Source organism: Oratosquilla oratoria, chromosome 37, assembly GCF_046742065.1.
Source record: "Oratosquilla oratoria isolate Oo_2021 chromosome 37, ASM4674206v1, whole genome shotgun sequence".
NCBI classification, from domain to species: domain Eukaryota; kingdom Metazoa; phylum Arthropoda; class Malacostraca; order Stomatopoda; family Squillidae; genus Oratosquilla; species Oratosquilla oratoria.
This window is the reverse complement of record NC_134813.1, coordinates 5,655,350-5,722,849: the sequence shown is the minus strand read 5'-3', so window position 1 is coordinate 5,722,849 and position 67,500 is coordinate 5,655,350. Positions and strand designations below refer to the sequence as shown.

Genomic DNA, 67,500 nt, shown 5'->3' with positions numbered 1-67,500 from the left:
GTGATTAGAAATTATGTTGAAGTGCTATGCTTCAGGACTGTAAACAAAAATGAACTCATTTGTATCCTAAGGAAAGCAAGGAATACACACTGTATTTACCTAGTTGTATTTATCTAGTTGTATTTTGTGGGAAGGGGAGCTATGCTAATGGTGTCCTGCCTTTGTATCTCGCAGTGTCTAGTTTACTTTTAAACTCATGAATGGTTTTTGCGCATACTATTTCATTTTCCAGTTTATTCCAAGTGTCCACTACTCTATGTGGAAAACTATTTTTCTTCAGTTCTCTTATGTAGCTATAATTTTTTATTTTCTTTCCATGTCCTCTTGTCCCAGTTTAGTAAGTCCTCTCTATCGAGTATCTCTGTGCCTTTCATGATGGTCAGTAGGTCACCTCTCTCTCTTCTTCATTCCAGCGTCGGTAACTCCAGTTTAGCCAATCTCTCCTCATATGATAGGTTTGCAAATGCAGGTGCCATTTTTGTTGCTGGTCTCTGGATTCTTTCTATTTTCTTTATATTCTTTTTGGTACTGGGTGATCACAATGTCACCGTATACTCTAGTCTAGGCCTTATCAATGTAACCAATATTTTTTTTATCATGTCTTTGTCCAAGTATGCAAATGCCACTTTTATTGATCTTAGCGAGTTGCAAGTCTCCCCGACAATTTTGTTAATCTGTTTATTATAGGACAAGTCATTTGTGATAATTGCCCCCAAATCTTTTTCAGATCCTGCCTTCTTTACCTCATTGGTTCCAATTGTATATTTTCCTGATATTCTGTTTTTGCTTTTTCCAAACTCCATTATGCTACTTTTCTTAGTATTAAAGTCCACTTCCCATTTCTGACTCCAGTTCCATACCTTATTCAGGTCTTCCTGCAGTGCTTCAGTCCTTATCAGTTTCTACTTTCCTTAACAGTTTGGCATCGTCTGCAAAGAAACTCATGTAACATTTCACATCCTCATCCATGTCATTCACATAAATAGCAAACATTATTGGTGCCAATACAGATCCTTGTGGTACTCCACTGATCACCTCTTTCCAATCTGAATATTTTTCTCTGAGCACTACTCTCATCTTTCTACCAGTCAGGAAGTCCTCCATCCATTTTAGTAGGTTCCCTTGTATTCCTCCTATGTGTTCCAGTTTTTTTTTTTAGTAATTTTCTGTGTGGTACTTTGTCAAAAGCTTTTTGCAAGTCTAGGAAGGCACAATCAGCCCATCCATTTCTTTCTTGCACTATGTCTATTAGTCTTGAGTAGAAGCATATTAAGTTTGTGGTGCATGATCTTCCTTGTCTGAACCCAAATTGTCTTGGGTTTATTATGTTGTTGTCTTCCAGATGTTTTACCCATCTATTCTTGATGATTTTCTCACAAATTTTGGCTATAGTGCTTGTTAGTGATACTGGCCTATAGTTGGTGGGTTCTTCCTTGTTTCCTCCTTTATATATTGGTACAATGTTAGCATTTTTCCAGTCTTTAGGTATCTTTCCTTCTTTGAGTGAGCTATTTATCATGTTGTGTATTTTGTCCACTAGTTCTTCTTTGCATTCCTTTAGAATCCAATTTGCAATACCATCCGGGCCATGTGACTTTCTGACGTCAAGTTTTGATAGGTGTTCTGAAATTTCTTTTTGTGTTGTTGTAAACTCATTCATGTGGGGAGATTGCTTGTTATTATCTTCGTCCCAATTTTGTATTTTCTCTCTGGTGAAGACGGCTTTAAAGTGATTGTTCATGACTTCGGCCATTTCTAATTCTTCTGTGTATTCTATATTTCCTTGGCGTAGTTTCACCATTTCCCATTTGTTTTTAAGTTTACCATTCACATATCGATAGAATAGTTTGGGTTGATCTTTCCATTTATGTATAATATCCTTTTCATGGTTCCTTTTCTCCTCCCTTCTCACATTAACATACTCATTTCTATAGTTTATATAAATTTGCCATTTACTAGGTATTTTTTATCTTTTCTCCACCTTTTCCAAGTTTTGTCCCTTCTGTCTTTTGCCTCTGCATCTTTTGTTGAACCAACATTTGATGTACTCTCTCTCTTGTTTTTGTCTTGGTACATGCCTGTTTACCCCTTCATTGTAATTTTCCATCAAGATATTCCATTTCTCATCCACTTTTGTCTCTTCCATATAGAATTTATCCCAGTTTGCATTCCCAAAGAATATCTTTAGTTTTGCAAAGTCCATTTAGTTGTACATCAATCTTCCTTTCCTATGCTTTTCATTTCTCTCCATGTCTATTTCTTCCTTTAGTACAGTTTCAATGAGTATATGGTCACTCTTTCCAATTGGTGTCTTGCAATGGATTTTGTCCACAATTTCAGGTTTTGTTGTAAATATTAAATCTAGTTTCGACGGCTCTTCACTGCCTCTGTATCTGGTGTTTTTGCTGACCCATTGGGTCATTGTGTATTCCATGGTCATGTCCAGCAGTACATTACCCCATAAGTCGTCTCCTCCTCGCACTGTCATGTTATCCCAACAAATTTCTTTGCAATTGAAGTCCCCCATAATTACCAGATTACCTCTGCCCATTAGTATATCATTTAGTTATTTCCTTGTATCTTCTAGCATTTTTGTATGTTCGTTCTCTTTCCAAGCGTTCGTTTTTGGGGGCACATAGGTCACCACAAACTTTCTACTTTTCATATTCTTGCCTTCGACTTTTATCATGATCAGTTCAACAATACCTTTGCCCTCCGCAATTTTTGTCACATTTAAGTCTTTCTTGGCCAAGAGCATGATTCCTCCTTCCTGTTTCTTGTCCGTTTTTATCCAGTACAGTTTGTACATTGGTGTTTTCATCTCAACGACTATTATTCTCTGATATCTATGATATCTTGTGATAATTCAAGAAGCTACTCATTTAAAGTTTATCCACTTTTTTCCATCCTTTGCAAACACAAGAATTTGAACGGCATTTTACCAAAATGCATTGATGTTAACAATGTCTTGAGGTCTCAAAAGTGGTCCCAACAAAATAGCCACCGCGAATATTATAGTGGCTTCACTTTTGAAACAATAGATGCTCAATCCAGTCTTTTTTCTATATTGAGATCAGTGAATTATCTATACTGCAAGTGCAACACAAAAGGGAGAATTACGAATTGAAATTATTTGAATAAAAAATCTAACATCATGTGACTAAAGAAATTTGAACATGAAGTGTAAATGTATTAATGTTATTGTAATTATGATCTTATTTTTTCAAGAACGTCAGAGAACTTACCTGTTTGAGTTCTCTGACATAATGTCTGAACTTGTAGTGTATTCTTGAGGCTTTGAGAGAACTGTAAAAATTCCTTTGCCGAGGTTTCTAAGCGAAGCGTCTTGTAACAGCGCTGAAGGTTATATGACGTTCAGTTAATTAACGAAACGTACTCTTCCTCGGCTGGGATTCTTACGAGCTCGTAAAAAGGTCCGAAACCACGGGACAACTAGTACTTTAAGTAAGTTCTCAAAGTTCCCGATTTGTTAATCAAAATTAAAAATAGTTTTGATAAGAATAAAGAGGGAGGTGAGTTTAATAGTGAATTGAAATTACGATAGTGTAGTACGAAGTTTCAGGAAAGGTTCTCGATTCGAAATTAAACAAGCTTTCGGGAAATTGCCGTAGCTCAAGGTAAACAATGCAATTCCCGTAACAACAATTACCACAATGTAAAATATAAGGAATGATACAGACACTGAACGTAGGTCATGATTCCTTTGAGAGTGGAAACTAGCCCTCTGTCTTTAGGGCAGTTTCCCAACCTGGGGGTGCTGAAATCAGTTACAGGGGGTACTGGGAAGTAATGCACACAATAATCACATTGATATATGTATCATTGGTTACCCAGTTGTACATATTTGACTTTTTCCATTCTATTTTAATTTTTCTGGGGTGTTCTTATGTCTTCTACAAACAATATTGTTAATTTGTTTCATTTCTAAGAAATAAAGGACATAAATTAAGCAGTACACTTCACTTTCTTTTATACTTCTAATAACAGAGTAGGGGTGCTGGACTGCTTAGACACGACAATGAGGGAGCTATGGTAGGAAAAGGCTGGGAAACACTGCTTTAGGGAGAGAAAGAGATGAGGGTGTTTCTGTTTCATTGTATTAGATACAAAAAGTCTCTATTAGAAATATCTAAAAACAAAAAATTACAATATTCGGGACGAGAATGCCATTTTAAAACATACGAAGATATTATAAAGTGTTCTTGTTTTATGGGATTTTCTATTCGCGATCTTTATTTACAGCTGGATAATCCCGAACTTTACGGATAACTAATTGATAGTTGCTCAGGAATTCAGTGAAATAAAGCACTTTCAGTTTGTTTAAGAATATATCTTTCGCAATGAAAAACACTAAAAACTAAAAAGTAAGATGGAATGAGACACAAAGATGTGATGGAAGTTAACAGTGGGTAGGTAGTCAATGGCGAGAAGACTATAGTCAGCGCAACGAGAAGTGACCGCTAGGGCGGGGTTAGGAGATTTCCCGGTGTTGCCACATCTCCACAGATAACACGGCCCGCATGGCTCACACTGAATGCAGTGTGAGAGGGGCGGGGCCAGAGAATAGATGTAACGGCAACGTCGCTCTCTCTTGCTCATATGTCATGTCTATTACTCGAGGAAACGAAACCTTTGTATAGAAAACATTGCTTTGATTTTTACCACAGTGGTGGTGTGTGACAAAAAATTATAATGTAATTATATGTGGCAACATTATAAAATTATAAAATAAAATTATAGAATAAAATAGAATTATAAGATAATTATATGTGGCAACACAGGGGGACTCCCAGTGCTCCGCCCTAACGGCCATTTTTCGATGTAACGAGCATAGCCTCCAATCTTAATGTATGGTTATGTACCTTGACGTTCAGTCCAAATGATTATCTATATTAAAATTACTTTGAAGTACCAGGGTATTACAAAATGCCTAGTATCCGGGATTGTCTGCAGCTTAGAACATTTTCCGAATATTGCATATTTCAGGGATTCATAATACAGAAAAAATATTCATTACTAAGGTATACATCCTATGTTAGTAATTCATAAACAAAATTAAATTTATTGAAACCTTCCCATTGAATGTGCATACTAGGATTGACTCATTTTCTACGAAAGAAAACTTAAAAAAATTAGGGGTGACTTTAAGATGTTGATTTGTGATATTGTAATATCCTGTTCTCATTCAGGGATTCTTCTACGTTGAATCAAATCACTTGACATTAGGCAGCACTAAATTACTAACTATATCAAACTTTATTTATTGTGAATAGGATGTACCCGAAAGGTTAATTTAGTATGTAATTTACCTTGTACAGTGTCACAAATCAAGCCTATATTTCACAAAGCCAAAATTCAGGGGCTCTCAAATTGTAGAAATCTTTACACTCCAGATCATCTCTATTACATAGATTTTAATTATATATTATTCGAATGGAATTATACATAATGCAATATTGTTGTTGGATTTAGACCACGATGATTGTGTGTTACATTTATGATTTATCCAAACGTGTTGGCCATCAGGTCTAGGGGAACGTATTGTAGAAAATAGATGACTTATATATTCGGCGTCTCGTTGTGTTTCGTATTTGTGTACAATATTTACTGTATTTTTTCAATTAGTGTGAAATTTATTACATCGGTAGGGATATAAACAACTTGCATAATTTGGGAGTTATCATTACACAGTGACCCAAATTTTCTGTTAGCAACAGTAAAATAATGTTTACTAATTATCGTGAATCTCTGGGAGAGTCGACCACAATTAAATAGTTACTTGGTCGACAGATCGAACAATTATAAGTTGTCATAAAAGTGTCACATCTAACCAAGTTCTCAAAAACGGCAGAAAAAAAATACCGCGTGGAGTACGATAGCGTCAACAATAGACTGATGAATTTTTTATCATTAGTTGTAATTATGGCAGTCGTGGTGTTTGTGGTGGTGATAATGGTAATGCCGATGATGGTGATAGTCGGTGATGGTGACAGGATTGGTGGTAGAGGTAGTCTTACTGGTGTTAAAATTGGTGTTGATGATCGTAGTTGCACCATTTGTGATAGTGTTGGAGAATTGTAGTAACAATGGTGATAGTGGAGTTGTGATGAAGTATTGGAGTAGTTGTGAGTGGTGGTGGTGGTAATGGCGACCACTGTGTTGGAGATGGTCACTGTTGTGGACAAGGAGTTTAGTAATTGTCTCATCGAAGCGCGATTATGAGAGATATGTATTATATCTCGCTGATTATACTGTTTATGTGTATAATCACTGACCTTGTCAATGATTATATGTCAAATATATATACTGACCTCAGGTCTAAGTTGCTGTTTTCTTGTGGATTTCAGGGCTGGAACCTCAGGGGGAGGAGAGTTTTTTTTTTTTTTTAACTTCCACGTTTTCTGATAACTACCCCTTTTTTTTTTTTTTTAAGTTACCAGAAAACGTGTAAAAAAAAATCGGGGGTGCAGTTGCCCTCCCCCCCCCCACCCCGAGGGTACGACCCTGTATTTGATATATATCTTAAAAGTGGGTGTATGAATGCGTAAAATACGTATAGAAGTGTAATGAAGAAAAGACGTTTCAAACGCTCCGCATGACTATATGCGTGACTCAGTAACAGCGGATGTGTTAGAGCGCAAGGAGTGGAAATACATTTCGAACGAAACAACTGAACTGAGCACTTTGGGACTTGAACGTCTTGAACGTTCACTCGGGGCATGGCAAGAAGCTGCCGGTTTTCCTGTCGTGGCGTCATGTCCGCGCTAACATATAAACAACACCCAAGGACGCGCCAGGTTTTCCTGTCGTGACGTCATGTCCGCGCTAATATATAAACAACACCCAAGGACGCGCCAGGGAGAAGAGCAAAGTTTCTTGAATGGTGTGAGAGCTTTAACGCTCACACCTCCCTAGCAGAACTATGGTCCAAGCTCCGAAAGCAACTGGCAGGACTCAACCGCGACGCACTCATCATGCCCTTGATACCGAGGCGCAGCGACTGGTGCAAGAGTTTGCCTCTCGCTCCAGCAGCACCTCACTCCCGCAGCGTGTTCAAAACACACTGCAAGACCTACAAGGAGTGAGGCGCCTTGGTGTTAAGGACATGATGAGTCGGTCGGATGATACTGACACTAGCTGCTTCAATAGCTACAGGTCACACACATAACCAACTCAGACACGGCATCTGGAGAGGACCTCGTCACCTATTCCATGCGGACCTACCTTGGGCCAGCGGGTGTTGAGTCACTTCTAAGGGTGATTAACGGGTCTTGGAGGACTGGCAAGCTACCAACAGCCTTGAAGACGGCAATCATAACTCCAATTCCAAAGCCAAAGGAACCTGGTGCCTATCGCCCCATCAGCCTGACAAGCTGCATGGGGAGGACAGCGGAGAGGATGGTGCTAAACAGGCTGCTGTGGAAACTGGGCCCAACAGCAAACAGTATAGCAACAATCCTCAATGCTGTCAGTGGCACACCGTCCATCGTGATCTTTTTGGATTTGGAAAAGGCGTTTGAGCTGGCCAGTCTACTTGTGATATTAGACACCCTTACTCGCAAGGGTGTAAAAGGCAAGCTGCTTTCTTGGATTGCTGACTATCTCAGTCACCGGTCTGCGAAAGTAAGATTTCAGGGTCACATATCAGAGGCCAGAATACTGGAGAATGGCACTCCACAGGGGGGGGGGGTGTCCTCAGCCCCATTCTGTTCAATGTGCTCGTCTCCAACATTCTGGAACTACCTCTACCCAATGGGTGCAAGGTTATCTCTTATGCAGATGACCTTGCGCTTATAATTACTAGAAGGCGGCAGTGCTTCAGCAGGGCCCAGCGCTGCTCAAGCACCTTAGCGACAGAATGTTGCAGGTTAGGGTTAAAGATCTCCCCTACCAAATCGAAAGCCATGGCGTTTGGACTCTGGAGTGAGGGGGAGCACCTCACCATCCAGGACCTTAGGCTGAACTGGGTCCACCAGTTTTAGTACCTGGGGGTCTGGATTGATGGGAGGCTCACCTTTTAGAAGGAACTAGCCTATCTCAAGAAGAGGCTGAAGGTGAGAACCACAGTTATGAAAGCAATGACGGGGAAGGCACTTGGTGTCACGCACCAGGTCCTTCGCACATTCTATGTGCAAGCAATCCGCAGTTTGATGGACTACGCTGCCCCAGCTCTCATAACTGGCGACTGCCAAGCTTGAAGAACTAGAGCCTTGCCAAAATGCCGCAGCAAGGATTATCTTGAGAGCTCAACCTTGGACCAAGACTGTTAACCTCCAGATGGATGCTTCATTGCCTTCATTAGCATCATGGGTCAGAAGGCTGGAGGTTGACTTTCTTGCCAAGATAGTCCAGAGCCCCAGGATAACTGAGCTGAGTCAGAGCCTTATGATAACTCTGGGACGGGTGGATAATCTTATCCGCTGTGGTACCTGGCTATCTCAAGCGGCTAGACTTTTGGACTCCTTCAAGCTCACAGTGCTCTCCTTGAGAAGGGTAGGGACTCTCCTCACACAGAGTTCAAGTCCTCCATGGCTGTCGATACCTGCAACCTTCGTTGTCACTAAGCTTCCCAGTATGTGACCAGGAATGAATACGAGTGCAGGCCCTACAAGGCATCCGCGCACTGTCAAGACCTGGAATGGCGGTCTACTATACGGATGGCTCCGTGAACCCCAACAGGCCATGCAGTGCGGGGGCTGCTTTTGTGACTGATGGTTTGACCTTTGGCAGGAGAGTATCTGATCATGCGTCCACTCTCCAAGCTGAGGCCATAGCGGTCCAAGGAGCGTTAGAGCATGCTCTAATATCTAGAACTGGTCCTGTGGTGATCCACACAGACTCACAGTCTCTGCTAGGTAACTTTGATACGACACAGCCCAGCGACAATGCACGCCTACTGACCTCCATCCTAGCATTCCTGCAGAAGCTACACCAGCAAGGCAGGAGTGTTACGCTCAACTGGGTGCCGAGCCATGTGGGCGTCCCAAGAAACGAGCTAGCCGATGCGGCGGCAGAAGCGGCGCGCCAAAGACCTGAAGTCGATGTTGTCGTTTACGATGCAAGGGAGAGGAAGACTAAGAGTGGTGAGTTTGCGCCAAAAACTACCTACAAGATCTAAGAAAATAGCTGCGGGTGGAATAGCGGAAGCCAAGGAGTTATCTTCACCTTCCATTGCGCTGCTCTTATCTATATTTCTGATTCTTACATTTTTACTAATCTCTTCGACTTCACCATTGTCGTCTAGCCGTCTTTTGTTGACATGCCGTCTGACTTCCTGGACCCAATCTTCCCCTTCCTCATTTGCTTCCATTTTCCTCAATAATCCCTCCCCTTCTCCTTTTTCTTCACCTTCCCACTACACCACGAGCTTTCCCCTTCCCTATTGATAAAACACAGGTACTTCCTTGTCGTTGTGATCCTCGAAATTTGCAGATATCACCGGAGTCCAAACTTTGCTACCACCCCGACCGACGTGTGTGTATGTGTGTGTGTGTGTGTGTGTGATTCACCTTAGTCTTTGGATCACGTGTTGGACTCGTGATCGACAGCTATTTCCCTCCCGGAAGAGAGCTCAGAGCTCGTATGACCGATCTATGGGTAATGCTATGACCTTACACACATACACACACACACAACTCCCCGCCCACGAGAGTTGGAGTAATGACTCGAAGCGCAGCGATACTGAAATAATTTCAGCCCTGGGCAGGATTCGAACCAGGTAACGCTGGCACCGTCGTACTGACAGTCTGGGACTCTACCAACCGCGCCACCGAGTGTGTGTAATAAAACCACTTGGAAAATAAAATGAAAGATGACCAAACGTTTTTTTTCTTCTATTTAAGATATTTTCAAAGGTGAATCACGTGTTTTTGTGATTTATTCGCATATATATATATATATATATATATATATATATATATATATATATACATATATATATATACTGTATATATATATATATAGGTAGATAGATAAATAGATAAAAAGGAGTACTAACTTAGGATTAATCACTTTATGACTTTACTTATTAACACATTTTTGATCCAACATTTTTTATCCTAAAAGAAATTAGGCACTTGAAGCTGAAAAGGCTTGCTCTTTTAAGGGTCAGCATATATATATATATGTATATATATATATAGTGTATATATATATATATATATATATATATATATATATATATATATATATAGTGTGTGTGTGTGTGTGTGTAATAAAACCACTTGGAAAATAAAATGAAAGATGACCCCACGTTTTTTTTTTGTCTATTTAAGACATTTTCAAAGGTGAATCACGTCTTTTTGTGATTTATTCGCATATATATATATATACATATATATATATATATATATATGTATATATATGTATATATATATATATATACATATATATATATATATATATATATATATATATATATATATATATATATATATATAGATAGATAAAAAGGAGTACTAACTCAGGATTAATCATTTTATGACTTTACTTATTAACACATTTTTGATCCAACATTTTTTATCCTAAAAGAAATTAGTCACTTGAAGCTGAAAAGGCTAGCTCTTTTAAGGGCCAGTATATATATATATATATATATATATATATATATATATATATATATATATATATATATATATATATGTATATATATATATGTACATATATATATATATATACATATATGTATATATGTATATATATGTATATATATATATGTATATATACATATACGTACATATATATATATATATATATATATAGATATACATATATATATATTTGAATTCCATTTTCTGTTCCCTCCTTCAATGGAAGGATAAAAAAAAAACCTGGTGCAACAACCCCTTTTTCTAATAATATACATATCTCTTTTCTACTATTATTAAACTTTTTTTTTATATTGGCATATTAATGTTGGCATTTTAATGTTCAACTATAACCCAGGCATATAACATTGTATACTTTTGAGATTTGATAGATTGTAAATTGCTTGCCACGTAAATTCTATAAAATTGTTACTTCCAAGTTCTTAGAGTGTGTAGACCAAATTGACAGGTATATATACAAATCATTATATTCCATGTGCACTAGCACTATTTATTTTCGTATAGCCATGAAACTGACGAAGATAATGGAGACTAGGCTAAGGAGCATACAAATTCAATATTTTTCAAATTCAAAATATTTATAGACATATAGAAATTATACATCAAAAGGGGTGTATTAGGATGCTAAAATACCCGCAAAGACATGTTTAAAGGAACATACAGAGGAGAATGGAGAGATAATTGCTGGAAATAACACTATCGGCCGGTATTTGAATTGCCCGCGTATCCCATATGATGCATAGTCTAGTGCCATCTGACGGCATCCGTTCACACTACAGTCATGATGTTTACAGTTGTGCGGATAGGCTGAGTGAGAGAGCGGTGGACTTAGAGGGGTAGTTTTTAATGTCATAGTTAATATATAAACATATTCAGTCTGCTTGTGCAACCCATGGTATCGATTGTATCATGGAAACTATTGTGAAAACGTCTTACCCCAAGTAGAACATATTTGGTTATGCCCAAAGATTCGCAAGTGCAGGCCGGAGCGAGTGGACGACACGGTAGGTGGGTAGCCTGAATATAATATGCATATAAACAGTTAAAACAGTGATGGTGATTAAATATATAGTGTTTAAGCACGCGTTTAGAGTTTGTGCAAAACAAATCTGCGGTAGCCGAGAAGGCTGAATTGGAAGTTTTCAGTGTTAATTGGAACATAGACGCGTTGTGATTGAACAAATGAACTCGAGGTTTTCAGCATTATTGCAATTTCAACCACAACCTATCCAGTTTATAAAGTTAGACTCAGTGCATTGGAATGCTCATATTTATGTGCCCCTGCTATCAATACAAAAGTATTATTGTGACACCTGTAGTGTTGATACCATTTGGGTTGACAGTGTGAGTATATACTATATATTTTAATGAGAAGGTTTACTTATGTTTTGCAATGAAGAGAAACATGCATTTGGTCACTCCTCTCCCTCATTAACTAAGGTCTAATATGTTACAAATCCAAACCTTACCAAACATCATACTTAATTTAACCACATGGCTTGTTCCATCAATTTTATCTGAGAGGTATGCCCCTCAGTTGTCGCCCATGCCTAGCTGTACTGCCGAATCTTAGCTGGTAGTGTGTTACCCATCTCCAACCAAGCCTTATTGGACCATACCCATGGGCTGTGCTTTCAAACCCTAGTCTTGGTGTCGAACAGTGGCCGAGGAGGTTGACATGACCTTCATAGGCATAGCATTGCTGCCTCGGCCCTCACCCTTGCTGGGGATATACATTTTTCTGAGTTGTTTTGTCTAATTAATGCAATAATGTTGTATGTGGTTATTATTCTTTAATTCCCATATCAGCAATGTCCGGCACTTGGCCTTCAAGCCAAAAATTTCATAACATCAATCAGTCCATATCAGCGATGGTTAAGAATTATAGGGTTCTTTTGTTTGATATATGTGAAAAAACTAGGTTTTACTTAATGAAGTTTGAAGTTCTGTATACTCTGTGCAGCCAGCACCTCAGGAAGGAATGCATTTAACGTAAAGTCTTAGTTGAGAAGTTAAATTTATTGACATTTTATATCATATTGATTTTCCAAGTACAGGAATCTCTTCATCGACTGCAGAACCTACTATACATTGTTATGTAGGCCAAGGGACTAACAACAATTACCTGCAAGTGGTGGTTCTGCAAGATGGACATCAGACAGAATCATCTCCCATCTACCAGTCTTCTAAACCTATCAAAATCCTAATCTCCATCAAGTGTATTCCTGAGGGATCAACATTCTGGATAGAGTAGAATGTCTTTATAAATTTTAATGATATTTCCTCCACCTTTTCCTGTAAGGAGACCTCTCATTTGGCAATTGCTCCTGTCCTACTACTGTAGTAACATAGAAGCAGTCTTACAGTAATACAACAAAGTAATTATTACTTCCCAGAGAGATTGACATGAGGGCATGAGGACCATTGTCAGGTATTGGCTATGGATTTCCTAGTAGTAAAACTTGAGGAACACTTATTTACTATTAGCCCTGCTGGCCTATATATATTCCAGGGGTGTGGCTTACAGTTCTGATGGAATTCTTCACAAACATTTCTGGAGTGGTTATCTTTCTAGGTTGGAGTGTTAATGTAGTGACTAGAATTATAGAGTAACTGCCAAGCCCAGGTACAACTTTGCATTTTTTTTTTTGTAATATTATCTTTATGAAAACCATGTTTAAAGTAGATATCTTATCTTGAAAATACTATTTGGAGGACTTTTTATGAAAATATTCATCGTGTGCTAACTTGAATTCCATAACACAGCTTACAGTGCCACCTCTTGGTATTAGTTCTGATGATATCATGACTTGTGTATCAACCCAAATGTCCTGTAGTGAAAGACAATTCCTTCATTTAAACTATGACAAATGTAACTGAAGGTGGAGGAAGTATACAAGGAATAAGGGAAGAATTTTACTGCTTTAATGTTTCGACCCTTAGGGTCTTGATCATTAAGCTTTGTGGTCAAGACCCTAAGGGTGGAAACGTTAAGACTAAAATTCTTCCATTATTCCTCGTATACTTCCTCCACCTTCAGTTACAATTCCTTCAGCAATATTGAGAGTTTTTCATTGTATTTTGAGAGTAGTTTTTGACTCCCTAAATATCTCTGTGACAGCCAAGCTGTATGGATAAACACCATAATTATGGGTTATCAATTTGAACTGGAATATGTCAGAAGTTTTCATATTGGTGCATCATGACGCAATGCTGTCTTTGGGCATTCAAAAAAGCTTTCAATATTTTTGGAATGTGCTCCTACACAATCCTGCAACATGTTCACATTATACCTCGTGGATACCACAATGATACTACGATGACGTACAGATATTTTTAATCTTGGCCTACCAGATAAAGTAAATTATTATCTGTTTGATTTGTTAGCCACATTAATTTAGATTGCATACTGTTTAATAAAAAAGCTTCACTGCAAATATTGCTAAGAAAGTACCAGTCTATTCCAGCAAAGGACAAGTGTTTTTTTGCATTTTCCCCCTCCTTTTTTATATTTATTCTCGTTAGGTAGTTTTTTTGTTATTCACTCACCATTTATCTTGGTTTTAATTTGCTATGCTTATTTATCTGATCAATTTGATAGAAATTTCCATTAACAATATCTCTTATCATTTTTTTTGCATATGCTTGAAAAAAAGGCCATTTAGTATTATTATAAGAGAATCTAGCTCTGTTATTTAGCTTCCAGTATATAATCTTTACATGAATGACATAATTGTAATTGGGGGATTATCATAAGCCATCTTATCTTGCCTTTCTCTCCGAGTTCTACATATTCCCAGTGTATGTTCTTTACGTGAATGACATAATTGTAGTTGGGGGATTATCATAAGCCATCTTATCTTGTCTTTCTCTCTGATTTCTATATATTCCCAGTGTATGTTCTTTACGTGAATGACATAACTGGAATTGGGGAATTATCAAATGCTATCTTATCTTGCCTTTTTCTCTGAGTTCTATATATTCCCAGTGTATGTTCTTTACGTGAATAACATAATTGTAGTTGGGGGATGATCATAAGCCATCTTTTCTTGCCTTTCTCTCCAAGTTCTATATATTCCCAGTGTATGTTCTTTACATGAATGACATAATTGTAATTGGGGGATTATCCTAAGCCATCTTATCTTGCCTTTCTCTCCGAGTTCTATATATTCCCAGTGTATGTTCTTTACGTGAATGACATGACTGTAATTGGGGGATTATCATAAGCTATCTTATCTTGCCTTTTTCTCCGAGTTCTATATATTCCCAGTGTATGTTCTTTACGTGAATGACATGACTGTAATTGGGGGATTATCATAAGCTATCTTATCTTGCCTTTTTCTCTAAGTTCTATACATTATTAATATATCCACCTATTTTCTTCTTTTCATCCCAATCATGTATTTTTGTAAGTAGTTGTTCATTTTCATGATTCCTAAGTTTGATATTATATAGTCTGTGGCACTCGACACGATAAACATTCATCAAACGCAATGACAATGCATGAAGAATGAACACAATTCATGTCACTGCAGAGAAGGTTATAGGAGAATGGCTGAAGCAGAACACATTTTGGGGATAGGATAAGTAATTTCAAATTGCAATAGATAAAAGGTGAAAGAGTTTTGGTGTAATTTACTTAGGTATTATTGACTTTAGGAAGTACTAAAAACTATATAGCAAGAGCTTTCCCCCTTATAAGGGAGGTAGCCAAGTCAAACACATGCACCCACTTCCACCCATAACGCTACCATCCTCCACCCTTATTTTCCTATTTTCAGAAGTCAATTGATACATTCTGGAGAAATGTTTATTAATGATGTTGCACTTCTGTTTTGGTGATGGTATAATTCTCTTATGTTGTTGCAACTGCTTCGTGGGTGGGTGGGGTGGGTTTAATTTTGAGTTTTAAATGGTTTTTTACCACTATACAATTCTCCTGTGTGTTTTCCGATATTATATTTGCTTGTTTTTCCTAATTTTCTTTCAGTCTGTGATTTTGTTTAACTGCTGTAGTTTTCATTTTCATGTTTTGTTAGGTTGTGTTTGATTTTTTGTTTCTTTTTTGTTAGGTTGGCAATCTTTTGTGTGTAATTGTGGTATTTTTTCTTATATCATATAGGAATATGTCTTTTGCATGCCTTCTGCAGTAGATAGTCACAATATCATCCACTGCTTTAATGCTAGGAACTGGTCTATATCAAAGTTCTCTAAATTTTTCTCTTTTTTGCTTTTTGGTAGTTTATGAAAGTTATTTTGTATGTAGATTGTATTTATTCTTCCAGATCTATGATAATCTTTGTTGGGAAGTGGTTTGAGGTCTGGTTTCCCTTGTTGGGAGATATTTCAAGTTGATTTTGTTGAAGACATTGTTTAGTGGGGCTGTTGCTGGAGTCATTATGTTTAGGTTGGGGATTTGTTCTAGTGTTTTGTGTCCTCGTTTGTATAGTGTTTGTATGTTGAGCCAGATTGGATGATATGTGTTCAGATCACCTGTCAGTATGTGATTTGTTTGTGAGTTGAGCGGTTGGAGTTGAGGGAGGTAGCCTCAGAGGGTTGATGTAATGGATAGTATGTAAATATTTGTGATGTAAGTTATCTTCTTTATTTGTGATTAGATTTATAAAAAAAATTGTGGTGTGAGTGCTTGTTTTGATTTTCTTTGTTTTGCTTGAAAAGGGTATACTTTTGTGTAATAGTGTTATGAATCCACCTTTATATTGTATTTTGTCTTTTCTTATTGGACAGACCACCAACTCAGTACTCAAATAACAACTCCCAGACACAAGTCCTGCCGGAAAAAACCCTCTTTCACCTGTAAGAACTACAATGGCATATCTGCACTCAGGACACAATCCAGCATGAAAACCACAACACAGAATAGGCCCGGCTACATATTAAAATTGCCCCAGATGCAACCGCCACATAGAAGACACAGCACCTCATACTAAAATGTCCCACACTAACAATCCCAAGACAATAACACAATATAAAAGTGACTTACGGTGCCATCTAAAGGCTGTTGCTGGTTACCTGAGGGCTACAGGTCTTCTGCAAGAGTGACCAAGTGCAATGGATTGATTGATTACCAAACACCATCCATCTCTACGACACTATCAACACAAAATAGGCCCGGCCACAGAATCAAACTGCCTCAGATCCAACCACCACAGAGAAGACACAGAACACCTCATTGTACAGTGACACTAGAAAGCCCTAGATAACAAGAAAGTATCTCTTCCCTGAGTGATGTATGAACATGTCATGTGGCCATTGGTGGTTGTCCAGATGCCATTGATCTCTTGCAAGAGATATCTTGGACAATAGATTAATTGACTAGTTAGATATGACATTGGCAGTGAACGATGCTTGACAGTTCAGACAAAGGGACCAATTGTGGGTACCTGCAAGTGATATTTCTGAATCAGATGTTGGAGAGAATCATTTCCATACTGCCTGCCTTCAAAACCCATAAATGCCATTGGCTCCATCTGGAGGTGTACTGATATTTGGTTTTTGGCAACTGCTCACTTTCTATGGCTATATACTGGTGACATAGGAACAATCTTACACTAATATAACTTTGAGTTTAAGTTTGGTGGACCTATGGATCATTCGTAGTCAATGTGGAGTTGTCATCATCAGGCAATTGTATTTAACATTTGATCACTCAATCCATTTCTCAAGGTTTCTCTTGCTTCAGACCTATGGCTCCTAAGTAACTGACAACCACTGGCAGTTGAAAAGTCCAAGAAAATGAATTGGACATCAAGTCAGTACTATATTTTCATTTGAAGTAAGAATGTCTTTGAAATCCAGATCTTCAATTTTTAGTTGCAACCCCCTCCTTTGTGGAGGACTTAAGATTACCATTTATTACTATGTAGAAATGCTATCCATTTTGCATTTTTTTTTTTTTTTTTAGTTGAATTTCATCATTTGACATTGGACAAACATCCAAACCTGCCTTCCTGGCTATAACACAAGGCATCCATATACTGTATCATCCCATCATCTGTCATGTCAGTCAAGATCTGAAGTTTGAATCTGACGTCTGTAGAAGGAAATATACTTTCAAGTTTGATATGTATAAATCATCATTATCATAACCAATTGGGAGCATACACCAGGGAGACTATTGCTTTACTCGTGTGCTGGTGCCAGTCACCATGATTAAGCATGCTTTGAGTCAAGCAACTACTGCCTGGGCTGATGCTACATGGTTCGCAGCTGTCTTCCCCTAATGTCAAGGTAGTGGGTGCATATATTCTCCCTTGACCTCTGATATTATTGGGTTAATATGTATGCCCAAAGCCCAGTCTCCCTTCATTGGGCTCAGTGGTGTGTGGGGTTGTGGGAGGGTAAAACATAGACATGTGTACATGGTAACCATATTTGACATCAATACCAGCCTGAGTAGAGGACCAAAGAGGTTTATTGCTGGTTTCAGGGGAGCGCCTCAGTGCATCCACAGCACTGGGACCTCATTTGGTGTCCAGGACTCCTATCTGCAGGCCCTGCAGGGATGCCACACATGGCAAACACGCATAAGAGGGTTGGATGGTCATTGACTCAGAGTCATCTGGGCCTTTTTTTCTTTCTTTCTTTCTTTCTTTCTTTCTTTCTTTCTTTTTTTCTTTCTTTCTTTCTTTCTTTCTTTCTTTCTTTCTTTCTTTCTTTCTTTCTTTCTTTCTTTCTTTCTTTCTTAGTGTCCAACACTCCCTCCTCACTGGTGGGTGACCAGTGGGGGAAATTGTTTAGTTGCTGACAGTCTGACCATGCGGCAGATAGCACTGGTGGGTTACATGGTACCAGTAGGCCACCAAAGGGGGTTGGCTGAGTCAAAGCACACACCGGAATCAGAAAAATAAATAAATTTCCCTTCTAATCTCTGCCATGGGAATGAAGTGTTACTGTGCCCCATCCTACATTGCTTGTGTCAAAAGCAGTGCAACACGGCATGACTTTATAGCAAGGCTTGACAACCTGAACTGACTATCACTTCACCATAGAGTAACACCCATTCTCATCCACTGATCTAGGTATAAACTTAAAACTTGTACTATTGCATTGCATATCAGTCCAGTATATCATCAACATCAATCAGAATGAGTAGGAGTTTAAGCAAGCCTGAGGGACCCCACTTGAAAATGGAAATGGCCGACTTCATCATTGGTTACCACATTTTGTCATTTAACCAGTTCTTATCCAGAAATATACCTGTCCTCCTATGCCTTACAGTCCTAATTTTTTTCAGACGTCCACCATGGGGTACCTTGTCAAGTCCTTTGTGAATCCAGGTAAAATCCACCAAGTGGTACCTTGTCAAGTCCTTTGTGAATCCAGGTAAACTATGCCAGATTTATGCTGGTCATGTTACAGGGATATATCACTATACAAGTTTCACCAGATTTGTTAAACAAGATCTACAAGTTCTGAATCCATTTTGGGCATAGAAAATCAAAATGTTATTTTCCAGGTATTTCTTTAACTTGTCCCAGGTTGTAGACTTCATCAACTTGCCAATTTCAGTAACTTGTATCAGATAAGCATTCACCAAATGTGGTTGCAGTTACATGAAGTTTGTGTTGGTCATGAGTTCAAAACAATTGGGTGAATATTATATGGGATGATGAGAAATGTATATTATTCAGTTGTATACTTTGCAATATGCTCCTAAGTAAGATAATATCTTACACTCCAAGCTTTATCCAAGTGTGTTTCATTGTACTATACTAAAGTACTGTATTCATCTTGCCTAGACATCATCCAAGACTTACAGGACAATTCCGGTCCCATGGAAGTAACTGAGTGCCCCAAGGCTTGCTACCTTGCAAGAAATGGACCACCACCTGCTATCACTCCTGTAGCCTACTGGTCAGCTCCACCCTCACCTTCAAGTTTCAGCCTCATCATGCCTGGGATGAGGACAACTACCTTGATGATTTCTTGTTGAGGCTCCACATGACTTCACCTCCAGTCTCGACTTCTGGGGGGGGGTGGGGATGTGGGTCAGTTGTCCTTGCATCTTCTCACAGCCCCTCAACCCATGGTGCTTCAAGGGAATCGCTCATACCACCCAGCTGCATGAGTCACACAAGAGGTTCTTTGAGGAAACGCATGTGCAGTACCAGCTCCACATTCCATCCTGGTTAGATCAGCGGCCTATGAATGGATGCTGTCAGCTTCTGCAATCCCATAATGACCAAGAACACCTGCACCTTGGGTGACTGTGTTGGGACAGACAACAGTTCTTTGAGTAACACATGTGCAGTACCAGATCCATACATACCATCTTGGTTAGATCAGTGGCCTGATAATGTATTGCGTTTGGCTTCCCAGGCATCGACACCTTGCCCTGACCTGACTTGGGTATATAAGCTGGACAGAATTGCCAAAGATTCAGATCACCTCAGAGCATCATGCTGCGAGTTTAGCTCGCTGCCTCTGTTGCTGTCTCCTCCTCCATTTCTCACAAGCAGACTGCCTTGGAACATGACTTGAACATCACCTTCCTTGCCATCTCACTCCCTTCATCCTTTCTCACAACTATAAAGTGAGCCATATTATCCTATTGGCACCCAATTTTCAACTCAAAATAAACTGTTTTCCCCAGCAGTGTTTGCCTTCCAGCAAAAATCCTGACAGATACCCTCCTTTTCAGTCTTTCTTGGAGTTGTAGACTTAGTGTCCACAATCTTCCTCGCTGTTGTGTGTCCAGGATCTTCCTTTTTGTCATTGAGCCCCACAAATTCATCTTGCATAAATTTGTTACTTGCTTCACATCAAATCAACATACAAATTCCTCCATAACTTCATTATTATGGTACTTTAGCTGAAAATTACTGACACTGTCAATCAAACAACCAATCGGTACCTTGAATTTAATTTAACGGAATACTTGCAGCCCCACAGTGGCTTGCAACAGTCCTTACAACTTCCCACATCTCACTGAGAAGGAACTTTTGACTGTTGCCTGTATTGTAGAAATGTGGGACTGTTTTTATATCACTGGTTGAAAGTGGTAGGGAGAGGAGGGATGTCCGCTGTCCATGTGTGGAAAAGTGAAAGAAATACAGTTGAAGTTGTGAAATATCTTAGGCTTGCTCCCTCAGGGCTGTACATCCTGACGGAGTTGAGAAAGTTACTGGTTTTAAAACTGGGCAGCTCTGCTCTCCATCTTGCAGAACTGCCACATGAAGGTACCTATCATTGATCCCTGCTGACATTGTTATCTGAGTTGACCAACATATTGGAGAAGGTCTTTTTATAGCTTAACCTCTTCACTCCGGGGCATATCGCACGTCTGGCAGCATTAGCTGCCCGAAGTGCGATGTTGCGTCATAATAATCGCATTATAAAAAATAAAGTCAGTGCTCAATCGTTCATTCTCTTTCACCTGTGTATTTTGATAACCATAGAAAATTGATAAAGCCAGTTTAGAGAGAATGGAAATTACGTAGGCACGACTACAATAAATATAATCAAGATGCCGACATCGGCATCATCGAGTACCCATTTGCTCCTCATGCCGCCTACGTAGGCGTCACCGTATGGAAGTGCTTAAGTTGGGATTTTTACACATTCCCCAATTCATTGGTTGGATGAGAGAGGTTACATTTACAGGTAGATGAATGTCAAAAATGTTGCCACAAACAAGATCAGATGCAAGGGGATGAGCTCTGTAGTTGTCCAGGAGAACATATTTACTGTATTCTGGTAGGCTGATCTTCCTGAAATGTTCCTTGATAGCTGGCATGAAATGATGGTAAAAGCACTCTTGAAACAGCAGCAGTCATCCAAACACTTACCTGTGCATTGTAGATGACTGGTGATGATGTACACCCTGATAGTTTTTTTTTTTTCCACAAAAAATAAATACTGTATTGACACTTAGAAAGAAACATGCATCAGGAGGGTTAGATGTTTTTTGTTTATTTTGAATCCTGCTTACCTCAGTCTGGCATGGGTTGGATGAACATACCTTCCAATAAAGCCTGTTCTCAACATTGTAGATGTGATCTGAGGTAAGATTATGATACAAGCTGAGGAAATATGGTCAGCCAAACATCTTTTCCCATATTCACTCACTATCAGCATCACCTATATGCCATATCTTAAATGAAGGAAATTGCCTCAGCTTAAGGGTCCAAAGAAGGTTCTTCACTAGGTGGTTGCTCTTGTTCCCCAAGTCATCAATATGACAATTGATAGTTCTCATTGAACACTGAGTCATTCTGGATTCTTTTCCTTCACTTGTCTGGCTGTCACATATGAATTAAACTCTAGTTCACATTTCACAATAGTTCTAGTCCAGCCCCTAAAAAGTGGGATTAAACTCCGAATATCAAGGAAGGGGGTTTCAACTGACATTTGAAGCACTTCTTCTATCAAGTCAATGTTAAAGTTTCATATGTAATCAGATCTTTATTAGATCCCAGTATTTTACAAATGGCATAGGTAGTAACATTGTCCAAAGGAAACTTTGTCCATAATATGTATATGAGGAAGTGTGAATTTTTTTTATTTTATATTTTACAGTGTATTTTTAGTTGAAATATTCAGTACATTTCTGAAACAAAAATTGTGAAAATAAATTTGATCTATTCATTATAGAATTTAGTACAGTTGTATCTTTTTTATTTAAACTAGGTAGTTTAGCAATTATCCTTAAAAGCAGTAGTTTCTCATGAGCTTATAGTTTTGTTGAACATATATGTAAGATAAAAATATTAAAAGAGAAGTAGGTAATTATAATTACATACATATACCAAAGGCTTTTTCCCCCTACATACGGGGTAGCCACAAAGAAAAAGGCATAGAAACCACTCCCACCCATTCCATTTCCTATATATTCCACTCCCCTCCACCCTCCTCCCTCCCTCTTATCTTGGCACATCCTGGATGACGGGTCATCCCTGCATCCTGTCCACTGCCCTGGGTCAGAAGCAGTGTCGCAAAACACAGCACATCCCTCATGCAGAAAAGGAGAAGACGGGGAGAAATCCCTTCGGACTGTGTCAATTTTTTCTCATACATCCTCACCCCCCATCCTCCACCCACAATGTTAAACAGTTGTATAAAGATCTGTCATAGCTCAAGGATCAATGACATCATACTTAGGAAATGCAGTGAGTCTTGCATGTGTTGTCAGGTTTGATGTACAACTGACCTCAAGTTTGATTGGGTACATGCATGGTTAAGTATTGGTACTTAATTAGTTCTTGACTGGTATTATCTTATATGAATTACTGGAAGTACAACTTGTACATTCTTACCGTGGGAGAAAAAAAAAGTTTTTGTGGTGTAGAAGCAATCACCAGTTTGTTTACTTGTGTATAAATATTTGCGGTTTGATTAAAGGGCCGCTGCTACTGTACATTTCCACTAACCGCTATCCCATAGCTGAACCCTGGCTTTATAAAATTCAAATTATTTTTTTTTTATTATTTTTTTTTTTAAAGGTGCATTTTATAAGCTGCTAAATATAGTAATTTCTTTCTCTTTAATCTTTCAATGTTGGCAGACCCAGTGCTTTTAGTTTCTCCTCACAAGGTTTATCTGGCTGACTGGGAGCCAGGTTGGTTGTTGTTCTTTGTATTCACTTGATCTTGCTAATCTCCTTCGCTTTATTTGGGGATCATACCACTGATGCATCATCTAGTGTTGGAGAGATTAAGGTTTCTATAAGTCTCTTCATTCATATACAGTAATGAAAAGCCACTTTCATCCTTCTGTAGCAGTCCACGTGCCTCCTACAATCCTGCTATGTTTGTCAGGTGATGCATTACCTTTATCAATACTAAATCTTTCTCTTTTCCAATTTGGGTCTATGCAAAAAATAGTGTCTAGCTCTTTTTGTAAAAGCCTACAGTCTCCTTAATTTTTCATTTTTTTTTCCATGATTTTTGCATCATCTGTAATCATGTTGGTAGTATCTATACCTTCAATCATGTTATTATCATTGATAAGAGACATAGGTACTAGCACTGAACCTTATAGAACTCCATTGGTTGTTGCTCACCATCCTTACATCTTATCCTTTACTACTGTCCTTGTGAACCTTCAAGTCTTTTATCCATTTGAGTAGTTTGCCTCTTAGCCCTGCAATATGCTCCAATTTCCACATAAGTCAGTTGTGAAGTACTTCATCAAAAGCCGTCTCCAGATCAAGGTACACACAGTCCACTCAACCCTCCCTCTTGCAGCACATTGACCACTTTTGAGTAAAAACTTAAGAACTTTGACGCACATGACCTTCCAAATCTGAAGCCAAATTGCCTACTTATGAAGGTTGTAATAGGTACCCAATGTAGATGAACCGGGTTTGTTTTTGGAAGTGAATCAATTCAATCTATTGCACCAGGTCTCTCTTAGTACGAGACCCACAGCTCCCAGGTAAGTGGTCATATCTACTGGGTGTGCCCAGTAAGCCTTTGATATAATGGATCTTGATATACCGGATATTGGATATAATGGACAAAAATCTGACCGGACAAAACCTTGCTATGATGGATTTTGATCCGTTATAGCGAGGGATCCTCGGTTATAACGGATCTTTATATATAACAACAGACCTGTCCCCATGTCATCCAATATATTGAGGGTTTACTGTAATTTTTAATCCTCCTATTTTCAAATACTGGACAAACTTCTGGATATAATGGATCTGTGCAGTGTTTCCATCAGATATAACGGTACTTTTATAATGTATCTTCGGATATAACAACAGACCCCTGTCCCCATGTTGTCTGTTATATCAAGGGTTTACTGTATATGGTTTGTCAGTTTGAGGCATTATATGATGAGGTGTTCAGTGTCTTCTGTGTGTAGTAGTATCTTAGTTTGATTCTGTAACCAGGCCTAATTTGTTTTGATACTATCTTAGTGCTGAAAGATGTTTGAATGCAAGTATGTCAGTGTAGTTTTTACTTCTTGAGAGATATTTTTCTGTGGGGCTGATGTGTGGGGGTTGTTGGTGAAGTATGAAGCATGATAATTGGTCCTGAAGTGTTTGTTTAGTGATAGAGGTGTTAATGTTTTTTATGTGGAAATTAATGTCAAGTTGAACATAAATATGTTAAGAAGAAAAAGAGTTCTTGGATTTAAAGTTTCTAAAGATAGATTGATGTTAACCCCTTCCATACGGTGCCGCACACGTAGGCGTCATGGGGAGCGAGTGTATTCGCGAGGCTGCCATATCGGCGTCTTGATTATATTTATTGTAGTCGCCCCTCCATAATGACATTCTTTCTAATTCTTTTGTAATCGCATTTTCTATGGTTATCAAAATTCACGGGTGAAGAGAGAACGATCGATATAAGCGGTGACTATATTTTATGATGCGAGTATTATTACGACCCGTCGTACGGCTGGCATTGGCTGCTGCCACCGAGATCTAAGTCCATGACGCCTACGTGTGCGGCACCGTATGGAAGGGGTTAATGCTTGGAGGGATCGTGTATAATGATTTTGAAATTAAATCTATTCTCGTGACACAATCAGCAAACTTGCATGTATTGAAAGGCCATTACAAGGAAGAACTATCACTTTTCCATAAAGACAACAAGAAAGCTTGGAATAATTACAAGTACTATGTTTGCTGGCTGAGCGGGTTAGGGCGTCGTTACTTGCGACGATGGTTGAGGGGATGGCGGTTCGAATCCTGCCACCAGCGAAGTTGAACCAAGGGCATGGTTCATTAAATTCCACGCTGCAAAGCCCTCTGTGAGGGGTACCGTCCAGGGAAAAAAATACTTTTTTATTTTCCAGAGCCATTTTTAATTTTTTTTTAATTTCACCAGAGCCATTTTTGATACTTCCAGAGCCATGTTTTTGCAGGTTCAATTTCCTTCAAACTATTGGAAGGCTAACTCATTACTCATATCGGAGTGAGTTTGCATATGTAGTGTACGTATGCATGCGGTGATGTGGTATTGGGTATGGTGCATTGTACATGTAGTCAGTGCGTTGATTGGGCAGCTAGCTGCATGCAACCAATGAACTTCCCTGCATACAGGTACCATGCAATTCAAAACTAGCGACATTATGTAGCACGATAGTCGTGTAGAGTCTAGTCAACATGTACTAGTATACGCGCGCATGCAGCTGATACGAAGCTAGGCTAGGTAAGCCATTGAACTCTAGCAGCTATACCACGTACACATATGTACGTAAATCAACAAATTAAAGTTGATTGATGCGTTGCATTTATGATATCGATTGATAATGCAATGATTGATCACGGGTAAGTTGTGTTTGCTCTGATCCTTTCATCAATGGTGATGGGATTCAGGGATTGCCAAATGATGGATAATGCATGAAAAACGTTGAATCTTGCCGCGGGAGCGATTTTTTGTGGGGGATCGCTCCCGCTATTGGATTTGTGAGAGCGACATTGGAACTTTCCCGAGTGAAATCGCTCGTTGCTCCCGTGTATTTTTTTTGCTGGTACCATCCTAGCCTTCCAATAGGGGGGAGCTGTGATAAACCATATCATCATCATGTTTGCTAATCGATTACATGTATATGCTTTTCCTGCCTTTTGATGATAATGATGATGATATGGTTTAAGATTGCAAACTCCTATCGGAAGGCTAGGATGTGCCCCTGACAGAGGACTTTGTAGCGTGGAATTGAGTGAACCATGCCCTTGGTTCAACTTCACTGGTGGCATGGTTTGAACCACCATCCCCTCGACCTTCGCTGCAAGTAACAACGCCCTAACCCACTCAGCCAGCGAGCTTTCTTGCCTTTTAATAAGTACAATAGTTTCCTAATAGGTTTGGTGAACTAGAAACCTCAGATATTGATGTAGTTCTTTAATGCCACAATGAAGAATTGAGTAACCAAGATTTGTACAAGATAGATGAAATTTCACGTCAATAATGCATCCTTGGATGTAACAGTGGTGATTCTGAATCGCAGAAGACATTCACATTAGAGGCTTTGAATGAAGCATGTTGTCCAGAGGTTCCCAAACTTTTTTTGGCTGCGACCTAAATCCAGATCTGGTGAAGATGTGGCAACCCAAGCATCAAAAAGCAATTTCGAAAGTCTTCTTTTATTGAAAACAGAAGTGTAGGGAAGCTTTTGATTGAAATAAAAAAAAAAAATTCTAACAAGGTCTTGCGATCCGTTCTTGAACACTTCGCGACCCATGTTTGGGTCGCGATCCATAGTTTGGGAATCGTTGATGTAGTCTTAAGCAGGAATTACAGATGCTGGCTAACTGAAATTCCAATAGTGAGCAAAGTTCAGAAATTATTAGAAGCTTGCATAATGGTTATCATTCTGTCATGGAGTCTGCAGTGAGAAGAAACCAATTGAAAAAAACTGCTGATTGTTTTATTTCTTATGGAGATGGGAGAGAATTATTATTATTATATTTTTTTATTATTTATGATTTTTTATAGTTTAATGTCACAAACTTCCTCCTATCAGGAGGCTACAATGGTCCCCCTTATAGAGGATTTTGTAGTTTGGAATTTAATGAACCATGCCCTTGGTTTAGCTTCACAGGTGGCAGGGTTCGAACCCCCATCCCCTTGACCTTTGCCGCAAGTAACGACATCTTAACCTGCTCGGCCAGCGAGAACAGCATTATACAGGGTGTCCCAGAAGTCACGCACCATCCAGGTTTTCATAAAAATACATATGAATAGCAATTTTATTTATCATAATCATAACATACTCAAATTGTTCACCCCCTACATTGACACATGCATCAATTCTCTTTATAGAACTCTTTCACTTGCTATTCATATGTATTTTTATGAAAACCTGGATGGTGCGTAACTTCTGGGACACCCTGTATATAAAGTAGTGATTTTCAGGAATGGTATCCCATATTATATGAGGAATGGCAGTACTTTGTGTTGCGGTTGAATGTAGTGCATTGGTTCTATGTAAAGAACAACTGATTTATTGGATAATTAATATGTATTTGTGTTTTAATGTAAGAGGGTAATAGATTTTTTTTTCTTTTCTTTTCAGCTACACAATGATTTAAGTTTGCTGTTGTGTGTTAAGAAGGTGTAAACATCAACGCAGAAATGGATATCCCCTTGCCAGAGGAGATTCCCCTACCACAGGGAGGTGAAAATGCCATCTCAGCCAAGAACAGCACATTCCTTTCAAAGCCACCACCTACCAGGGCCTCTTCTAATCAGGGCACAGAGAGGTACAGTTGCTTTTCGTGGTCATCATTTTGACCTCTTACAGTTTCCCATTTTTAAAAGAAGTAATGGTCTGGGTAGCCTTTTTTTTTTTTTTATCATTTGATTAATTGATTTAAGTGTGTGTATTGTTGGGATAGTTTGTGCACATGAGAAGAATGAGTGAAGAAAGACTAGCAAAAAGGGTGTGGAAAGCAGAGGTGGATGGAGTGAACTTGAGGAGAAGACTGAAAGTGAGATGGATAGAGTGAAGGTAGTTTTGAGGAAAAGGGAAAGGAGAAGGTAGGGGATGGGTGTGAGTGGAGTTTTTTCTTTCTCTCTCTCTCTCTCTCTCTCTCTCCATGAGAGGAGGAGGATTACTATGTAAATAAAGTGCCTGGGTCTGCCATGGATGCACTCTGTCTTGCTGCATTGCATCTGACCCAGGTATTGGGCTGGAGAGGAGAATGACCTTTTATCCACAAGGAATTAAGGTGTGAGGGGAACAAATGGGTGGTCCCCTCGTGCACGAAAAGAGAAGATGAGAAATCCTTCAGGCTGTGTCAAAATATCATTCACACATAACCACTGCCTTATGCCCCTCATCCTCTGCCCCTCCCTCCCTTGCACCACAGCATATACATACACATTCTCCATCCACCCCTATCTTCTGTCCTCTCCCGTCCTTCCTCAACAGACAATCCCCCTTTCCCAATGCCCATTTAACCCCATCCATCCATCTCTTTCTAGGTCGCCCCCTCATGTTAACTCCTTCCACCTGCCTTCCACACCTCTTTCACTAATCTTTCTTCACTCATTCTTTCTGTGTGTCCAAACCATCCCAATACTCTTTCATCCACTCTATCTCCCAACTCCCTTTCCACCCCCGTTCTCCTCCTCATCTCCTCATTTCTCACTCTATCCAGCCTAGTAACCCCCATCATACTTCTCAGGCACCACATCTCAAACACATTCAAACTCCTCTCTTATGTTTGATGTTTCTGCCCCATACAGTGGTGTTGGCACAATCACTCCTTCATACAATCTCCTCTTAGCATCCATTCCCAAATGTCCTATTTTTCATTACACTTTTTAATCCCCCAAGGCATTTACTCGCTTCTCTCAATCTATATTCTACCTCCACCTCCACTCCCTTTCCTGCCACATTTGCACCCAAGTATCTAAAACTATCCACTTCCTCCAGTCTCTCTCCCTTAATACTCACTTCCAGTCTGCTGCCACTTTCTTCCCTTGTACATCTCATCACCTTACTTTTACCCACATTTATCTTCAACTTCCTTCTTTCACACACCTTCCCAAACTCTGTCACTAACTTCCTTATCCCTACTTTGATCCTGCTATAAGCACAGTGTTATCTGCAAACAACAGCTGGTTTATCTCCCATTTTTCTCCATTTTCTTTAACCAACTCCAATTCTTGACCCCACTACCCTTGCATTTACCTCTTGCGCCACCCCATCCATATATAAATTGAATATCCAGGGCAACATAACACATCCATGCTGAAGTCCCACCTTTACCTCAAACCACTCACTCTCACAATTTCTAATCCTAACACACGCTCTACTGCTCTCGTAAAAACTCATTACTGCTCCTAACAGCTTTCCTCCTATCCCATATATCTGCAGTACCTCCCAAAGTGCCTTCCTGTCTAACCTGTCATAAGCCTTTTCCATATCCATAAAAGCCCCTAAAACATCCTTACCTTTTCCAAAAATCCATAAAAGCCCCTAAAACATCCTTACCTTTTCCAATAGCTTTCTCACATATCTGTCTTACCACAAATATCACACACAACCCCTACCTGTCCTAAACCCATACTATTCCTCACCAATTACTCCCTCTGTTCCTCTCCTAATCCTCTTAATCAAGAACTTTCCATAAACCTTCCCAACTACACTTAACAAGCTGATCCCTCTGAAACTACTACACTCACACTTGTCCCCCTTTCCCTTGTAAAGTGGAACTACACAGGCACTCCTCCAGTCCTCTGGCACCCTACCCTCTCTTACAAACATTAAATAACCTCACCAGCCAGTCCACCATCACTGTACCTCCTTTTTTCAGACATTCTTTATAACATCCATCCAACTCAGGTGCCTTACCTGCTCTCATCATTTTAACAACTGCCATCACTTCATCTTTCCTTATTTCTCCTCCATTTTCCTCACTCATCACAGTCTCTTCCATTATCATCTCCATCTGCACTTTTTACCTTTTCATATCTACTTGATTCACCTCCTCTTCCTCTCTTAATTTCTTTCCAAAGCATTTTTTTCATTACTTTAAAAAATTTCTGTCATAATCTTACCCCATTTTACATCTGCTCTTCTCTTTGCCTCCTTTATCTTATGCTTTACTTCTCTTTTCTTTGTACCTTTCATATGATTCCCTCATTCTATTTTGTAACCAATCTGTGAAAGCTCACTTCTCCTCTTCTACAACCTTCTTTGCTTCCTCATCCCACCACTCACTGCCCTTCCTTCTATTTCCTCCCGTCCTCCTTGTTCCACACACCATCTTTGCACACTTAGTGACTCCCTCCTTGAACCATCCCCATTCCTCCTCCACTCCTAGCTCTACTCTATCCTTCACTCCCTCCCACTCCTCTCACAGCTTCTTCTTGTACTCCTCCTTTTCTTTCTCATTTAAGCAGTTCACTTTAAACACCTCCCTACCTTTTGTCCTTTTCCTCTATCTCTTCATTTACTAGTATAGCCACCCCATCTCTCCTTTGTCCTGTCTTCACTCCTGAGAACCTCCCAACTACACTCCCAAACTCACATTTGCCCCTCCCTCTCATCTTAGTTTCACTCAATGCCAACACATCCATCTTTCGTCTCAAACATACTGCCTATCTCATCCCTTTTATTCTCATCTGTACCACATCCACGCACATTAAAAGACCCAAACCTTTGGGTACTGGATGGAAAACTCCTAGACCCTCTTATGCCTTTACTTTTTTTAGGAATATCCCCTGTGGGGCTACAGGGAGAAGGATGCCTAGTCCTAATCCCCGTCCCGTTTTTTGCCTCTTACGACTCAAGTGGGAAGAATTGATGACAGTATCCTTTCCCCACACACACACACACATATATATATATATATATATATATATATATATATATAGAAAACTCACCAAACTGTGAGGAAATAGAGATATCCCCCTCAATGAAAGAAATAATCGTAACACAAAGAAATCAGTGGCCAAATCAAGACATCAGAAAATCACATGGTCCAGATGGAATTGCAAATTGGATACTGAAAGAATGCTTGGAGGAATTAACAGATATAATATACAATATAATTAAATTCTCACTTAAATAAGGAAAAGTGCCACAGGACTGGAAGAATGCAAACATTGTACCGATTTATAAGGGAGGAAATAAGGAAGACCCATCAAACTGCAGACTGGTCTCCCTGACAAGCACAGTAGCAAAAATTTGCGAAAAGGTTGTCAAAAATAGATTGGTTAAACATTTGGAAGAAAAAACTATACTGAATCCAAATCAATTTGGATTCAGACAAGGAAGATCATGTACAACAAACTTGATCTGCTTCTACTCAAGATTAATAGACATAATACAAGAGAGAGATGGTTGGGCAGACTGTGCCTTTCTGGACCTACAAAAGGTATTTGATAAGGTACCACACAATAAACTAATAAGGAAGATAGAATCAATAGGTGGCATCAGAGGAAAATTATTGGAATGGATGAAAGACTTCATGACTGGGAGGAAAATGAGAGTAGTAATTAGAGATAAATTCTCAAATTGGGGAGAAATGAAAAGTGGTGTCCCACAGGGGTCAGTACTGGCCCCGATCATGTTTGCCATATACATAAATGACATGGATGAAGGAATGGAGTGTTATATGAATTTCTTTGCAGACGATGCAAAAATACTAAAGAAAGTAAAAGCTTAGGAGGATTGCAACTCATTACAACAAGACTTGGACAAGATCTGGAAATGGACTCAAAAGTGGGAAGTGAAATTCAAATAAAGAAATGTAGTATAATGGAATTTGGAAAAAGTAAAAACAGAAAGACTTGACACCGGATAAGCATATTAATAAAATAGTTGGAGAAACCTACAATTTATTGAGGTCAATAAAAGTGTCATTTGCCTATTTCGACAAGGAAATGATAAATTTTTTTTAACTACACTAATAAGACCAAAACTTGAATATGCAACAGCACTATGGACACCCAATACCAAAAAGAATATAAAAAAAATTAGAAAGAATACAAAGAACAACAACAAAACTGGCACCAACTCTTTCCAAAATTACATATGAACAAAGACTGTCCAAATTAGAATTACCAACTCTGGAACAAAGAAGGCAAAGAGGAGATCTACTATCTATAGAATTATGAAGGGAATGGAAATCTTAGATAAGAATGATTTACTAAAATGGGACAATGGAAAAACAAGACATGAAAAGAAACTAAAAAAAGGTAATTGCAGAAGAGACGTATAAAAAATAGCTTCCCACACAGTGATAGATACTTGGAACAAATTGGACAAAGAAACTGTGTGCAAACACTATTCAAGATTCTAAGAAAAAACTTGATGCTGAGATATACAAAGACAGGTCACCACAAGCATAGGTCCCTTTCTGTATAATACAACTAGGTAAATATATATATATATATATATATATATATATATATATATATATATATAATATATGTATGTATGTATAGGAATGGATGCAAAGAGATTATATGAAGGGATGATTGTGCCTGACACTGGATAGATTAAGGGTTTTTAACCTATAGATTAAAGATTATGTATGATTGTGGTGTAAGTATTAGTTCTGTATGTATCGAGCTCAGAATTAAGATGAAGCAAGTTTTTTTATAAGTGGGTGTTTTCATATTATATAAAGATTAATATGACAATTTTGGTTGCAGGTACTCTCCGAGCCAGGTGACAGATGAAGAAGACACAAGTCCAAGGCTGTTTTCTCCTCTCCCGTCAGGTCCTGGCAAGGTTGGGAAAGGTGCAAATCTTCCTCCTCTCCTGGGCAAGGAAGGAGCGAAGAAAAGGCTGATGGCATTTTCAGGCAGAAGTCTTGGGATGTCAGCCTTCAGCCTTGCCAAGTCTGCCAGACCCTCGGCTAAGTCAGCTTTGACACCAGAGGAAGAAGAAGATAAAAACAACAAAGAGAAGAAACCTATAGTACAAATCAAGAAGAAGAAGAAGGAGGAAAAGATATCTGTCATGGAACAGATTCGAAATGAGGAATCTCGGATTAAGGAAGCACTGGGGCTAAAGAATGTTTTGCTCAATCCGTATGCGCCTGGCTTGGCACCCATTGCCAATCTCTTGGATAACCCAGAAGCCCTCAAGAAATTTGAAGAGAGAGGGAGAACTGTCAAGGAAAAACTCGAGAAATATGAAGCTCGACAGGAGGAGAAAGAGAAGCGAAGAGAGAAGGAGAAGGAGCGACCCTACATCTCGAGGAAGGAGAAAGAGTGTGAGAAAGTGAAAGAAGTCGAGAAATCTGTGGAAAAGGAAAAAAACAAAGTGGGAGAGAATAACGTTGAAAAGGAATCCAGCGTGAATCAGAGTGAAACTCAGGAGAAGATTGAAGAAGTCCCAGAACTGCCCCCTGTAAAGAAACTGGACCAACTTCCCACCAAGTGGAGCCAATTCAAGACAGACAATTATAACTTTGACATTATACGGAAGATACATAATGATTTACAGCATCGCAAGCATGGAAGATCGGGGAGTCAGGATCGAGATAGAGATAGAGACAGAGATAGGGATCGTGACAGGGAGAGGGACAAAGACAGGGACAGAGATAGAGACCGGGACAGAGACAGAGACAGAGACCGAGACCGAGACCGAGACCGAGACAGGGAAAGAGACAGAGATAGAGATAGGGAGCGGGACCGAAGAGGGCGCAGCAGAAGTCCTGGTAGAGATAGGAGGAAATCGTCAAAGGAAGCATTATCTTTTAGCAGCTTTTGGAAATCTTCAAACATTACTGATCCCAAGTTTTTGTTTAGTTTACGTGTTAAGACTGGTAAAGGTGATAGGGAATTTCCGGCTTCATTTATAAGGCACACCTCAACTCGACCTGTCATTTCATATTCGTGCAATCCAAATTTCATACCTGGGTTTTATATGACCCGTAAAGAACTTCTGTCCAAGGAGTCGAAAGAAATAGTAGAGATTTGTGAGAGATTGTGGAAATTACCCGTATCAAAGGTTGAAGACAGCGACAGGCATCAGGACTCAAGTCTGCCTGGTAGTAGACCTTGGTTTCCAGAAAATTGGGATGTGGACAACTTATCTCAGGAAATTGATGATATAAGCCTATTAGAAGGTGAACATGAAAAGTTACCCAAATCCCGTTGGGATTCGGATAAAGAAGACAATGAAGACTTAGATATGCACAGGAACCCGAGTCCTGTGATGGTAGAACCAAAAGAAGAGAGTGAAGATAAAGTAGAACAAATTGACTTTATGCCTTCAGAAGACAAATCATCTATGTTAGAAACTAAGTTGCCTTCAGGGGAAGCTAAGGTATTTTCAGGAGATGAGCAATTTTCACAGGAAGAACAAGGATTTAGGTCAGAAATCCAGAATCTAACTGATGGGCTCTTACTTTCCGAAGATGAACCTACCACTTCGGAAGACAAGCCTGCCATTTCAGAAGGTAAATTTGACACTTTTGAAGATAAAGCTTCAGTTTATGAGGACAAGCTTTTCACTTCAAAAGACAGGGAAGGTAGACACTCCATTTCTGAAGACAAGCTTACTATACCTGAAGATAAGTCCTCTTATATGGAGAACAGACCTATCCTACCTGAAAATGAACCCTCAGCATATGAACCTAAATCTAAAATTCTTGAAGAGGTTACTCATTTGGGCCCACAAGCACTTAAGACTGAGCAGCCATGTCCCAAAGTATACGGATCGCTGATGGCGGATTTCTCCGAAGGCCTAAATCAGGAATATGAAGCATTCCTCGAAATGCTTGGAAGTAGTGCAGCTACAGAAGCAAAAGAATTGGAGAAAACAGACAGAAGTGCCTCCAATCAGGCTCTGTTCAAATATGAAAAGGATCTAGGTAAAGTAGAAGAGAGAGACGAAGAAGAGGAAGAAGATGAAGATGAGAAAGATTTAGATGAAGAAGCTGAGGAACAAGATGAGGAAGAGGAGGAGGAGGATGAGGAGGAGGAGGAAAAGGAAGGGGAAGACTCTGTGGTTCGTGGTAAAAAGGAATCTCCCGTAGTTGTTGATTCAGATACAGATGATGATGATGATGATATGGGGAGACATGAAAGAAACAAGAGAAATAGATACCCTGATAAGGACAGTGAACAAGAGAGTTCAAGTGACAATGAAGAAAGGAGGAAGATAATTGAGATCCTGGAACGAAAGCTAAATAGGAAACTAAAGAAAGGTGGCAGTGACTCCGAGAGCGAAGAGTTGTTGACGAGAAAGGGAAAAAATAAAAAAGCCAAGAAGAAAGACTCGCTAGAGAGAAAGATCCGGAAGGAGTTGAAAAAACTGGAGAAAAAGAGGAGAAAGGAAGAGAAAAAGGCAAAGAAAAGAGCCAAAAGAGAGAAGAAGAAGAAGAAGAAGCAGTCAAGAAGAGAGAGTAGTTCTGAGGTTTCAAGTGACGAATGCAGGAGTGAGAGGGATGAGACGAGGTCTAGCGAAGACTCCAAGGACAGTGAAAAATATAATTACGATGTGCACAGTTTAAACAAGGTAGTAAATAAGGAAGTTCCTCCTGCAGATGATATGAGTGGTTCGTCACCTTCTGATTCTGAAGTAACACTGGGTAATGATGAAAATAGCCAAGATACACCAGAGAGAAAGAAAGACACATCTCTCGGTAAAGTGAAAGTTGGACAAGGAAGAGAGGATGAGGATAGTTGGGCAGGATCACTCAGTATTTCTCCTGTAAGTGTTGGAACAGTGAGTGAGCAATCCAGCAATAGTGTGGCAAGTAGCAACAGGAATAAACTTCCCAGTAGAGAAGCTATAGTATCCAGTATTAGTGATTCATCAGGGTATTGCGAGTTAAGTGAATGTTCAACAAATGTGTCGGATTCAGACAGTGTTCCGAAGAGACAGTTCAGCAGCATCTCCAGTGTAAATAATTCTTCATCCAAAGAAGACTTGAAATTTACTCTTGAGGACATTCCATATCCACCTTTGCAAAAAGATGATGCTAAAAGTTGGGAGAACAGTAACGATGACAGTGAAGAAAGTGATAGGTACAGCCCTACCACAATGTCACTATCACCCAGCTCAGTCGCCTCACCTCCGTCACCTCCTCTGTCTCATAGCCCGTCCCCTGAAAAAGAATGCGCCACAGATACACATCATATTCCTCTTCCACCGTCGTCGATCATGAACATCCCAATGCCTCCAATGCCCAAGCCTGATAGACCATCGCTTCCAGATCCTAAAATGATCCCCATGCCTCCAGCTGGTCCAGGGAGTGTATCAGTACCTCATTTCAATATCAATATTCCTCCTCCTTCTCTAATGATAAACTCTACAACTCTTCCAAGAGTACCAGAACCAAGCCATGTACAGTCCACAGCAGCAAACAGTCAGGATATGTTATCTAATAGGGTCATATTGCCACCTACTCCATCAAATATACCTCCCCATGAAGCAGGTGCGAATTCCTTGGGTCTAAGAAAGTCTTGGGGCCCACCTGTGCAAGAAAATATCCCAGGACTCGGAAACAGTAGCTTACCGCCGTCACTTCCTGCAGTTACTCTGCCCCCGCAGGATGGGGTGACTAGCTCCTTAGGGCCGCAAGTTCCCTCACAGTCCCAAATTCCCCCACCCCCACAGTCCCAAGCGCCCTCACAGGCCCAGGCCCCCCCACCTAGTTATTTAGGATTTACACCAGTACCACCACCATCCAAAGAGAAAGTAGTTAGTGTTGCTAGTTTGGTCCCTAGTGTTCTGTCTTCTCAGCCTGCCAAAAAGGAAGAGCAGAATCAGGTGATATCATTTCTCAACATCCCTCCAGGTAACCAGTCTACACAAATACCAGGAAAGGCTTTGCCTCCCCCCAAACCTGTTGAACCTCCCAGCTTAGTCCTTGGGAATGCAATAGAAAATCTTGGCCTTACCAAGAATATAAGTGCAATAATTAAGGAAGAGCAAGCATCCCCATCCCATGCCAGTTCATCTCCGCTGCATCCTCCAGGAACCTCACCTCCGAGTCAGTCCACAACCAGTTGCCAGCAGGAAAAGAATAACATAGCTTTACCTGTGCCTCCGCCTACAGGTAACGTAAGTACCAAATCTTTCTTGCCCGTCGTTGCTTCCATCCCTACTTCCAAAGAATCGTCTTCAGAAGCAGCTGACAACAAGGACATCAAGACTGTTCCCATTACATTTAAACTCGGCATGTCTAAGCAGTCTGGAGGTTCAAAACTGATTCCGAAAGCTCCCTTGCCAGGCTTTGCTCACGAAGATGAAGAAGATTTCAAATTGAGCACTATGGAGGATGACTCGAATGAAGATGAAAAGACAGTGCAAGGATTGGCCACGGTAAAAACCGAACCACCGTCGCCAGATAGTAATGAGGAAGTTGACCAGGAGAAGCCAGCAAATAACATACCAAATAATGACTGTGACATTGCTAACGAAAGAAGCGTTACTCCGCAGCGAACAGCGTCCAAAACGGTGAGCAAGAGGTCTCGGTCCAGGTCACCGTCAAAGTCACGATCGAGGTCAAAGTCCAGATCTAGATCGAGGTCAAGATCCAGGTCCAGATCCAGGTCAAGATCGCAGTCCCGATCTCGTTCTCGCACGCCACCCCGTAGTAGAGCTTCGAGGAAGCATTACTCCCCGAGACGATCAAGAAGCAGATCCCCAAGAAGACCAAGAAATAGAAGAAACCTTAGTAGTAGTAGCAGAAAGAGGAGACATTCTCCCCCAGGTCGTTTAAGATCTCCTGAACACCGAAGGGGTAGTCCCGATAGGGGAAGGAAGCGGGAAATGATGAGTCCGCCGAGGGGACGAGGACGTTCCTCAAAAGAGCCCAGAAGAGGAAGCAGAGTGTCACCAAGTCCAGACAGGTCTAGACCTCATGTAAGTAGAGGTCCTCACACTCCAGAACATGAGCCACTCGATGATAGGGATATGTCACCTCCCATGAAGCGAGAAACTCCACCTAGAGACTTTGGCAGTAGGATACGGCGACCCAGGAGTCCTAACCAAGGTAGATCTCCTGATCGTAGGCTGTACAGTCCCGTAACTCGTCATGGTTCAGGTAGAGATAGAAGAAGAAGCCCTGGCAGACAATGGACCCCAGACCGAAGAAGTCCGATGAGTCGAAGTCCTGACAGAAGAAGTCCTGTGAGAAGAATTCAAGACAGAAGGAGTCCCATTAGAAGGAGTCCTGGTAGAAGAAGTCCAATCGTGAGGAGTCCTAGTAGGAGAAGTCCAATTATGAGAAGCCCTAGTAGGAGAAGTCCAATTATGAGGAGTCCCGGCAGGAGGAGTCCAACTCTAAGGAGCCCCAATAGGAGAAGTCCAGTTATGAGAAGCCCAAACAGGAGAAGTCCACTCAGAAGCCCTGGAGACAAAAGTCCAAGAAGAGACCACTGGAGTAGCAGTAAAGGTAGTCCAGGTAGGCGAAGCCCAAGTTGGGAACGTAGTGGATCCTATCGAAAGAGCCCTGAGAGATGGGGCTCTCCACGCTCCAGGTCTCCAACTCGAGGGTTTTCACCTCCGCAGCGGAGTCTCCATTACAATGATGGTGAATGGAATAGGAATTCTTGGGAACGGAGGTGGTCCCCAAGACCCCCAAGCCCACCGGAACCTGCTCCTGAAACTGGACAGTTCAGTGACAACAAATGGTATGAGGGGGAGAACCGATTTGAGTCTCCTTCCAGAAAGACTAAAGAGACACTTCACGAAGGCACTGTTAGGATAGATGCTGACTCCACTATTAGTGACTCTGAATTAGTAGGTAGAACAGGTGGACGGATGGAATCGTCAGGATCGTCATCGCCACAAATAGATTCTCCTCGAAGACTTTCCCTTGATGAGCGTCTGCAAAAGGAGCATGGTTTAGCAGTACAAGAGGACCAGCAGCAGCAGCAGCAACAACAACAGCAGCAGCAACAGCAGCAGCAGCAGCAGCAACAACAACAGCAGCAGCAGCAGCAACAGTAACAGCAACAGGCTGCACAGCTGTATGGCTGGGGTTATCAAGCTCGACCTGTTAAGGTATGTAAGAACTTGACTCTAGTTGGTGTTTGGGAAGGCATGTTGGAGGGTGTTGATTAAGAGGGTTATGGGGGAACAGAGGGAGTAATTGGAAAAGGGTATTGTATGTTGTATAGACACGGTAAAGGAAACATGGACTGGAGGTGAAGCTTTATTCCTGACGTTTCGTCTAACGACTTTCTCAAAGGAGAAAGTCGTTAGACGAAACGTCAGGAATAAAGCTTCACCTCCAGTCCATGTTTCCTTTACCGTGTCTATACAACTTGTTCACATGGATTTTCATCGTTATTGTATGTGTAGGAAATGAAGAAGGTGCAGAGATAAGAATTTTATAGTAAGGCAGATATGTGAAAAGAGTTAGGCAAAACATGTCTTTTAGGCTTTTACAGATTTTGAGTTATATGGAGTTGTATAATCCCCCAAAGGGATTTCTCCTGGACTTCTCTTTTTCTGCATGAGGAGACATGCTGTCTTGCTACGTTGCTTCTGACCCAGGGCAGTGGACAAGATGCAGGGATGATGTGCCATCCAGGAGCCAAGATAAGAGGGAGGGAGGGGGATGAATGTGCATGGAGTATGTGGGGATGGAATGGGTGGGAGTGGATTTTATGCATTTGTTTTTTGGCTACCTCCCTTGTAAGGGGGAAAGAGTTATTGGTTTTATGTATGTATGAGATATATTACAGAAAGGTAATACATACATATACCAAAGGCTTTACCCCCCCCCCCCCTACATTGGAGGTAGCCAAAAGACAAGGGCACAGAAACCACTCCCACCCATTTCATACCCTACATACTCCACTCCCCTCTACCCTCTTCCCGCCCTCTTGTCTTGGCACCTCCTGGATGACAGGTCATCCCTGTATCTTGTCCACTGCCCTGGGTCAGAAGCAGTGTTGCAAGACACAGCACATTTGCAGTGAGGCCGCTTCATTAATTCGGCGAACCCCCCTCTCTGTCCCTTCGTGCAGAAAAGGAGAAGACGGAGAAATTCCTTCGGGTTGTGTCAATTTATTTCTCATACATACTACCTCACTCCCCATCCCCCACCCACTCCCTCTCATGCATCACAGCATCATCCATACACAAACCATCTCCATTCACCCCTATCTGATAGGATGTATTATAAATGTATGAAGTTGGGGAATATCTACTGAGGACAGTCAAAATTGTCTACTATAGTAGTAGAGCTTCTTTTAGGATAGGGAATGGGAAGAGTGAGTGGTTTGAGGTGAGGATGGGGCTGCACCAGGGTTGTATAATGTCACCATGATTATTCAATGTGTATATGGATGGGGAAATATGAAATTTAATCCAAGGATGATGGGCAGGATTTTGGAGCTGGTAATTGAGAGTAAAGGTGGGAAATGAACCAGTTTTTGTTGGTGGATGACACTGTGCTTGTGATTGGGTCAGAAGTTGACTCATGCAGTTAGTGGCAGAGTTTGGGATGGTGTGTGAAAGGGGAAAGCTTGAAGTGAATGTTGGCAAAAGTTAGGTGGTGAGGTGTACAAGGAAAGAGGGTAGTATCGAATTGAAAGCGAGTTTAAAAGAAAAGTTAGAGGAAATAAAATTTTAGAATATTTTTGGTCACATTTAACAGGGAATGGAGGAGTGTGGGTGGAGGTAAATTTTAAAGTAAAGGAAGCAAATAAATTTCAGAGAGGAATAAAGTGTTATGAAAAATAGGTATCTGGGGATCAGTGTGAAGAAAAGATTGTACAAAGAGGTGATTGTGCCCATGACAATGTATGGAGCAGAGGCTGACTTCAAGAAAGGGAGAAGGGAATAACCTAAGTGTATTTAAGATAAATCTGTATCATCAGCTTGTAGTTGAAGGAGGGGAACAGTTACCAGTTTGTATTTGAAAGAGGAGGGGAACAGTTACCAGTTATCAATTGCCCTTGTGTGAAAAGTTGGATGAAATAAAGTCAAAGTTGATAGATCTTGGTCGTAGTCCAGAGAGCGAGTGTCATTGCCTTAGGGCTACATTTCCAAATAGGGGAGAGGATGATGACATGTTATGAGGAGGGATTCCACAGAGATCATACTCTCAGATGGCTATCTCATAAGACCACCTTGTTCAGGCATCAGTCATGTTTCCTTATCTGTATTGTATTTGTATGGGAGTGTTTCTTTTGTAGTAGTAATAGGTGGGTAGTCACCAGTCAGCTCTCATCATGTGAAAAGGTTGAGGAAATACAGTCAAAGCTGATAGAGATCTTGGGCCTAGTCCATGGCCAGAGTGTCCGCCCCCTTAAGACTGCCTCTGCGGACCTGCTTAGTGTAGGCCTTATGGTCTCTTGCAGTCTCCTTCATTCTTATGGTCTTATGTTTTCTTATGAAGGTTGGGCTATGAAGACGAAATGTTTCAGATGTCTGATTCACAGGGGCATGACATAAGGTCATTGGTCTCAATAGGTGACAATTTGATAGAAAATATCATCTTTATTATTAACAATTGTTACAAGTAGAAATATGGAAATAGGTCTAATTGGATGTGATAAAAAGAGGATTTTTTTTAATAAATTAGGGAAGGTTATTTGCATATTCATTAGCATACATGTAACCAGAGTAAAGGTAGCAGTTCCCAAACATGGTAATTTCAAGCTGACCATGTCATATTAGACAGGATTGCATAAGTTTGTATCATTCCTTAGCACCTCTCCTCTCCCATCCTAGGGGTAGTTTAAACTTAAGTGATTTCACCTCCAATATGCCGTGAATCAGCTAGGGAAAAACTACCAGTAGTCCCTATATTACATAATACTGATTTGGTCATGGTTTAAGCCAAGATAATTTTGTTAATGAATATTCTTATTGCATCTTACCTACAGGTTAACCAGTTTGGTTATACATACCAGGAGGGTGAAGACAATGGTGAATCTGAAGAGGTACTTCCTGGGTTGGAGGGTGCCTCAAGGGTAGTACAGGTTGGCAACATGTTGCAGGTACTGCCCCAGGATCCAGCTAGTCAGACCCAGCACAACCCAATGGTGGTGCAAGCCGGCAATGTCATCCAGGTGAGTGTAGCTTGGTCTGGTAGCTATGCAAGGAATAGACACATTTCGGAGAGCTGTTCCCTATTTGTACAGTTAGGACTGGTTGTAAATGGGGTATTTATTTTATAAGTATGCCTTTGTTTTTTGGCTACCTCCCTTATAAGGGGGAAAAAAGCCTTTGGTATATGTATATATGTAAGTATGGTTGTATTCCATAATTAGGCAACACTGAAGTTTTTACACATGGGTATTGTTCTTCAATTCAATGGGGATACACTAGTTCTCCTTGGTATGTGATTGGGATGTATTCTTAAGAACCCAATTGTAACTGAAAAATCATAAAATGAGTTAACAATAACAACGGTTAAATGGAGATTTGTTCTGGGCCCTGCTTGGTTCCCCCCCAAAATTCCATAAAACCCCAAGTAGACTGAGCCAGGGCAAGAGTCAGTGCAGTGGAGTTGGTGTCCTCCCTTCCGTCATGCCATTCCAGGATGTTGAAATATGCAAGACAGATGAGTGGACGGGTGGTGAGATAAACACAGGGAACCGTCTAGGGATTTATTCTGACGTTTCGTCCTTACGAGGCAGAGCGTAGGAGGACAAGAGGTCAGGTCGATCATAGTGGAACGCGGATAGATTCGGCGGGTATTTAGGGGGTGAATTGTTTGAATGTGCATGTACTCTGAAGAAGTCCTGGTAAGGACGAAATGTCAGAATAAATCCCTAAACGGTTCCCTGTGTTTATCTCACCACCCGTCCATTCATTCCAGGATGTTTAGTTTACTCTCCAGGCACAAACTTCTGCATGTTCTTTTAGGTTTAGGTACCTTTGAACTCTCATTTAGGTGTTTAAACACATTGATTAATAGAGAGCAGGCAGAGCTTGGAGCACAAGCACTTTGAAACAGGCGTGGAGATGTCACTTTTTAGCCAATGATCTTTATTGCTTACATAGAAACACTTTTTACATTTTTTACATTTTATTCAATGTCATTAATAACTAAATGTTTAGAAGCATTTAAAAAAAATGGCAAAAAAAAATCCTGCGGCACTTGAACAACAACTGGCCTGTAATGCAACACAAACACTTATTTGAACAAAGACTGGCAACATATGAACTTCAAAATGCGTGTGGCTGGCTGTAGCGCAAAATCGTAATTGTGAATCATGCCTATCATCTACCGGTCACTGGGTAAGAATTCATGGCCATTGAATTGCAAAATGTGAATAGATTGATCTAATACCAAGGAAGACTAGTAATGGGACAGGTAAACACCAGCCTTGATGGCCTTCTTGTCATTTTTCTCATTAGCTTCTGTAAGTTCTTGTATTGTTTTGCTAGTTTAGTATACCACTTCCATGCTGCTAACCTTAAGTACCTCAACAAGAGTTGTGGCAGTACTGTGGGTCAGTAGTATTCCTAGTGGCTGCTTCACTGCATAGACGATGACTGTCTATATTTTATGCCTTTCTCCTGCACTGCTTGATGACAAACTGAATTTCAGTTTCAGAAACTTTTCTTGGGTGTGTTTACATTCTTTGTCTTTTGTAGATATTGTTTTGAATTCCATAACTTGGTTATGATACATGGGTAACATATATAGATGTATAAAGTATGTAGTGTAAATGAAACTAATACTGTATGTTTATATTGTGTATTCAACCTACCCATGCATGAATTATTATCATAGAATAGTATACCCCAAAAATAGGTGGACTTTTCCACAAATCATTGATATCTAAGGTATAGTAGACACTCGTTATCAATGGATATTTAATAGAAGGTTTTAATTATTGATGGGTTTTCTACCAATGGGAAATTATATCTTTCCTTAAATGAGAATTTTTTTTATTTTTGCATGCACCTTCTCAGAAGTTTCTTTACTTTTCTGTTTGGCATAACTGGCATGACAATTGTATATATATTAATTTTTCAATGACTTAACAAAAATGAGGCATGATGGAGTGAGGGAAAGGATATTAGTGGAGGTGACAAATTGAAGCCGAGAGGCCTGGAATACTTAATTTAGAAAATTTTATCATATATATGAGTGATATTAATAAACAACTAAATTCAAACTGCATAGGCCTAATGTGTACACTATTAAATATATTTCTATGAAAAGCATACTAATCAGTGGTGTAGAATGCAGAATCACTTACCAGGGTGGGAGTCATATTGTCGCCCACTGGATATCAATGTTTGATCACAGATATTATCTATCACCTATCCATACTATATATCATGCCTTCCTAATTATTTCCACCAGGTTGCCATTGGTCCTCATTGTTATATGGTACTGGTCAGGACAGGACTGAACATAATTTTGATATGGATAATGTGACTTCCATTATTCACTGTGGAAGACGTGGGTACAGCCAAGTATAAATGTATCATCCGTAAATCCTCTGTGGCACAAAGTGTATGGAACAGCTAAGGGAGAACTACTGGAAAATCCAGCAGTTCAAAAAAACAACAATAAACATGTATATTTACATCCAATTCCAAAGAGTATCATGAGCATCCGGCTATACATGGGAATTGTCATTTTAGCCTACTTTTTATTAAGCAAAGACAAGCAGAAATGATAATCTTGTAGAGCTGCATGCCCATTATAATTGTTGATATTGGATGTTAACTAATACTTTATGTTCATTTGTTGTTGTTTTGCATTGCTGGATTTTCTGGTGGCTTTCACATGCTGTTTGGATTTATATCTTGTGTTATTCCTCACTGAGTTGTATGTGGAAACTCCACTCTGCTCACCCTGGGAAATCATTATGAAGGCATGAAACAGTATGGGTAGGTGGTAGATGTAAGTGATTGAACAATGATATCCTATGGGTGGCAATATGACTCCTGCCCAGGGCGGCATTTCAGGGCACTACACCACTGCTGAACATGTAGTTTTTCAGTGACTTATCAAATATATTTCCAATAAGCATGGTGAAATAAGTTGTATATAATAATAGAATATAAAACGATACATAAACATTGAAACCAGCTGATGTGTGTAAAGGGAAAATTGGTATTGGCAGTTTTGGGTATCGACTGATATCCTTAGTACTGAACCCCCTGTCGATAACAAGGGACTACTGCACCTTCATAAGTCATCTATCCTTTTCTCTGTTCCAATTTTTTTTTCTGATTCTTGCAGCTGCTGTTGTAGAGTCACTTTTCTTCCATGCCTAAACCTATAGCAACCCATGTTGTTCTCCTCAATTTCCTACAATTGTAAATCACTTACCATAAACTTATGTTAACAAGGATTTTAGTTGTGGCCAACAGGTTAAAGTATTTTGTATTTACAGGTTATACCCGCAGACAGTGTGCAGGTAATGCCCAGTACAGCAACAGGTGCAGCAGTGCCTAGCGCTGGAGTTGTGGGTATGGGAGGTATGGTGCAGGTCATGACAGGGGGTGTTGTTGGCATGACAAGTCAGTCTTCAACATCAAGTTCCACCACCTCGTTCACGACCACCACCACTCCTACTACCACTACTGCCTCACCTGTCAGTAAGGTCTCACCTTCAGCCATGCCTCTTTCGCACCTGCTCTCCGTCCTGCAGCAGGTGAGGGAACAGCAGGGCTACATGGACACTAAGGATCAGGTTAAGTTCAAACTGTTCAAATTTGAATTGAAATACATCAAAGAGAATAATGATTGTGTTAGTGAAAGATTCTCATAAACCCATTTTAGTGTATTCAATTGGTTTCAGTGTACAGTAAAATCTCCAAGATCCAGACTGATTGGGATATAACCCTGTCCAGGTTTCTAAAAATTCAGATCTTTCTGAAGTTATAGGCCTTGACCTAACTCTTCTAAAACCAAATAAATACATTTGCAAAGAAAACGTCACACCAATTCATTTCACAGCACTGGACTGGTATGCATTTATGGTGTAGATATTAGCTTGAGGACAAATTATCACATAAACAACACATTAAACACCTAAAACTTGGGTGTGAGTGTGGCAGGAAAGGAAGGAGTGGAGGTGGAGGTAGAATGTAGATTGAGAGAAGCGAGTAAATGCCTTGGTGGATCAAAAAGCATAATGAGAAATAGACATTTGGGAATGGATGCCAAGAGGAGATTGTATGAAGGAGTGATTGTGCCAACAGCACTCTATAGGACAGAAACATGGAACATAAGAGAGAAGGAGTTTGAATGTGTTTGAGATGAGATGTTTGAGAAGTATGATAGGGGTTACTAGGCTGGATAGAGTGAGAAATGAGGTGAAGAGGAGAACAGGGGTGGAAAGGGAGCTGGGAGATAGGGTGGATGAAAGAGTATTGGGATGGTTTGGACACATGGAAAGAATGAGTGAAGAAAGACTAGTAAAAAAAGGTGTGGAAGAAATGAACATGAGGGGCGACCTAGGATGAGATGGGTGGGTGGGGTAAAAGGGGCTTTGGGAAAGAGGGGAATGTCTACTAAAGAAGGATGGGAGAGGACAGAAGACAGGGGTGAATGGAGAATGGTTGTATATGGATGATGTTGTGATGCATAAGGTTGAATGGGTGGGGGATGGGGAGTGATGGAGTATGTATGAGAAAAATTTGATGCAGCCCAAAGGGATTTCACCCTGTCTTCTTTTCTGCATGAGGGGATGGAGAAGGGGGGTCGGGTCGCTGATTTAATGAAGCAGCCTTGCTGTGGATGTGCTGTGTCTTGCAACACTGCTTCTTACCTAGGGCAGTGGGCAAGATGCAGGGATGACCTGTCATCCAGGAGGTGCCAAGATAAGAGGGAGGGAAGAGGGTGGAGGGGAATGGAGTGTGATAGGGATGGAATGGGTGGGAGTGTTTTTTATGCCTTTGTTTTTTGGTTACCTCCCTTATAAAGGAGGAAAAAAGCCTTTGGTATATGTATGTATAAGGGAGATAGCCAAAATCAAAGGCATAAACCCACTCCCACCCATTTCATCCCCACGTACTCCACTCCCATTCACCACTCCTCCCTCCCTCCCTCTTTTCTTGGCTCCTCTATATTTTCTTATGATTTTATTTTAACATTTTTAGCTTACATTTGTAATCTAAAGCTAACAACCTTGAAGTCTGGATCTTTGAAATTTAACTGTATTTTTTTTCTGCAATGTCAAATACTAATATTAAACTTGTGTACTCAACAACAGCAACAGCAACAGCAGTCTGTCCTTAGTAACACAGAAGTTATGATGCCACCTATGGAGGCCGAAATCTCTCTCTTGGAGAAGGCCAAGCAGGAAAGACGAGAAAGAAAGGAAAGGCGGAGAAAAGAACGGGAAGCCAGAAGAGCTGCACGCAAACTGAAGCTGCTGGAAGACCGAGAGAGGCAGAGGGCTGCAGCGGAGCAGATAGATGAAGATGATGATGAGATTGTGCTGAGGGTAATCCAAAGATTTGCATAATGTGGGAAGTTTGTCATTGAATCGGGCTGGGCTAGATGTTTTCTTTTATCATTTGGTTGTATGCAGGTATGTGTACATGTAGAAGAAAGGATAAATTGTTTACATGGGAAGGTGTTTGCTGTAATGTGGTGCTGTATGCATGTCATGCAGGTATCTGTCTACCTGTATACCAAAGGCTTCTTCCCCCATATAAGGGAGGTAGCCAGCCAAGGGATGCACCCACCCACCCATCCCATTTCCAGCTGTCACCTATTTCCTTGTTGTTTTAGCTTCCTGGTGGTGAAATATCATCCAAGTCCCCTGCCCACTACCTAGGGCTGAAGAGATTCAGCAAAACACAGCACATCCACAGCAGGGCCCTCTGCTTCATTTACACAGTAACCCTCCCTCCCCAGCCTCTCATGCAAGAATAGAAAAGTCGAGGAGAAATCCCTTCAAGTCTCATCAATTTATATTCCACCCACAATCCTTCCTCACTCATAAATATCTCTTGCCTTCTTCCCTGCTCAACAGATTCCCCATTTCAAAGGCCCCTTCATCTCATCCATCCATCTCATTCTTGGTCTACCCCTCCAGTTCTCTCCATCCACCTTTGTCTTCCAAACTCTTTTGCTGGTATTTCTTCATCCATTCTTTTCATGTGCCCAAACTAGTATTCTTTCATCTATTCTGTCACACTACAATGTTCTCTGTACTCCTTTTTTTTTCTCATTTAAGCAGTTTACTCTAAGCACCTCCCTATCTTCTGTCCTTTTCCTCATTCTCCATCTATCTTCCACTCTCAACCTACATTCCACCAAAAAATTATCCGATATTCCCTCATTCTCTCCCTGTAGAACATTTACATCCAAAACTCTTCCTGCTCTTCTGGTTACCACTGTATAGTCCATTAAAGCCCAATCTACCACCCTTCCATCCACCACCCTCTCCCATGTGTACTTATACTGGACTTTCTTCCTAAACATTGTATTTGCTATCATCAACTCTCTAGATACATCTCCACCATCATCTCTCCACTATGAATTTTTCCTGGAACTCCACACTTCCCAACCACTGTGCTACCCTCCTTAAAAGTGGGATTGTTGCCTTTGTACATGTATATACTCATAATTCTTTTATTAAAAAGGGCAAAGTTTTTATGAACTATAAATAATTTTTAGTGTAATGAAAATTAGGAAAATTGATACTATGAAAGTTTCTCCATAATTGTGCCATTACATTGGCAAAAGTGATGAGGTACATGTTTGGGAACAATTAGAATTTATGCATAGAAAAAGCATATGATATTGACTTAGAATATTCTCTCTTGTTCATATAGGAGGCAATGTCAGAAGTACCTGTGTTGGGCTCACCAGTTCCTGAATATGAAGTTTTTGATGAAGAAGATGATGATGAAGAGAAGAGAAGAAGTCCACCACCACCAGTTGCTCTTCCACCTGCAGAAAAAGGAATTCTAATGAGCCCTGGCTATCGGTAAGTTGGCTATTTTCATTTGTGTATTACATTGTATTGTGTCATGTCACCATGGCTGTTCAATGTATACATGGATGGGTTGGTACAGGAAGTAAATATAAGGGTAAAAGTAAGGTAGATGTATAAGGGGGAGGATGGCAGTGAGTTGGAAGTAAATTAAAGGAGAGAAGCTAGAGGAGGTGGACAATTTTAAGTATTTGGGTTTGCATGTGGCAGTAAATGGAGGAGTGGAGGTGGAGGTAAACTGTAGATTGAGAAAAACAAGTAAATGTCATGAGGGCATTGTAAAATGTCATGAGAAATAGGCATCTAGGACTGGCTGCAAAGAGAAAATTATATGAAGAGGTGATTGCCTGTGTATAGGGCAGAGACTAAAAATTTAAGAGAGGCATAAAAGAGAAAATTATGTTTGAGAAAAGTATCTGAGAAGGATGCTAAGAGGAGGTTATATGAAGGAGTAATTGTGCCAACAGCAATGTACGGGGCAGAAACATGGAACATGAGAGAGGAAGAGAGGAGTTTGAATGTGTTTTTGAGATGAAATGTCTGAGAAGTATGATAGGGGTTACTAGGCTAGATTGAGTGAGAAATGAGGAGGTGAGGAGGAGAACAGGGGTGGAAAAGGAGCTGGGAGATAGGGTTGATGAAAGAGTATTAGGATGGTTTGGACACATGGAAAGAATGAGTGAAGAAAGATTAGTAAAAGAAGTGTGGAAGGCGGAGGTGGAAGGAGTGAATATGAGGGGGCGTCCTAGGATGAGATGGATGGATGGGGGTGAAAGGGGCTTTACAAAAGAGAGGAATGTCTGTAGAGGAAGGACGGGAGAGGACAGAAGATAGGGGTGAATGGAGAAGGGTTGTGTATAGATGAGGATGTGATGCACGAGGGGGAGTGGATGGGGGATGAGGAAGTATGTATGAGAAAAAAAAAATTGATGCAGCCCGAAGGGATTTCTCCCCATCTTCTCCTTGCCTGTATGAGGGGACGGAGAGGGGGGGGGGGTCGCCGAATTTATGAAGCGGCCTTGCTGTGGATGTGCTGTGTCTTGCGACACTGCTTTTGACCCAGGGTAGTGGACAGGATGCAGGGATGACCCATCATCCAGGAGGTGCCAAGATAGGAGAGAGGGAGGAGGGTGGAGGGGAGTGAAATATATAGGAAATGAAATGGGTGGGAGTGATTTCTATCCCTATTTCTTTTTGGCTACCCCCTGTGTAAGGGGGAAAAATCCTTTGGTATATGTATGTATATGTATCTGAGAAGTAGGTTGGGGGTTTACAAGGATGGATAGAGTGAGATGAGGGGGTGAGGAGGAGAGGAAGGGGGTAGAAAGGGATCTGGCAGGTAGGTCTGATGAAAGATTATTGGAATGGTTTGGGCAATTGGAAAAAAAAAAGTGAGGAAGGATTAGCAAAAATAGTGTGGAAGGCAGAAGGTGGACAGTATGAACTTCAGGGAAGGAAAGTGAGATGGATGGATGAGGTGAAGTGAAAGGGGCTTTGAGCAAGAGGGGAATGTCTGTTGAGCAGAGAAGGGAGAAAGCAGGAGATAGGCATGAGTGAAGAATGGTTGTGTATGGATAACAATTTGATGCTGCCTGAAGGGGTTTTCCTTGTATTTATTTTTCATATGAGAGAACAAGGAGAGAGAGCTGCCATGTATGAAGTTTAAGTAGCTGGCCATGCTGTGAATGTACTGTGTCTTGCTGTATTGTGTCTGACCTAGGCAGTGGGAGGAAACAGGGATGACCCTTCATCCATGAGGGGTTAAGATGAGAGAGAAACATAGTTTATACAGTAGAACTTTTCCATTATCTTTGTTCCATTCACTCATTTTCTTCAGGATGTGGGTAGGGTTTGCCTTATAATAAAGCCAAATAACTATAGGCCTATTAGTTTGACTTCAATCGTAGGAAAAATAATGGAAACTATCATCAGAGATGCTATCGAACATCATTTAGAAAGTAACCGTTTGATAAATGATAGCCAGCATGGTTTCAGACGGAAATGTTCTTGCGTGACTAACTTACTCGAATTCTACAACACAGTTATCTCGAATTATGACAAAAGAAACAATATAGATTGAAAATATCTAGACTGCAAAAGCTTTTGATACCGTCCCACACGAAAGACTACTTACTAAATAAGCTTTACACGGAATAAGTGGTAGCCTATTAAGTTGGACTAGTAATTTTGGCACATGTGTCCAGGTCTGGGTATTTGATATCCCCGCGCGTATGGCGCAATCACGATAGACACCCATAGGCATACGACACACCTACATTGTAAACACCTGTCAGGATAGGAGACACTTAATCCCATGTGTAACGGAGCATAGGGACTATGTATGATAGATGACCTAGCTAGGACAATTCAGGCTAGGATGCTGTTGTACATATCATCTATTACCTTTGCCACGCTGACGCCATGACGTCACGGCATAGTTCCCGCCACCAGGCAGTTGGAGCAGAGACATTGTGGCGATTGGACCCTGTCAGGCCTGTGGACGTGAACTATTTACATTGTGATATTAGTGTGGTACAATATTTACTGTTTTATATAGATAGGGCTCCCTTTATGTATCCAAGCCTATGTATACAGAAGTACTTGATTAGATGTAGAAACCTACGTACATATTTTTATACCCTAGCACACGGGGTACTTTTATGCATGCCACCATTCGACCATTCATGTATAACATGGCACAGTGAAAGTTTAAGTGATACTTCTGTACTTATCAGTGATTCCGTTGTGCATAAGTTCAGTGATAACATAGTGCGTATGTTTTGTGTTGATTACTTTGCGCATAAGTTCAGTGCTAACTTAGTGCGTATGTTCTGTGGATAATTAGCCGGTGTTTACCCAAGCCTCTTTCGCGCGCAAATGCTTGCCCGCGGTAAGGCGTCAGTAGCCCCCTCTCCCTCCGAAGAGACCTCCCACGTTCACCGCCTGCCAGTCTACCCCAGGGCCTACTGCACACTCACCTCACACACGTGTTGATTTACATGCACTGCATATCTCGCCCGCCAATTGGCCGATTTTGACGAAACCAACGCCATGGCGACGCCAGATCAGTTAACCCCCGACAACCCACAGCCAGACACTTCCATAACGCCTGGAAGTACGACCCGAGATGAGCAAGATGTACTCAGGTTGTTAGCGAGCTCCCTCGCTCGCCTTATCACAACCCCCCCGACACCTGGAGATAACTCCATGGATTCCACCAAATCACCCGTCGTCTCTCCAAAGCCACCTCCCATACTGATGCCGGAGATGTCATACAAGGAATTTGACGCATGGTCCGCCAAATTCGACGATTTCTCCACCCTAACAAACTTCCATTCGCTAAAGCACAAGCAACAAATAGCCACACTCCGGGCATACCTGCATGACGGAGTATAGTCACTCCTAGAGGACACTCTTGGAGTACCACGCGACTCTACTCTCCCCATACAAGAAATCTTGAGCAAACTTCGAGCGCATTACAGGGAGAAGTGTAATGAGTCCATACGACGATTGGCATTTACAAATTGCAAGTAAGAGAATGGAGAATCGGTCAAGGCCTTCTACGAGCGTCTATCATAGCTCTCACGTGAAGTTGAGCTGTGCACCGGGTTAAATTGCTGTGAGACACAAGTGAAACACCAACTCATCATAGGTCTACGAGACGTCGAAACCGTACGCTAACTCCTACAAACGAGTTCCAGCGCAACACTAGAGGATTTTTTATCGATCGCTCGTGCAAGGGAAGCGGATCACGGCACTACGGACGCTATCCACCACGAGTCACAACAACCCACCTCAGGAATGGCCTGCGCTGTGTCAACTTACAAGAAGAGGCAACGCTCAGCCCGAGGTCCCACAGGCGGGACCCCACCAGGAGGTGAGGCATGTCCAGGGTGTGGTGCATTCCCCAAACACCCACAAAAAACGTGTCCAGCTCTTACGCATGTCTGCCGGATTTGCTCCAAGAGAAGACATTTCGAGAAGGTGTGCAATTCATCCACGTCCGCCCTGAAACCCATCCCGCCACTGAAGCAGAAGAGCCAATGACCTCAGAAGATGGCCATAGTGTCAAGCCTATCTGCCAACATACGGGCGGCAGATGGGAGGATCGGACCCCCGACACCTACCATCTCTGTGAGGGTCAAATTTGGTGACGTTGAAGGCAATGTTCGATTCATCCCGGACACCGGATCTGACACAACGGTCATTGGGTGCCAGCACATGAAGGATCTGGGTATCAGTGCTCACAGCCTCAACCCATCAAAGGACCTGGCCCTGCGGAATCCTGACCATACTACATTCCATGGACGTACCATCGGCTCCATGTATGCTACGATGTCCTTTGGAGACACCACCATCGACGGTTGGATCAATGTTGTGACGCACCTGCCGTGCCCCCTGCTGTCATGGTGGCACTTGATGCAGCTCCGCCTCATACCTTCGTCATACCCTGCCCAACTGCCGAGGGACCAACCAATCGGCAATGCCTGCCGCTTGCAATGGGACGACGACTTGGTACCACAGCCGGTCACACACTCTCCAATGATTATGGCCACAGCTCCCTCCCGCTCTCTCACGCCCCGCCCCTGTCAACTTCAGTAGCTGACCTGCCAGATCGCATGAAGAAGACATGGCCCGATGTCCTTTGACACAAGGAAGACCTCAAGTCCGGCGAGGCCCTTAGAGAAATGGCTGGGAGGCCCATGGAGATACATCTCAAGCCAGATGCGAAGCCGTTCACACTCCACACCGCAAGGCGAATCCCACACGCATGGCAAGATGACGTGAAGAAGGAACTCGATGCAATTGTGCACCAAGGCATCATTGAACCTGTTGGTGACGCCCCTTCCGTATGGTGTCACCCCCTCGTAGCGGTGCCGAAACCGAAGGGTGGTGTGCGCATCACAGTGGACACTTCAAAGTTAAATAACCAGGTACTATGCCCAGCCCACCCATCCCCCACACTAAGCGAGGCAATCAGTCGCATTGACCATTGACCGGAAGGCAAAGTACTTCTCAACCTTCGATGCCATCCAGGGATATTGGCAAATCCCCTTAGCCCAGCGAGACCGCCACTTGACGACATTCATCACTTCGTATGGACGATACATGTTCCACCAGGGCCCCATGGGCCTCTGTTCAACTGGCGACGAATACAACCGCCGGGGTGACGAGGCCCTCGCAGACATTCCCAACCTTGCCAAGGTCGTGGACGACATCATTATCTGGGACAGCGACTACGGGACACACCTACGTCGCATCAGTGAGATCTTGAACCAATGCCGCACTCATGGCATCTCAACGCTGACAAGATGACTCTTGCTGCTCCCAGTGTCAACTTCTGCGGGTTCACAGTGACTCAAGACGGCGTAGCCATCGACAGCGAGAAAATAAAGGCAATTACGGAGTTCCCAACACCTTCCAACATCACTGACCTCCGATCGTTTATGGGTCTAGTGAACCAGTTGGGTGAATTCACATCCAACGTCTCTACAACGGCAGACGCTCTTCGCCCGCTATTCAGCCTGAGGAACACCTTCCTCTGGACACCTGCTCAGGAGGACGCCTTCCAAAGGATGAAGCAGGCCCTCGCCCATTTCGACCCAAAACTACCGACTGCCATCCAAACGGACGCGTCTCGTCTGAATGGCAAGGGTACGCCCTCCTACAGAAACATGAAGAGGGAGTTTGGCGACTCGTGCAGTGCGGCTCTTGATTCCTGCAGGACGTGGAAACGCGGTACAGCACAATCGAGTTGGAACTGCTGGCTATGGTCTGGGCCATGCAGAAGTGCAAATATTTCCTGCTTGGCCTCCAGGACTTCACACACATCACGGATCATCAACCCCTTCTTCCGATCCTCAATACGTACACTCTAGACTGTATTGAGAACCCAAGGTTCCAACACCTCCGGGAGAAGATTGCAGGATTCGTGTTCACCAGCAGATGGCGTAAGGGCTCAGAGTTATGTATTCCGGATGCCCTCTCAAGAGCTCCCGTGGATAAGCCTCTGGTAGATGACGTCGTCCTGGGCGATGAAACAAGCATCTGCATCCGCGACGTGGTGACTCGCAATGTTGCCACGCACCATGCCCTTTTCGGCCCTCCAACACTCGACACCACGGCAACTCCTCCACACTCAATGGACCCAGTACTCGACGAACTCTGTCAAGCAGCATCTTCGGATCCCACGTACGTGCAACTCGCCTCTCTCGTCGGGAAGGGATTCCCACGATCACGCATGGAACTTGACGAAGCTTTACTTCCCTTCTGGAAGTTCAGAGACAGCCTCTGCATCGACAGACCTTTGATCCTCCGAGAGGCACGAATACTTGTCCCCCAAGCTCTTCGCAGAAGTGTGTTGGCTTGACTTCACAACAGCCATCGTGGAATTGAAGCCACCAAACGCCGAGCCAGGCAGACGGTCTGGTGGCCAGGCATCGATTCCTATATTGCCAACACCGTACACTCCTGCGAGCCATGCCAGATATTGCAGCTGAGCCAACAGCGTGAGCCCTACTTCACCAACGATGTGCCCCCCCTCCAGACCGTTCGAGTCGGTCTCCGCAGACTTTTTCACCACCGCCGGGAAGCACTTCCTGGTGTACGCGGATCAACTCTCTGGATGGGCAATGGTAGGCCACTGTGGCACGGACTCTTCGACATCCCAAACCATCCGGCTCTTCCGCCACTTCTTCAGCACCTTCGGCGTCCCGGTACGACTCAGGACGGATGGACGACCCCAGTTTACTGCCTATGACTTCGCTGAATTCCTGCGACAATGGGGCGTCCGCCACGACGTCTCCACCCCCTACCACCCACAATCCAATGGGCATGCAGAATCAGCAGTCAAGGCTGTGAAACGCCTCATCATCAAGGTCGCGCCCAATGGAGAAATTAGCCACAGCGACGTGTTCCACCGGGGTCTCCTGGAGATACGGAACACGCCCAACCCCGACGGAAGAAGCCCTGCCCAGGTCCTCTTCTGATGCCCTCTTCGGTCCTGCGTCCCAGCCCACTCCAGGTCCTTTGTGCCTGAGTGGCAGGCTGCCACAGCTGAATGCGAGCAGAAGGCAGCCGCCAGAATGGAGGCGACCATCAAGCAGTACGACTCACACGCGAAGCCGCTCCCACAACTCTCTGCGATGCGGTCACCACCCAGCACTTCTAAGCTACCAGAAGAGGCTGGACGACCGTGTTGTGAACAGCTGCCCAGGATGTAACACTTCACCCCATACCATACAACACATAATGGAAGACTGCATTATACACAATCATGCACGCAAACAACACAACATACACTCTATAAAGGATTTGTGGGAAAACCCAGTTTCGGCTGTGGCCTTCCTTGGGGAGACGGGACTGCTCGGACAGACAGTCTAGGGAACGACAACAACAACAACAACTACTCTCACAAACACTTGCTGCAGCCACCACAAACACATCACACCCGCTACACTACATAGCAGAACACCCACACACACCAAGAAACATTAAAACTACACCCAAAGACCTTTATTACGCACAGATACTCTCTTCTCTTCTCTTCCTCCACAACCACCAAATACCAGCCTCCGGAAACATATTCATAATCATATCACTCACCGCTCCATTAACACACTGAAAGACAACACACTGCTGCATGCCAGACCCCCTGATATCCACCCTTCTGAATCCTCTCTCCCACGAAAGGACAGAGTCCACTTGGCCAGACTGCGATGCGGTCACCACCCAGCACTTCTAAGCTACCAGAAGAGGCTGGACGACCGTGTTGTGAACAGCTGCCCAGGATGTAACACTTCACCCCATACCATACAACACATAATGGAAGACTGCATTATACACAATCATGCACGCAAACAACACAACATACACTCTATAAAGGATTTGTGGGAAAACCCAGTTTCGGCTGTGGCCTTCCTTGGGGAGACGGGACTGCTCGGACAGACAGTCTAGGGAACGACAACAACAACAACTCTCTGTTGGAGCCACGGTCAGGATCCAGGATCCTATGTCACGACGATGGAGTAAGGTCGGCCACATAATGGGACAAGGATGTACCAGGGACTACCTTATCAAGACGGCGTCCGGAAGTGTCCTGTGTGTCGCAACTGAAAGTTCCTCCGCCCCATCCCTGAGCCGGGTTTCGCCCGTGATGACATGAAGGAGCCTCCAATGGGCAGTACCGGCAATACTCCTCGCCCCACGAATCAAACTGGCCAACCCGATGGACCAAGACGCTCAGCGAGACTGGCCACATGCAACAAATCGACGATGCAATGAATACATCGATTGGGGGGGGGGGGGGGGGAGATGTGGCACATGTGTCCAGGTCTGGGTATTTTATATCCCCGCATGTATGGCGCGATCACGATAGACAGCCATAGGCATACGACTCACATACATTGTAAACACATGTCAGGATAGGAGACACTTAATCCCATGTGTAACGGAGCATAGGGACTATGTATGATAGATGACCTAGCTAGGACAATTCAGGCTAGGATGCTGTTGTACATATCATCTATTACCTTTGCCATCCTGACGCCATGACGTCACGGCATAGTTCCCACCACAAGGCAGTTGGAGCAGAGACATTGTGGCGATTGGACCCTGTCGGGCCTGTGGACATGAACTATTTACATTGTGATATTAGTGCGGTACAATATTCACTGTTTTATATAGATAGGGCTCCCTTTATGTATCCAAGCCTATGTATACAGAAGTACTTGATTAGATGTAGAAACCTACGTACATATTTTTATACCCTAGCACACGGGGTACTTTTATGCATGCCACCACTTGACCATTCATGCATAACAGTAATTGGTTGAATGGTCGAAGACAGAGTTGTTTTAAATGGAAAAACTTCTAGATGGAAAAATGTTACAAGTGGAGTTCCTCATGGTTCCGTTCTTGGGCCACTTCTATTCATAGTATATATAAATGATATAGACCATGGATTAAAATCTACTGTTTCCAAATTTGTTGATGATACAAAACTGTGCGGAATGGCAAATGATCACTTTAATCAATTAGATATTCAAGAAGATTTAGATAAATTACAGCAATGGTCTGAAAAGTGGCTAATGAAATTTAACACAAGTAAATGCAAGGTAATGCACATAGGTAAAAATAACAGTAAGTACGATTACAAGTTATTTGGAAATTCGTTAACAAAAGTGGATAGTGAAAAAGATCTCGGCGTAATTATCAGTAACGACCTCAAATCATCCAAGCAGTGTATTTCAGCCTCTGAAAAAGCAAATAAGATTCTAGGACTCATTGCGCGATCTTTTGATTTCAAAAGTCCATCCCTCATTAACCTCTTCACTCCGGGGCACATCGCACGTCTGGCAGCATTAGTTGCCCAACGTGCAATGTTGTGTCATAATTATTGCATTATAGAAAATAAAGTCAGTGCTCAATCGTTCGTTCTCTTTCATCCGTGAATTTTGATAACCATAGAAAATATGATGAAGTCAGTTTAGAGAGAATGGAGGTTATGTAGGTACGACTACAATAAATATAATCAAGACGCTGACGTCGGCATCATCGCGTACCCACTTGATCCTCATGATGCCTACGTAGGCGTCACTGTATGGAAGTGGTTAACAAGCTATATAAATCGTTAGTTCGTCCACATTTGGAATATGCTGTTTCCGTATGGTCACCGAATCTCATTAAAGACATTGGCAGACTGGAAAAAGTACAACGGCGAGCCACAAAACTGATTCCAAATATCAAAAGTAAATCATGCGAAAATTGACATATGAATCTGTTTTCCCTAAAAAAGCGTAGACTCAGAGGTGACTTGATACAGGTCTTTAAAATTCTAAAGGGAATTGACAATATCAAAAGTGACAAAATTTTCACATTGAATGAGAATCAGACAAGAAACAATGGTCTCAAACTGTCCGGAAATAGATTCAATTTGGAAGTAGGTAGAAACAACTTTGCCAACTGTGTAGTTAATGAATGGAATAAACTTCTTGCACAGGCAGTGCAATGTAGTTCAGTTCAAAGCTTTAAGAATCATTTAGATAAACACCTAAGCAAGATGCTGTAATGATTATAATTTTTTTATATTATTTGTTTTTGTTTGTAATGAGGAGGAGAAATTTGGGAATGGATGCTAAGAGAAGACTGTATGAAGGAGTGATTGTGCCAACAGCACTGTATGGAGCAGAAACATGGAACATAAGAGAGGAAGAGAGAAGGAGCTTGAATGTGTTTGAGATGAAGTGTCTGAGAATGGGGGTTACTAGGCTAGATAGAGTGAGAAATGAGGAGGTGAGGAGGAGAACAGGAGTGGAAAGGGAGCTGGGAGATAGGGTTGATGAAAGAGTATTAGGATGGTTTGGACACATGGAAAGAATGAGTGAAGAAAGACTAGTAAAAGAGGTATGGAAGGCAGATGTGGAGGGAGTGAAGATGAGGGGACGTCCTAGGATGAGGTGGATGGATGGGGTCAAGGGGGCTTTGGGGAAGAGGGGAATGTCTGTTGAGGAAGGATGGGAGAGGACAGAAGACAGAGGTGAATGGAGAATGGTTGTATATGGAAGATGTTGTGATGCATGAGGTGGAATGGACAGGGGGATGGGGGGTGGGGTAGTGTGTGTGAGCAAGCAAAATTTTGACGCAGCCCAAAGGGATTTCTCCCCGTCCTCTCCTTTATATGGGTGGACGGAGAGGGGGGGTCGCCGATTTAATGAAGCGGCCTTGCTGTGGATGTGCTGTGTCCTGCGACACTGCTTCTGACCCAGGGCAGTGGACCGGGTGCAGGGATGACCTGTCATCTAGGAGGTGCTAAGATGGGAGGGAGGGTGGAGGGGTGTGGAGTGTTTTCGGGGATGGAATGGGTGGGAATGATTTTATGCCTTTTCCTTTATGGCTACCTCCCTAGTAAAGGGGAAAAAGCCTTGGTATATGTATGTATGTATGTTTTTGTTTGTGCTAAAGGGAGAGGGTGGGGGAATATCAGATCATTTTTTGGTGGAAGGTAAGTTGAGAATGGAGGATAGATGGAGAAAGAGGAAAGGGACAAAAGGTAGGGAGGTTCTTAGAGTGATCTCTTTAAATGAAAAGGAAAAGGAGAAGGAGTACGGAAAGAAGCTGAAGGAGGAGTGGGAGGGAGTAAAGGATAGAGTAGAGCTGGGTGTGGAGGAGGAATGGGGATGGTTCAAGGAGGGAGTCATAAAGTGTGCAAGGATGGTGTGTGGAACAAGAAGGACAGGGGGAAATAGAAGAAAGGGTAGTGAATGGTGGGATGAGGAAACAAAGAAGGTTGTAGAAGAGAAGAAGCGAGCTTTCACAGATTGGTTACAAAATAGGACGAGGGAGTCATATGAGAGGTACAAAGAAAAGAAAAGAGAAGTAAAGCAAAAGGTAAAGGAGGCAAAGAGGAGAATACATGTGAAATGGGGTAAGAGTATGACAGAAAATTTTGAAAGTAATAAAAAGATGTTTTGGAAAGAAATTAAGAGGAAGAGGAGGCAAATCAAGTAGAGAAGAAAAGGTAAAAGGTGCAGATGGAGAGATGATAATGGAAGAGAAGGCAGTAAGGGGAAGATGGGCAGAATATTTTAGGGAGTTGCTAAATGTGAAGGAGGATAGGGAGGGAAAGATAGATGCAGTGGGAAATGCGAAGAAAATGAGAGTGATGAGTGAGGAGAATGGAGGAGAAATAAGGAAGGATGAGGTGAAGGCAGTTGTTAAGATGATGAAAGCAGGTAAGGCACCTGGTCTGGATGGATGCCATGCAGAATGTATGAAAAAGGGAGGTACAGTGATGTTGGACTGGCTGGTGAGGTTATTTAATGTTTGTTGGAGAGAGGGTAGAGTACCGGAGGACTGGAGGAGTGCCTGTATAGTTCCTCTTTACAAGGGAAAAGGGGACAAGTGTGAATGTAGTAGTTTCAGAGGGATTAGCTTGTTAAGTGTAGTTGGGAAGGCTTATGGGAGGATCTTGATTGAGAGGATTAGGAGAGGAACAGAAGGAGTAATTGGTGAGGAACAGTGTGGATTTAGGACGGATAGAGGTTTGTGTAGATCAGATCTTTGTGGTAAGACAGATATGTGAGAAAGCTATAGGAAAGGGGAAGGATGTTTTTTGGGCTTTTATGGATCTGGAAAAGGCTTACGATAGGGTAGACAGAAAGGCACTGTGGGAGGTACTGCAGATATACAGGATAGGAGGAAAGCTTTTGGGAGCTGTCAAGAGTTTTTATGAGAGTAGTAGAGCTTGTGTCAGGATTGGAAATGGAGAGAGTGAATGGTTCAAGGTAAAGGTGGGACTTCGTCAAGGATGCGTTATGTCGCCCTGGCTGTTCAACTTATACATGGATGGGGTAGTGCGAGAGGTAAATGCAAGGGTAGTGGGCAAGGGATTGGAGATGGTTAAAGAAAATGGAGAAAAGTGGGAGGTGAGCCAGCTATTGTTTGCTGACGATACTGCGCTTGTGGCAGGATCGGAGGAGGGATTGAGGAAGTTGGTGGCAGAGTTTGGGAGAGTATGTGATAGAAGAAAGCTAAAGATAAATGTGGGTAAAAGTAAGATAATGAGATGTACAAGGGGTGAAACTGGCAGTAGACTGGAAGTGAGCATTAAGGGAGAGCGACTGGAGGAAGTGGATAGTTTTAGATACTTGGGTGCAAATGTGGCAGGAAAAGGTGGAGTGAAGGTGGAGGTAGAATATAGATTGAGAGAAGTGAGTAAATGCCTTGGTGGATTAAAGAGTGTAATGAGGAATAGACATTTGGGAATGGATGCTAAGAGGAGACTGTATGAAGGAGTGATTGTGCCAACAGCACTGTATGGGGCAGAAACATGGAACATAAGAGAAGAAGAGAGGAGTTTAAATGTGTTTGAGATGAGGTGTATGAGAAGTATGATGGGGGCTACTAGGCTAGATAGAGTGAGAAATGAGGAGGTGAGGAGGAGAACAGGGGTGGAAAAGGAGCTGGGAGATAAGGTTGATGAAAGAATATTAGGATGGTTTGGACACATGGAAAGAATGAGTGAAGAAAGACTAGTAAAAGAGGTATGGAGGGAGTGAAGATGAGGGGACGTCCTAGGATGAGGTGGATGGATGGGTTGAAGGGGGCCTTGGGGAAGAGGGGAATGTCTGTTGAGGAAAGACGGGAGAGGATAGAAGACAGGGGTGAATGGAGAATGGTTGTATATGGATGATGTTGTGATTGCATGAGGTGGAATGGGGAAGGGATGGGCGGTGAGGTAGTATGTGTGGGCACAATTTGACGCAGCCCGAAGTGATTTCTCCCCGTCCTCTCCTTTTATGCAATGGGGGGACAGAGAGGGGGGTTGCCGATTTAATGAAGTGGCCTTGCTGTGGATGTGCTGTGTCTTGCGACACTGCCTGTGACCCAGGGCAGTGGACAAGGTGCAGGGATAACCCGTCATCCAGGAGGTGCTCAGATAAGAGGGAGGGTGGAGGGGTGTGGAGTGTATTCAGGGATGGAATGGGTGGAAATGATTTTATGCCTTTTTCTTTTTGGCTACCTCCCTTGTAAGGGGGAAAAAGCCAAATGTATATGTCAATTTATTATTATTTACCATTTACCTGTTTGTTTATTACTTAACTATACCTATGCATTTATTTATGTATTTTATTTGTTATTTACATTATTATAGTTTTTGTTTATTATTTTATTATGATTTTTTTTTGCATCCGACCTAGATATGGACCAAAAGGTCTCCTGTCGGCATGCTCCGCCTTTGTAATCCTTTGTAAAGCAGTGGAAGTGAACCATCTTTGGCTGCTGGTCTTTGCTGTGGAGGTGCATTGTCTTGTATTGCTGCTGACCCATGCAATGGGCAGGGGAAAGGGATAATCCTAGAGCTAAAGTAAAAGAGACAAGAAATGGGTGAAGGGTGTGTGTGTGTGTGTGTGTCTTAGCTTTCGAGGTATGTATATTCTTTAAGGGAAGGGGGATTGGGGGACTGGCTACCTCCCATATAAGGGGGAAGAAGACCATAGTATATAGGTAGATATTCTTTACAATAAGTACTTGGGCCTCGTATCTCCAGTCTTGTTTAAAGCCACTATTCATTGTGTGAGCTTTAATGAGCAAAATCTTTGTGTTTAGTTCTTTAGTAAACAAGTTCTTTTACCTACCAGATATCTTATTTGAGATCACCTGACTTTTTCAGGGGTAGAGATGACTATCAGACAAAATCCGTGAAGTTTGCTGATGGAATCTTGCCTGGAGAAGGAACTTCACCCTCGGGGGGAGAAGAGATCCACTCACCACCACCGCCCACTGCCAAGGATGCTAAGCCAAGAGGAAAGAAGTACAGGAAGAAGCGTAAAGTGAAGGTCAAGGTTATCAAGCAGGTATGCATGAAGAAAGAATTTTTAAGAATCATGTATGGTCATTAGTTGTATATGGTCAGGTCAGTTGTATATTGATGATGTTGTGATGCATAAGGTGGAGTGGGTGCGGGGATTGGGGTTGAGGTAGTATGTGTGAGCAGAATTTGACACAGCCTGAAGGGATTTCTCCCGTCTTCTCCTTTTATGCATGGGGGGATGAAGAGGGGGGTTGCCGATTTGATGAAGTGGCCTTGCTGTGGATGTGCTGTGACTTGCGACACGGCCTCTGACCCAGGGCAGTGGGCAAGGTGCAGGGATGGTGGTGGGGAGTGTATTTAGGGATGGAATGGGTGGGAATGATTTTATGCCTTTTCCTTTTTGGCTACCTCCCTAGTAAGGGGGAAAAAGCCTTGGTATATGTATGTATGTATGGTCAGTTAGGTACATACATATACTAGCAGTTTTTTCCCCCCATACAAGGAGGTAGCCAAAAAACAAAGGCATAAAATCCTCTCCCACCTGTTCCATCCCCACATACTCCATTCCCTTTCAGCCCCCTCCCTCTCTCCCTCTTATTTTGACTCCTCCTGGGTCAGAAGCAGTGCTGTAAAACACAGCACATCCACAGCAAGGCCACCTCATTTATTCGGCGACCCCCCCCCCCCCTCCGTCCCCTCGCGCAGAAAAAGAGAAGATGGGGGAGAAATCATTTAAGGCTGCATCAAAATATCATTCACATTTACTCCCTCTTCCCCCCATCCCCCACCCACTCCCTTCCATGCATCACAGCATCATCCATACACAACCATTCTCCACTCACCCCTGTCTTTTGTTTTCTCCCTTCCTTCCTTAAGAGACACCCCCTCTTTCCCAGTGCCTCTTTTACCCCATCCATCCATCTCATCCTTGTTCGCCCCCTTATGTTCACTCCATCCACCTATGCCCTCCACACAATTCTTTTGAGAATTACTATTTGCTCCTTGCTGTGGATGTGCTGTGTCTTGCGACACTGCTTCTGACCCAGGGCAGTGGACAAGATACAGGGATGACCTGTCATCCAGGAGGTGCCAAGATAAGAGGGAGGGAAGAGGGTGGAGGGGAGTGGAGTGTATTGGGGATGGAATGGGTGGGAATGGTTTTTATGCCTTTGTTTTTTGACTACCTCCCTTGTCAGGGGGAAAAAGGCTTTGGTATATGTATGTATTGATAATCACAATTTGTGTCAAAGATTTTGTGCTCTGACATTAACATTTTACTTATTATTCATTTGCAGTACAAAGGTGAAGATGATGATGATGATTCACCTCCTCCTCCCCCCCAAGTTCCCCTCCACCCCTGGCTGCCCTCAAGCTGTACCCAGGTTACACACACTATACCTACAGCTCTCCAGGGACAGCCATCATTTATACCCAGCAGGCTCCTGCAGCAGCTTACAGTAAGATTAAATTGACATTGACTTATTATAGATTTTGATTGTGATTAGATTTTGTACTTAAAAGTGCAGAAGTGTGCTTGCATATGTGTGCACACATATACACACACAATACAAGAATTTAAGAGCAAATTAGGTACAACCAGGTAAATACATAACTTGATGGTGCAGTGGTAGCGTTTGCAACTGCTGCTACAGTGGTCTGAGTTTAAATTCTGCCCAGGGGTGAAATAATTTCAGTATTGCTGCACTGCGAGTTGTTACTCCAACTCTCGTGGGCGGGGAGTTGGGTGTATTTACCTAGTTGTATTTTATGGGAAGGGGAGCTATGCTCGTGGTGTCCTGTCTTCATATCTCATTTTATCTAAACTATTTTTAAATTCATGTATTGTTTTTGCACACACTACTTTCTCATCTAACATGTTCCAACTGTCTATTACTCTGTGAGGAAAGCTATTCTTTTTCAGATCTCTTCTATAGCTGTCTTTCTTGATTTTCTTTCCATGTGCTCTTGTATTTCTATCATCCCATTTTATTAGATCCTCTCTATCAATAATTTCTATGCCTTTCATGATTTTGTAAATAGCTATCAAATCTCCTCTCTTCTTTGCTCTAGTGTCTGTAGCTCAAGTTTTGCTAGTTCTTTCTTCATATGATCGTTTTGAAAAGTGTTGGTGCCAATTTTGTAATTGCTCTTTGTATTCTTTCAAGTTTTTTATACATTTTTTTTGTACAACCACTCCTCGTTTAACAACGACAATTAGGACCAGCGCGCCGTCGTTAACCGAATTGGTCGTCAGCGAAAGTGTTTACATATACGTATATGTACTGTATGTACAATGTCCAGCAATACATGTATCTTTATTTTCGTGTATTTCCCTCTTTTATACAGTACATTAAAGCTTTATTTACTGTTTATTTACGGTGGTTATGTTCCCGAAATTACCGTATATGACCAAATCCGCGTATGCTGACATTCCATATTGAATACCGGATTATTTTTTTTTAGTTTCGACCATGGGCGCAATATACATACATACATGCTTTTTCCCTTACCAGGGAGGTAGCCAAAAAGGACAAGGCATAAAAACATTCCCACCCTTTTCATCCCCGAAAACACTCCACACCCCTCAACCATCCCTCCCATCTTAGCTACTCCTAGATGACGGGGTCATCCCTGCACCCTGTCCACTTGCCCTGGGTCAGATAGCAGTGGTCGCAGGACACAGCACATCCACATCAAGGCCGCTTCATTAAATCGGCGACCCCGCCCTCTCCTCCCACCATATAAAGGAGAGGACGGGAGAAATCCCTTTGGGCTGCGTCAAATATTTTTGCTCACACACTACCTCACACCCACTCCCCCGTCCATTCCACCTCTATCATCACAACATTTTTCCATATACAACCATTCTCCATTCACCCCAGTCTTCTGTCCTCTCCCTGTCCTTCCTCAACAGACATTCTCCTCTTCCCCAAAGCCCCTTCACCCCATCCATCTCAATCCTAGGACGTCCCCTCATGTTCACTCCCTCACATCTGCCTTCCATCCCTCTTTTACTAGTCTTTCTTCACTCATCCTTTCCATGTGTCCAAACCATCCTAATACTCTTTCATCAACCCTATCGCGCAACTCCTTTCCACCCCTGTTCTCCTCCTCTCCCTCATTTCTCACTCTATCAAGCCTAGTAACCCCATCATACTTCTCAGACACTTGATCTCAAAACACATTCAAGTTCAAGTTCAAGCTGAAGATAAAATGTGGGTAAAAGTAAGGTGATGAGGATGTACAAGTGAAAGTGGCAGTAATCTGGAAGTGAGCATTAAGGTGAGAGCAACTGGTGGAAGTGGATAGTTTTAGATATTGGGCGCAATATTGCAATAGAAAATTAATTATTAATTTTGTAAATTAAAATGTATCAACGTAATATGCAATTTTGTGGGCGGAAATGAAAGTAAAAAGTACCATACTACAAGAAAATATGCTAATGAACGAAGTCGGTAGCATAGGATCGGGACGCCATTTTGTCGTCTGCCAACGTCTCTCACGACGACGACAATGACGACGCCGGATGACATTTGATTTGCAGGTAATGATTTATCAAACACAGGTTATGTTAGTTTAGTTTAGGTTAGGCGAATTTATCATCCTTTCATTTCCTCGACATCGGCATCTATCATAACAACATGGTGTACCGTTCGTCCGACATGACTTCGTTACTTACGAAATTTGTTTTAGCACCTTTTTTTTATTTCCACTCACAAATTGCATATTACATTGATACATTATAATTTACAAAATTAATAATTAATTTTCTATTGCTATATTGCGCCCTTGGTCGAAACTAAAAATTTACCACTCACCGGTATATATTGTACCCCAGGTAGTTTTTCCAGCTTGCAGGATGGTAATGTAGACCTAAGCTTCAGAACACTTTACCTCACAGCTAATATCCACCGTACAAGATCATTTATAACATCATACAAATTTGCCTCTGCCAACTTAATTATCGTACACGACGTCGTAACTTCGGGGAGATTTGCGTTAAACGAATATTGGTCTGTCATAAAGGCCCGTCGTTACTCCAGAGTTGTCGTTAACCGAGGTAGGTCGTTAAACGAGGAGTGGGTTGTACTGACCACATCATTGGTGCATATTCCAATCTTGGTCTTATCAGAGTGATTAGTATTTTCTTCACCATTTCTTCATCCAGGTATGTAAATGCCACTTTGATTGTTCTTATTAAAATAAGTTTCACCAAAAATCTTATTTATTTGTTTCTCAGGTGACATATTCATAACAATGACTTTTTTTTTTTATA

The 67,500-nt window shown here is 41.8% G+C and overlaps 1 protein-coding gene across 1 annotated transcript; it reads left to right on the top strand.

Moving 5' to 3' along the window:
* The first annotated feature begins 11,409 nt into the window (after positions 1-11,409).
* Positions 11,410-42,058, top strand: LOC143019510 (uncharacterized). The gene is made up of 4 exons (XM_076175189.1): positions 11,410-11,632; positions 27,624-27,810; positions 32,720-39,035; positions 41,873-42,058. The coding sequence occupies exons 2-3, from the start codon at positions 27,683-27,685 to the stop codon at positions 38,979-38,981; spliced, it is 6,390 nt and encodes a 2,129-aa protein (XP_076031304.1). The 5' UTR covers positions 11,410-11,632; positions 27,624-27,682; the 3' UTR covers positions 38,982-39,035; positions 41,873-42,058.
* The last annotated feature ends 25,442 nt before the right edge of the window (positions 42,059-67,500 follow it).

What these genes read in the sequence shown, in the direction of transcription:
- LOC143019510 (XM_076175189.1), top strand. Translation starts at nt 27,683, where the DNA reads ATGGATATCCCCTTGCCAGAGGAGATTCCCCTACCACAGGGAGGTGAA. An exon ending in TCTAATCAGGGCACAGAGAG is followed by an intron (nt 27,811 to 32,719) that starts GTACAGTTGCTT and finishes TTTTGGTTGCAG; the next exon opens with GTACTCTCCGAGCCAGGTGA.